The sequence below is a fragment of the Equus caballus genome, chromosome 5 (genome assembly GCF_041296265.1).
Source record: "Equus caballus isolate H_3958 breed thoroughbred chromosome 5, TB-T2T, whole genome shotgun sequence".
NCBI classification, from domain to species: Eukaryota; Metazoa; Chordata; class Mammalia; order Perissodactyla; family Equidae; genus Equus; species Equus caballus.
The window spans coordinates 80,325,091-80,397,179 of record NC_091688.1 but is presented as its reverse complement, the minus strand read 5'-3'; the positions used below and the strand labels follow the sequence as shown (position 1 = coordinate 80,397,179).

The 72,089-nt window shown below is 39.3% G+C and overlaps 2 protein-coding genes across 6 annotated transcripts in view; both read right to left on the bottom strand.

Moving 5' to 3' along the window:
• Positions 1 to 4,425, bottom strand: part of GBP5 (guanylate binding protein 5) — a 12,778-nt gene extending 8,353 nt beyond the window's left edge. Inside the window, exons 1-3 of one of the 5 annotated variants that reach the window (XM_005610442.4) lie at positions 4,175 to 4,425; positions 1,368 to 1,576; positions 709 to 836 (exon numbers count right to left, since the gene is read on the bottom strand). In XM_005610442.4, coding sequence (XP_005610499.2) covers positions 709 to 836; positions 1,368 to 1,557 — 318 coding nt within the window. In that variant the 5' untranslated portion in view covers positions 1,558 to 1,576; positions 4,175 to 4,425. 5 annotated transcript variants of the gene reach the window in all.
• Positions 4,426 to 44,807: 40,382 nt separating this feature from the next.
• Positions 44,808 to 58,467, bottom strand: LOC102147555 (guanylate-binding protein 3). The gene is made up of 6 exons (XM_005610438.4): positions 57,677 to 58,467; positions 50,786 to 51,009; positions 49,690 to 49,774; positions 49,156 to 49,334; positions 47,996 to 48,175; positions 44,808 to 45,128 (listed from the first exon to the last, which is right to left on the bottom strand). The coding sequence occupies exons 2-5, from the start codon at positions 50,876 to 50,878 to the stop codon at positions 48,002 to 48,004; spliced, it is 531 nt and encodes a 176-aa protein (XP_005610495.2). The 5' UTR covers positions 50,879 to 51,009; positions 57,677 to 58,467; the 3' UTR covers positions 44,808 to 45,128; positions 47,996 to 48,001.
• Positions 58,468 to 72,089: the final 13,622 nt, after the last annotated feature.

Genomic DNA, 72,089 nt, shown 5'->3' with positions numbered 1-72,089 from the left:
AATGATAAGATAGATACGACCAAAGGGAAAATAAAAGATTAGGGGAGACTTACTCTCGCTTGTCAAAGTCAGGGTCTCAAGGCCAGAGCCCTGATTTGAACTCAAGCTTCTCTGACCCATAGCCCACTGCTAAGCACTATTCTCTGCAGGATCAGCCTCCTAACAGCAATTTTAATTGCAAAACCTTTCTGCATTTTGGTTAACTACACATCAACCAAATGTGTAGCCCAGCTCCACGTTAGTGTGGTCTCTCAATTATGATCTGGCTTATCAATATATTTTTCTCACTTCAGATTTCCAAACTTTAACTATTAAAAATAGAAATGGAATGGGGGTGGCCCAAGGCACAGTGGTTAAGTGCGCACCTTCTGCTTTGGCAGACTGGGGTTCGCTGGTTCTAATCCCGGGTGCGGACATGGCACCACTTGGCAAGCCATGCTGTGGTAGGCATTCCACATATAAAGTAGAGGAAGATGGGCACGGATGTTAGCTCAGGGCCAGTCTTCCTCAGCAAAAAAAAAAAAAGAGGAAGAGTGGCTGTAGATGTTAGCTCAGGGCTAATCTTCCTCAAAAAAAAGAAAGAAAAAATAGAATGGGAGGAAAAAAAGATATACACTAGCCAAATGAAAGTACCAAAATAAAAATCTCCCTGTGTATAGAATGTTCAGAAGCAAGGAGGCTAATCAAAAAGGAGTCCCTGTTCCTTACCTTCTCTACATCCCCGAGGCCCTCGGTGTCAAGGAGAACTAGAGTGTGGTTTGGCTTCTCGGGATGAGGCACACACCACATCCAGATCCCCTTGGTGTGAGACTGCACCGTGGATCCAACTGAGAAGCCTGCAAGGGGAGTGGAGAGGTTGAAATAGAGGAGGGGGTCTGGAAGCTGGAGACTGTTGACAACCGAGCTAGGGTTGAAGGGAAGCAAGATGAGGAGGTGGCAGAGTGTCTACCCAGTATTGATCTGAGTTACAACAGAGGCATGGGGAAAATAAGAACATCAAGCACTGTAGGTTGGAAATTTAATGGCTGTTTTTACAAGAATATCATGCTACCAAAATTTTAATAGTTTTTAATTACACGTATATAAAAGTTATTTCACTGATATCTTACTCCTTATGATTGGAAAATATTATGCTTTTTCCAAGAAGATAATAAGGAAAGAAAAGAAAAGAAAAGCAAAGAGGTGATATGTCAGGTATAGACCTTTGCCTTTTATCTCCCAGAAGATAATTAGCCAGCTGTGGCCCAAACATTAGCTTTCAATATTCCTCCCCATCTTCCAACTTTCTCTCTTAGCATCACCATGCTCAATGTCAGCAGTGTGAGTGCACAGAAGGGGCTCGGCAGAGCTCTGCTGGTGCCACTCACCCTTTTGTTTCCCAGCCAGCTTGTTCATCAGGTAGGATTTGCCTGTGCGGTAGAGGCCCACGATAGCCACCACCACCACAGGCTGTGTAATGGCAGACAGGATCTTCAGAGCTTTCGGATTAGCCACTAGTTGCCCTTTGGTGTTCTCAATGAGGCACAGGGGTTCTGGCATGTGGATCTTTTGGGCCATGTCCAGGGTGTGACCTTGTCTGCAAAGGAAGAGATGGGATGGACTGGAATTTCCAGTCTTCAAGCAGAGAAAGTCATTTCACTTCCTGAAGCTGGATATATACTACTCAGCATGGCCTAAGTTTCTGAAGAAATTTTAAAAAAAGACAGCAAAGAAGGTCATTGTACAATAAGTCCCAGGCCCCTCAGAGGTAGACTATAGTCTACCCCACTGTTCTTAAATATTCAGTGGCCATATAGAAAACCATTTCCTGAGTGCTGGTTTGAATCTGACTCTTCTCCATTGGCTTTTGGCTTCTTCTGTTTCTTAGTTTTTACCTCCCTAAGTCCCCAGCTTGAACCTTTATGACCACTATTCGTTATATTACACGTCTTGCTTTTATTCCATATCAACATGGTTTTCTCTAATTTAGGGCTAGTAAAAATCCACCATCTACTTGACTTTTACTTTCACTGAAATCCTACAATGAAAAAGTCTGGATTCCATTACTAGGGCTATAAAAACTCCTTTTTTAAAATTGTAAAAACCTATTCTCCCTCCTTACTTATAGCCAATGCACTGGAGATCATCCAGGTGACCGACAAATAGAACAGAAAGTGCTTGGGAGCAGAGAATAGGAGATCCTTTGCAAATGGCGTAGCAACAGGTCATGGGAGCCAGGGAATGCCCAGGCCAAGCCGGAGCCAGAAAGAGGGGATTCTGCGAGATTTTACAGACTCAAATGCCAGGTCTATTTTTAGTCTAATCCACTTCCAAAGCAATATTGGCACCTTATATTTGTAGAGTTCTGGTTGGCTGATTTGTATATAGCAGAGGTCATAATCAGTTTTAGATTACAAAGATATGAGGACCTGGCAGTGATGATCTATAATTAACTAGAAAAACAAATCTATTTGCAGATATTGGGGGCTTACAATCTCTTGTGCTTTGACATGATGTCACTAATGGGAGAGGGAACTTATTTGTCTAAATTTTCATACCTCCTAATGAATAATGTTAGAGCTGTGTATCTATATTAATAAAAGTACAGTCATCCCTCAGTATCTGCTGAGGGATTGATTCCAGGACCCCTGAGTATACTGACATTCGCAGATGCTCACTTCCCTTAGCTGGCCCTCGGTATCTGCAGGTTTCACAAGCATGGCTGGTTGAATCCTTGGACTTGAAACCCATAGATATGAAGGGCCAACTGTATTCTACACATTGTCCCCAAATGTTATCTGGATGACATCTTTAATGCTTTTAGGAGAGCCCAATCTCCAAAACATCTTTGCAGATTCAATGTGTTCCAGCCCCATACGTAACGGTTGCTCTGCCATTCATAACTCAGTCTGTGATGTGTGCACTGAGATGCATTCTCCCTAACTGTTAGCGTCCCATGAACTTTTCCAAATAAAAGCAATTCAAGAACACATCAAAACACAAACACAAATATAAATTTTGGCTTTGAAGTCAGGGAGACTTGATTTCCAATCTCAACACTGCAACTGGCTATCTGTGTGACCTTGGCATTTTACTCAACACTGCAAGCCAGTTTTAGAAAAATGGAAGTAATTAAACAAATATTTATTTACATCAGAATAAATGCTAGCTTAAAAAGGAGAGAGAGCAGCAGCAGAGGAACAAAAGATGTAGAGACAGAAAGCACGAGAAATAAAGGAGAAAAGCGTCAGATGTGCTAGTGATGGGGTTTCTAGAAGAAAACATCGCTGTTTTCAGCCATACAATTCTAGTTGGGTTTTGTTTTATTTTCATTGTTTCTTTTTGCTTTTGTTTTGTTTCATGATGTTTTGGGTTTGAGTTTGGAGGAAGAGAAGGTTCTTCTCAAGGAGATCAATGGAAATCAGACAAGAAGGAAATGCATGAAGCCTGTGCTGTGATAAGAAATTCAAAGGAGAGAATTCCAGAGAGTAAACAAAGCCACCAGACAATCTTGAGGGGTCAAGTTGAGCAACTGTGGTATTAAGTGAATCGTAATAGTGGAGGCTCCATAGAGCGGGAGAAGCAGAATCCAACACAACAGGCCTAGTGGAACGAGGGGGTGCTGGGAAATCAAAAGCTAGTTGACTCAGGGCTATTTCTAAAGAAAGAAATCTATCTCCAAACAACGTACAAGACCCTAACTAAAACTGTATAGCTATTTTCATGAAACCTCTTCATTCAGCATTCTGAGTTTCAACTTTTTTCTTTTTTTGCCCTTAACAATATAACCAAGTTATTTATATTGCACCTCATTCACTGCTGTTTCCCATGAAAATATTATAGTCATAGTTCTTAAAATTTTCAGGCTGCAGTTTGAACTAACTTAATCAGGTTTTGCCAAAGACAAAGGCTACTCACGTGGCAATTATGATCCTTATAGATCAGAAGGTGGCAAAGGAAGAAAAATGTTCTTCAGACTCAAACTCTTGGTTTAGCCTGCACACATAATTGTGTCTAATTCAGCAGTAAGCAAATGTAGCTGGCGCTTCATGAATTCTGCTGCCTGACACCACGATTTACTCTTTAATGAGGTCTGATGGTCTATATCAGGCTCAGCTGCACCCTATCATGGACAGACTATTTTTAAAACGTGCTGACGCTTATGAATCTTTCTCCATCCTTGCCCCAATCTTACCTTAACTGTGAAATCAGTAGCAGAGATCTTTTAGAGCTGGTGAGAAAGCTGCTTGGATGAGAACTTGGTAAGAGTTCCAGTTCTGCTCCTTACTTTGGCTGTGTTCCTCTCTGACATACTTCCTTACCCCTCCTGGGGGTTTCTTTTCTCTCCACCACCACCTCTCTGCACTGAGAGCGGAGGATTAAAGTGAAACACAAACTAAAAGTGGAAGAGGTTTGCCAAAACTGAGGATGGGAAACTGAAACTGCAAGGCAAGGTCAGCGATTAGATGGCTCTACGGGGATTTTTCTGAGTGTTGGCTGCGTTTGTTTGGCCTGATTTCTCAGAAACCGCATGTTGTTAGTGAAACAGAACTTGGAGATCGTTTGTAATTTGTGTCTATTCCAAACTGTCCTCAGGCCTGTGAGAAACCATAGTAAGTCCACAGTTACAGTGAATATAACCCCAAAGTACCTCTGAATTATGTGAATATACCACGTTTGTCTGTTTGTTTTTAAGGAAGCAGCCATCCTATGCAATTTAAGTCATCTCTTGTGCTTAGCATTTAGGGTTTTTGATACAAGTTTCTTCGATAAAACTTGTTTGACACAATAAATTGCTGTATAACTTCAATGAAAAAAAAAAAACTTCCTAAGTAGCTAAACCAGATGCTAAAAAATTTTAAAGAGCTTAAAAAATGATCAGTCATTAAATGGTAAACAGTTTTTTGTAACTGCATCTTTTATCAGTTAGGCCAATATTCAAACCAAATACTTTGAATACTTACTATATGCTGCAGCATTCAAAGAGAAGCAAGAAAGAAACAAGCATCATAATTCCTATGAGATTTTACTCTAGATAAATGCATCTATTGCCTTCCCCATCCCCCACGCCGAGTCCCATCCTCCCAAACCATGTAAATGTTTCTTTGGTTTATCTTCCTTATTTTCAACCATTGTCTAGTGGATCATAGTTTTCCAGAGTCTCATGACTTAGCTCTGTCTACAACTATCCACCACTCGAGACAATAATAGAAAGTTCTCTGAGTCTTTTTTTATTATTGAGAGATAATTGACATATAGCATTGCATTAGTTTTAGGTGTAGAAGACAATGATTTGATATATGTACATATCACATAATGATTACCACAATTAGTTTAGTTAACATCTATCATCACACATAGTTACACATTTTTTTTCTTGTAATGAGGGCTTTTAAGATCTACTTTCATAGCAACTTCCAAATCTGAGATACTGTGTTAACAATAGTCACCCTCCTGTGCGTTACATCCCTCAGACTTATTTATCTTATAACTGGACATTTGTACCTTTTGATCACCGTCACCCATTTCACTCATACCCCACCCCCTGCCCCTGGCAACCACCAATTGGTTCCCTGTCTCTATGAGTATGGTTTTTTTTTGTTTAATTTCCTTTTTGTTTTTTAGATTCCACATATAAGTGAAATTATGCAGTATTTGTCTTTTTCTGTCTGACTTATTTCACTCAGCATAACACCCTCAAGATCCATCCATGTTATTACAAATGGCATAATTTTCTTTTTATGGCTGAATAATATTCCTTTGTGAGTATACACCACAAATTCTTTATCCATTCATCCATCAATGGATCTGAGGTTATTAACATGTCTTGGCTATTACATGTAATGCTGCAAGGAACATGGGGGTACAGATATCTTTTCAAGATAGTACTTTCCTTTTCTTCAGATAAGTCCCCAGTAGTGGAATTCCTGAATCATATGGTAGTTCTATTTATAATTTTTTGAGGAACTTCCATAATGTTTTCCATAGTTGCTGCACCAATTTATATTCCCACCAACAGTACACAAGTGTTCCCTTTTCTCCACATGCCCACCAACACTTTTTTCTTATCTTTTTAGTAATGGCCACTCTGACAGGTGTGAGGTGATAGCTCCCTGTGGTTTTGATTTGCATTTCCTTAATGATTAGTGATGTGGAACACCTTTACATGTACCTGTTGGCCGTTTGTATAAGTTCTTTGGAAAAATGTCTATTCAGATCCTTTGCCCATATTTTAATTGGATTTTTTTCAGTTGAGTTCTATGAGTTCTTTATGTATTTTGGATATTAACCTCATATACAATCTGAAAATATTTTTTCCCATTCAGAAGGTTGCCTTTTCACTTGGTGGATGGCTTCCTTTGCTGTACTTTGCTTCCTTTTAGTTGGACGTAGTCTCACTTGTTTAGTTTTGCTTTTGTAGCCTTTGCTTTTGGTGTCAAATCCAAAAAATCATCAGCAAGACTGATGTCTAGGAGCTTATGTCCTATATTTCCTTCTAAGAGTTTTATGATTTCGTGTCTTACATTCAAGTTTCTAATCCATTTTGAGTTGATTTTTGTGTATGGTATAAGATAGTGGTCCATTTTCATTCTTTTGCACTGGCTGTATAGTTTTCCCAACGCCATTTATTGAGAAGGCTATCCTTTCCCCATTGTATATTCTTGGCCCCTTTGTCATAAATTAATTGACCATATTTGTGTGGATTTATTTCTGGGCTTTCTATTATGTTCCATTGATCTATGTATCTGTCTTTATGCCAGTACCATACTGTTTTGATTACTATAGCTTTGTAATTAGTTTGAAATCAAGAAAAATGATGCCTCCAGCTTTATTCTTCTTTCTCAAGAGTACTTTGGCCATTTGGTGTCTTTCGTGGTTACACACACATTTTAGAATTGTTTGTCCTATTTCTGTGAAAAATATCATCACAATTTTGATAGGGACTGCAGTGAATCTGTAGATTGCTTTGGGTAGTATGGACACAATATTAATTCTTCCAATCCATGAGCACACAATATTTTTCCATTTATATCTGTCGTCTTCAATTTTTTCATCAGTGTCTTATAGTTTTCAGTGTACAGGCATTTCACCCCCTTGGTTAAACTTATTCCTAGGTATTTTATTCTTTTTGTTGCAACTGGAAATGGGATTGTTCTCTTCATTTCTCTTTCTGATAAGTCATGATTAGTGTATAGAAGTACAACTGATTTTTTATATTAATTTTGTATCCTGCAACTTTATTGAATTTATGAATTAGCTCTAACAGTTTTTTGCTGGAGTCTTCAAAGATTTGCTATATATAATATATCATTTACAAATTGAGACAGTTTTACTTCTTTCTTTCTGTTTTGGATACTTTTTAACTCTTTTCCTTGCCTAATTGCTCTGGCTAGGACTTCCAATACTATGTTGAATAAAAGTGGCTAGAGTGGGCATTCTTGTCTTATTCCTGATCTTAGAGGAAAAGCTTTCAGGTTTCCACCATTGAGTATAATGTTAGCTATGGGCTTGTCATGTATGGCCTTTGTTATGTTGAGGTACATTTCCTCTCTACCCACTTTGTTGAGAGTTTTATCATAAATGGATGTTGAATTTTGTCAAATGTTTTTCTATATCTGTTGAGGTTATATGATTTTTATCTTTCATTTTGTTAATGTGGTGTATCACATTGATTGACTTGCAGATGTTGAACCATTCTTGCATGCCAGAAATAAATCTCACTTGATAATGGTGAATGATCCTTTTAATGTGTTGTTGAATTTGGATTTTAACATTTTTGTTGAGGATTTTTACATCTATGTCCATCAGGGATATTGGCCTGTAATTCTCTTTTCTCGTTGTGCTTTTGTCTGGTTTTGGTTTCAGGGTAATGCTAGCCTTGTAAAAGAAGTTTAGAATTGTTTCCTCCTCTTTTATTTTTTGAAAGAGTTTGAGAAGGATTGGTATTAATTCTTCCTTAAATATTTGGTAGAATCCATCAGTGAAGACATCTGGTTCTGGACTTTTGTTTGTTGGGAATTTTGTTTGCTGAACCAATCTCCTTCCAAGTAATGGATCTGTTCAGATTTTCTATCTTTTCATAATTCAGTCTTGGTCAGTTGTATGTTTCTAGGAATTTATGCCTTTCTTCTAGGTAGTCCAATTTATTGGCATATAATTGCTCATAGTAGTCTCTTATGAGTCTTTGTATTTCTGTGGTATTGGTTGTATCATTTCCTCTTTCATTTCTGATTTTATTTTTTGAGTCCTTGCTCTGTTTTTCTTGGTGAGTCTAGCTAAAGTTTTGTTAATTTTGTTTATCTTTTCAAAAACCCAGCTTGTAGTTTCATTGATTTTCTTCTGTTTTTTGTCTCTATTTCATTTATTTCCACTATGATCTTTATTATGTCTTTCTTTCTATTAACTTTGGACTTAGTTTGTTCTTTTTTTGGCTCTGAGAGGTGTAGTTTGTTTATTTGATATCTTTCTTTTCCTTAATGTAGGCATCTGTTGCTGTGAACGCCCCTCTTAGAACTGCTTTGCTGCACCCGATAAGTTTTGGTTTGTTGTATTTCCATTTCATTCGTCTCAAGATTTTTTTTTGATTCCTCCTATGACTCATTGGTTGTTCAGTAGCATGTTGTTTAATCTCCACATATTTGTAAATTTTCCAGTTTTCTTCTCATAATTGATTTCTAGTTTCATACTATTCTGGTCAAAAAGATGCTTGACATGATTTCAGTCTTCTTATATTTACTAGCACTAGTTTTGTAGCCTAAAATATGATCTATCCTGGAGAATGTTCCATGTGCACTTGAGAAGGATGCTTTTGGATGGACTGTTCTGTAAATGTCTGTTAAGTCCGTCTGGTCTAACATGCCATTGCAGTCCAATGTTTCCTTATTGATTTTCTGTCTGGAGGATGTATCCATTGACGGAAGTGGGGTATTGAAGTCCATCACTATTACTGTAGTGCTGTCTTTTTCTCCCCTTAGGTCTGTTCATATTTACTTTATACTTAGATGCTCCTAGGTTGGGTGCATAAATAATTACAAATTCATATCCGTTTATTGGATTGACCCCTTTACCATTATATAATGACCTTCTCTGTCTCTTATTACAGTCTTTGTCTTAAAGTCTGTTTTGTCTGATATTAGTATATCTACCCCTGCTTCATTTTGGTTTCCATTTGCATGTAATTTCTTTTTCAAGCCTTTCACTTTCTGCCTGTGTGTGTCCTTAAAGTGAAGTGAGGGATTGGCCCCATGGCTGAGTAGTTAAATTTGCACACTCCACTTTGGTGGCTCAGGGTTTTGCCAGTATGGATCCTGGGTGCGGACATGGCACTGCTCATCAGGCCAGGCTGAGGCAGCATCCCACATGGCACAGCCAGAGGCACTCAAACTAGAACATACAACTATGTAGTGGGGGGAACCATGACTTTGAGGGGAAGGAGAAGGGGAAAAAAAAGATTGACAACAGTTATTAGCTCAGGTGCCAATCTTAAAAAGAAAAAAAGCTGAAGCAAGTCTAGTGGAGGCAGCATATAGTAGTTGGGTCTTGTTTTTATCCATTCAGCCACTCTATGCATTTTTTTATTGAGTTATTGATAGGTTACAATCTTGTGAAATTTCAGTTGTACATTAATGTTTGTCAGTCATGTTGTAGGTGCACCACTTCACCCTTTGTGGCCACCCCCCACCCCACCTCTCCCCTGGCATCCACTAAACTTTTCTTAGTCCATAATTTTAAATTCCTCATATGAGTGGAGTCATACACAGATTATCCTTCTCTCACTGGCTTATTTCACTCAACATAATTCTCTCAAGGTCCATCCATGTTATTGCAAATGGAATGATTTTGTTCTGTTTTGCAGCTTAGTATTCCATTGTATATATGTACCACATCTTCTTTATCCATTCGTCTGTTGATGGGCACTTAGGTTGCTTCCACGTCTTGGCTATTGTAAATAATGCTGCAATGAACATTGGGGTGCATAGGACTTTTGGGATTGCTGACTTCAAGCTCTTTGGATAAATACCCAGTAGTGGGATGGCTGGATCATATGGTAGTTCTATTTTTAGTTTTTTGAGGAATCTCCATACTGTTTTCCATAGTGGCTGCACCAGTTTGCATTCCCACCAGCAGTGTATGAGGGTTCCTTTTTCTCCGCAGCCTCTCCAACATTTGTTGCTATTAGTTTTAGATATTTTTGTCATTCTAACGGGTGTAAGGTGATATCTTAGTGTAGTTTTGATTTGCATTTCCCTGATGATCAGCGATGATGAGCATCTCTTCATGTGCCTATTGACCATCAGTATATCTTCTTTGGAGAAATGTCTGTTCATGTCTCCAGCCCATTTTTGATTGGGTTGTTTGATGTTTTGTTGTTGAGTTGCGAGAGTTCTTTATATATTATGGATATTAAGCCCTTGTCAGATATATGACTTGCAAATATTTTTTCCCAGTTAGTGGGTTGTTTTTTTGTTTCAATCCTGTTTTCATTTGCCTTGAAGAAGCTCTTTAATCTGATGAAGTCCCATTTGTTTATTCTTTCTATTATTTCCCTTCTCTGAGAAGGCATGGTGTCTGAAAAGATCCTTTTAATACTGATGTCAAAGAGTGTACTGCCAACATTTTCTTCCAGAAGCCTTATGGTTTCAGGCCTCACCTTTAGGTCTTTGATCCATTTTGAGTTTATTTTGGTGAATGGTGAAAAAGAATGGTCGATTTTCATTCTTTTACATGTGGCTTTCCAGTTTTCCCAGCACCATTTGTTGAAAAGACTTTCTTTTCTCCATTGTATGCCCTCAGCTCCTTTGTCAAAGATAAGCTGTCCATAGATGTGTGGTTTTATTTCTGGGCTTTCAATTTTGTTCCATTGATCTGTGCACCTGTTTTTGTACCAGTACCATGCTGTTTTGATTACTGTAGCTTTGTGGTATGTTTTGAAGTCAGGGATTGTGATGCCTCCCATTTTGTTCTTTTTTCTCAGGATTGCTTTAGCAATTCGGGGTCTTTTGTTGCCCCATATGAATTTTAGGATTCTTTGTTCTAATTCTGTAAAGAATGTCATTGGGATTCTGATTGGGATGGCGTTGAATCTGTAGATTGCTTTAGGTAGAATGGACATTTTAACTATGTTTATTCTTCCAATCCATGTACATGGAATGTCTTTCCATCTCCTTATGTCGTCATCCAATTCTCTCAGAAAGGCCTTGTAATTTTCATTATATAGGTCCTTCACTTCCTTAGTTAAGTTTACCCCAAGGTATTTTATTCTTTTTGTTGCGATTGTGAATGGTATTGTATTCTTGAGTTCTTTTTCTGTTGGTCCATTACTGGAGTATAGAAATGCTACTGATTTATGCAAATTGATTTTATACCCTGCAACTTTGCTGTAGTTGTTGATTATTTCTAACAGTTTTCCAATGGATTCTTTGGGGTTTTCTATATATAAGATCATGTCGTCTGTAAACAGCGAGAGTTTCACTTCTTCCCTCCCTATTTGGATTCCTTTTATTCCTTTTTCTTGCCTGATTGATCTGGCCAGGACCTCCAGTACTATGTTAAATAAGAGTGGTGATAGAGGGCATCCTTGTCTTGTTCCTGTTTTCAGGGGGATGACGTTCAGTTTTTGCCCATTGAGTATGATGTTGGCTATGGGTTTGTTGTATATGGCCTTTATTATGTTGAGGTAGTTTCCTTCTATGCCCATTTTGTTCAGAGTTTTTATCATAAATGGCTGTTGGATCTTGTCACATGCCTTCTCTGCATCTATTGAGATGATCATGTGGTTTTTATTCCTCAGTTTGTTGATGTGGTGTATCATGCTGATTGATTTGCAGATGTTGAACCACCCCTGTGTCCCTGGTATGAATCCCACCTGATCCTGATGTATGATTCTTTTGATGAATTGCTGAATTCTGGTTGCCAAAATTTTGTTTAGAATTTTTGCATCTATGTTCATCAGTGATATTGGCCTGTAGTTCTCTTTTTTCGTGGTGTCCTTGTCAGGTTTTGGTATCAGCGTGATGTTGGCCTCATAGAATGTGTTAGGAAGTGTTCCATCTTCCCTAATTTTTGGAATAACTTGAAAAGAATATGTATTAAATCCTCTCTGAAAGTTTGGTAGAATTCCCCAGGAAAGCCATCTGGTCCTGGGGTTTTATTCTTTGGGATATTTTTGATTGCTGTTTCAATCTCTTTCCTTGTGATGGGTCTGTTCAAATTGTCTGCCTCTTCTTGAGTGAGCTTCGGGAGATTGTAGGAGTCCAGGAATTTATCCATTTCCTCTAGGTTATCCATTCTGTTGGCATATAGTTTTTTGTAGTATTCTCTTATAATCTGTTGTATTTCTGCAGAGTCTGTTGTTATTTCTCCTCGCTCATTTCTGATTTTGTTTATTTGAGCTTTCTCCCTTTTTTTCTTTGTAAGTCTGGCTAGTGGTTTGTCAATTTTATTTATCTTCTCAAAAAACCAGCTCTTTGTCTCATTGATCCTTTCTACTGCCTTTTTCATCTCAATAGTATTTATTTCTGCTCTGATTTTTATTATTTCTCTCCTTCTGCTGACTTTGGGGCTTCATTTGTTCTTTTTTCTCTAGTTAAGTTAGGTGTGCTTTAAGGTTGCTTATTTGGGATTTTTCTTGTTTGTTAAGATGTGCCTGTATTGTGATGAATTTTCCTCTTAATACAGCTTTTGCTGTATCCCATATGAGTTGGTATGGCATGCTATCATTTTCATTTGTTTCCAGGTATTTTTTTTATTTCTTCTTTAATTTCTTCAATGATCCATTGCTTTTTCAGTAGTGCGTTCTTTAGTCTCCACATCTTTGTGCCTTTCTCAGCTTTTTTCTTGTAATTAATTTCTAGCCTTATAGCACTATGATCTGAGAAGATACTTGTTATTATTTCAATCTTTTTAAATTTGTAGAGGCTTGCCTTCTTTCCCAACATATGGTCTATCCTAGAGAATGTTCCATGTGCACTTGAGAAGAATGTGTATTCACCTCTTTCAGGGTGGAGTGATCTATATATGTCTATTAAGTCCAATTGTTTTAGTGTTTCATTCAGCTCCACTATTTCCTTGTTGATTTTCTGTCTGGATGATCTGTCCATTCATGTGAGTGGGGTGTTGAGGTCCCCTACTATTATTGTGTTGTTTTTAACATCTTCCTTTAGGTCTGTTAATAGTTGCTTTACGAATCTTGGTGCTACTGTGTTGGGTGCATAGATATTTATAAGCGTTATTTCTTCTTGATGAAGTGTCCCTTTGTTCATTATATATTGTCCCTCTGTGTCTCTCTTTACCTGTCTTATTTTGAAATCCACTTGGTCTGATAGGAGAATTGCAACACCTGCCTTTTTTTCCTTGCTATTTGCTTGAAGTATTGTCCTCCACCCCTTCACCCTGAGTCTGTGTTTGTCCTTGGGGCTGAGGTGTGTTTCCTGGAGGCAACAAATTGTTGGATCGTGTTCTTTAATCCATTTTGCCACTCTGTGTCTTTTTATTAGAGAGTTCAATCCGTTCACATTGAGAGTGATTATTGATGCATGTGGACTTAGTGCTGTTAATCTGTCGCTCATTATCTTGTTTTCCTGTGTTTCTTTTCCTGTTTGCTTTAGACTACCCATTTAATACTGCAATTTCTTATGCTGAGTTTCTTAGATTTTTCCTTATTTATGATTTGTGACTCTGTTCTGTACTTTATTTTAGTGTCTACCTTGAAGTTTGTATTTAGAATCTCGTGTATAATATAGTCTATTCTCTGGTGGTCTCTTACTTACTCGACCAATACTGATTTAGACCCTTTGCTCTTCCCCTCCTAAATAATTATTTTCATTTTTTTATTCCAACTCGTCTTATTAATTGGTAGTTAGAGTGCTAAGATCATCCTTGTTTTGGTAGTTTCCTTACCTTTACCCTAATGCTATAATTGAATATTTGCTATCCTGCTCTGGTTCTATCCATCAGTCTCCCTAGTCTGTGGATTGTGTCCCCTTTCTCCCTTTTTTCTTTTTTCAGGCATGAGAGCCTTCTTGAGGATTTCTTGTAATGGAGGGCTTTTGGTTACAAATTCCCTTAACTTTTGTTTGTCTGGAAAAGATTTAATTTCTCCCTCATATCTGAAGGAAATTCTTGCTGGATAGAGTATTCTTGGCTGAAGATTTTTATCCTTTAAAGCTTTGAATATATCACTCCATTCTCTCCTAGCTTGTAGGGTTTCTGTAGAGAAATCCGCTGACAGTCTGATAGGGGCTCCTTTATAGGTTATTCTCTTTTTTTTTCTTACTTCCCTGAGTATTCTTTCCTTATCGTTCCTTTTTGCCAACTTTACTACTATGTGCCTTGCAGTAGGTCTTTTTACATTGACAAATCTAGGAGATCTAAAACCCTCCTCTACACACATTTCTCTGTCGATCCCTAGATTTGGGAAGCTCTCTTCAATAATTTCGTTAAGCACACTTTCTGCTCCATTTTCCTTTTCCATATTCTCGGGAATTCCTATGATCCTTATGTTCTTACTCCTCATTGAATCCATTATCTCTCGGAGATTTTCCTCATTTTTTTAAATTCTTAGTTCTCTTTCTTCCTCTGTCTGGTGCCATTCAGCCTGTCTATCTTTGATTATGCTAATTTTCTCCTCTATGTTGTCTACATGGGCATTCAGGGAATCCGTATTCTGTTTTATCTGGTCCATTGTGTTTTTCATCTCAAGTAATTCTGTTTGATTCTTCTTTATGATTTCAATCTCTTTTGTGAAGTAACTCCAGAACTCGGCTTGTTTCTCTATCTTTCTCTCTACCTCATTGAGTTTTTTGATTATAGCTGCTCTGAACTCATTATCACTTAGTTTACCTACTTCCAAGTCCTCAGGACTTAATTCTGTGTTTTTATTGTTTTCCTTCTGGTCTGGGGCTTTTATAAATTGCTGGATGGTAGAGGAGCAGTTTTTTCGCATGGTGGTAGAATTCAGTTGCAGTTACAGCCTGTCGCCACTAGATGGGGGTCGAGAGTGGCGTGTTATGAGCTCTCCACCTTGGGGCAAGATGGCTGCGCCCACTGGCTTCACTGGGGGGGAGGGGCTGTTACTCACACGCACCGGTCTGGGTTCAGATCAGTTCTGTTCTCTGGTCTCCCAAGGCCCTTGATTTATGGGGTCCCCGTGGACAGAAGCTTTCCCGCCGTCAGCGGGTCTCCACTGAATCAGCGGCAGGAGTCCTGGATGATCCCCCGGTCGCGCGGCCCCTCCCCCGCTCCTTCCCGACCCGCACCGCAGCGATCGCAGACTCTAGGGGAGGGAGCGATGTTCTCTCCTACCATTCCAGCGCCTCCGAGGCCATCTGCAAGGTTATGATCTCCGCCTTCTTGGTATTGTAGGTCTCTAACGAGCTGGCATTATGTTTATTCTCTGAAATTCAGTTCTTCCAATCTTTTGTTGTATTTTGGAGGGGAGAGAATCCCAGGTCAGCTCACCCCGCCATTTTGCTCCGCCCCCTCTCCACTCTATGCCTTTTGATTGGAGGATTTAGTCTATTTACATTTAAAGTAATTATTGATAGGCATGGACTTATTGACATTTTGTTAATTGTTTTCTGGCTGTTTTGTAATTCCTTTGTTCCTTTCTTCCTCTCTTGCTCTTTCTCCTTCTGATTTGATGATTTTCTGTAGTGATATGCTTAGATTCCTTCGTCTTTTATGTATCTACTATAGGTCTTTGCTTTGTGGATTCCATGAGGCTTAAATACAACATTAAAGTTTTAGTAGTCTATTTTAGGCTGATAACTTAAGTTTGAATGCATTCTAAAACTCTACATTTTTAGTCTCCCTCCCTACATTTTATCTTGGCTTTTTAGGTTTAGGTTACATTTTTAGGTTGGTTTTGCTGAGGAAGATTAGCCCTGAGCCAGCATCTGTGCCAATCTTCCTATACTTTATATGTGGGTTGCTGCCACATTGTGATTGATGAATGGTGTAGGTCCAGGCCTGGGATCTAAACCCATGAACCCAGGCCACCGAAGCAGAACACTCCAAACTTGACCACTGTGCCATTGGGTTGGCCCCTACATTTTGTGTTTTTGATGTCAAAATTGGCATCTTTTTATCTTGTGTATCTATTAACAAATTATTTCAGCTGTAGATACTTTTACTACTTTTGTTCTTTAACCTTTCTACTAGATTTATGTCATTAATCCACCACTATAACAACATTAGAATATTCTGAATTTGAGTATATAATTACCTTTACCAATGAGATTTATAGTTTCATGTTTTCTTGTTTCTAATTAGCATCCTTTTATTTCAGCTTAAAGAAGTCCCTTTAATATTTCTTGTAAAGACAGTCTAATGTTGATGAACTCCTTCAGCTTTTGCTTGTCTGGAAATTTTTTTATCTCTCCTTTAATTCTGGAGGACAACTTTGCTGGATACAGTACTCTTCTTTTCTTTTCTTTTTTTTTTAAAGATTGGCACTTGAGCTAACAACTGTTGCCAATCTTTTTTTTTTTTTTCTGTTTTATCTCCCCAAAATCTCCCCTGGTCCATAGTTGTATATCTTAGTTGCAGGTCCTTCTAGTTGTGGCATGTCGGATGCCACCTCAACATGGCCTGACGAGCAGTGCCATGTCTGTGTCCAGGATCTGAACCGGCGAAACCCTGGGCTGCCACAGCAGAGTGCACAAACTTAACTACTCGGCCACAGGGCCGGCCCCTGGATACAGTACCCTTGCTTGGAAGTTTTTTTTCAGTGCTCCAAATATATTATGCCACTTCCTTCTGGCCTGTGAAGTTTTTGCTGAAAAGTGTGCCAATGATCTTATGGGGGATCCCTTGTATGTAACAAGTTGTTTTTCTCTTGCTACTTTTAGGATTCTCGCCTTGTCTGTAACTGTTGTCAGTTTAATTGTAATGATTTGTGGTGTGGGTCTCATTGAAGTCCTCTTATTTGGAGCACCCTGGGCTTCCTAGATGTGGATGTCTGTTCTCTTCCCCAGGTTAGGTGTTTTTGACCATTATTTCTTCAAATAAATTTTATGCCCCTTTCTCTCTCTATTCTCCTTCTAGGTCCCATATAATACAAATGTTGTTCCACTTGATGTTGTCCCATAAATCCTTAAAGTATGTTCACACTTTTTCATTATTTTTTTCTTTTTGCTCCTCTGATTGGATGAATTCCACTGTCTTGTCTTTGAGTTCACTTATATTGTCTTCCGCTTCATCTAGTCTTCTGTTGAAACCTTCTATTGGGTTTTTAGTTCAGTTATTGTATTCTTGAGCTCTGTGGTTTCTACTTCATATTTTATTTTATTTTCTATCTCTTCATTGAAATTCTCTTTGTTAGTTCATTATTCTCCTCACCTTGGTGAGCATCTCTATGGCCATTATTTTGAACTCTTTATCAAGTAAATTACTTATCTCCGTTTCATTAAAGACTTTTTCTGAGATTTTACCTTTTTCTTTCATTTGGAACATATTCCTATGTTTCTTCATTTTTCTTGACTTCCTGTGTTGGTTTCTATGCATTAGATAAAACAGCCACCTCTCCCAGTCTTGAAGGAGTGGTCTCGTGTGGGAAACAAACGTTATTGTTCAAACCCTGCTCTAGCTCTTGGTTGTCTCTCAACCTTTTGTGATTGTTCAAGCAGGCTTCTTTGTTCTTAATGGCTCTCAGCAGTTGAGGGTGTGTCAAGACCTGTCAATGTTTCAAAGGGGAGGATCTCAGTCATCACCTAGATGTAAGCTGGTTGGAAGCTGGACCCTTAGGCAGCAGCTTTTAAAGTATTCAGATATACTTCTTTCAGGGGAAGACTGGGAGATGGGAATTTCTGTCCATCTGCTCCCTCAGCGAGACCCACAAACAGCAGAGCCAGGTAGTCAAAGATGTTCGCTGGGCAGCAGTTACAAAAACTGGGGCACCAGATGTGCACAAACTCCTTTCTGAAAGATACCAGTGACCTAGAATGAAGCAGAGAGAGAGAGCTCAAAAATGATGCTCACTGACTTCCACCATCTCTGGAGAGTATTGCTGTTGGCCCCTAGATCTCTTTTAAGTTAGAAACCTGCCCCTCAAGCCAAAGCTCTAAGTTGAGATTCTCAGATATGTTGGAAGTCTCTTGTACAGGATTTCAAAATTCTATTGGCCTCATTTCTTACTCTAGCCTCTGCCGTTGTCACCATTTCAGCAGCTTTGTATAGGTGTCATTGGGTGGTTTCGCACCTTGCGCTGGTGCTTCATATCTTCTGTGCTTTTGTGGTATGGGGCTCTAGCAAGAATTTACTTGACCCTCTTTCACGTACAACCCAGAAGTATAAGAGAGTTCATCTCTATAGGAATGGACATCAATGAGGAAATGCTTTCCAATTTTGTTTTCTGTGTGTTACATTCTGAGATGGATTTGATAAAGTGTCTCAGAAGGTTCTGGAAAGATCACATAGCAATTACCTACAGTACAATTGCCAACACAATAACTTATTCTTTCATTGACCTTCCCTTCCTCCCTGTTTTACTCCCCTGATCTTCTATCCTGACCCCTATATCCTCTCCGGGGTTCATTTTTCTAAAGCCAATTCTTTTCACTCAGGCCTTTGTCTCAGGCTCTGAGTTTGGGAAAACCTACACTAAAACAGGTGGTAATGGAGATCCTAGCAAGCAACCCCTATGGTGTTATTTTGGACTGGATCACTTGCTGCTCGGAGAGGTATAAGGGCTCTATTGGTGGTGGTAAGTGGGGTGGTAAGAATCTCTAACATGTAGGTGAATTAGGATGAGATGCAGGTGGAAGACGAAGCACTGGGTTATGCTGTGGGATTTCTAACAGTATAGGTCCATGGCAATTATAAGAATGTTGGACTTTCTGACTCTTGTTAATTGCTTGGAAAGTCATGAAAAAGAAAATAACAGGCTCACAATGTTCTTTTGGATCCCTAAAATGCCATGTAAGCAGTCCAGCTACCCTGAGACTATCATGCTAGAGAGGTAAAATCTAATGTAGGCACTTTACTTGACATTCCCAGATGAAACCAGGCCTCCAACAATTTCCAATAAGGCCACAGACATGTGAGTGAAGCCATCCTGAACCCTCCAGATTAGTGCATTGATGAACTAAATACCAGTATCTTCAGTTGAAACTCTGTGGAGCTGAAATGTCACCCAGCCAAGACTGACCCAAATTTCTGATGTTGTACATAATCATGAAATTGTTGGCTATAATAAAATATTTGTTGTTTTAAACCACTAAGTTTTGGGATAACTTTTTAAGCAGAAATATATAACCAGAATAATTTATCCTGATTACCACAAGAAACAAGAGTTACTTCTACGTAATGTATGTACAGAAAGAGTATATTTGGAACAAAGAGCATCACTTGGTTTTTCTGTGGTCGATGTTGCACTGGCAATTGCAGTAACCATGACTCAACAAAATCAAGGTAACTAAGGGTTCAGACTTCCTAGGGAGAAAGTTTGGCTTACCCCACAAGCAACTTAGAACATCCGAACTGCTGGCTGAAAGTTAAGGAAATCTAGAATGAGTGGTACAAGAGAAAGACGAAGAATATCAATTATGGTCTCAAAACCTGCTGCTGAAAGCAGGAGATAGCTTTTCCCACTAATCTTCCTTTATGAAATCCTTGTACTTTCCAGATGAGCACACCTTGAAGGAGACTCTGTGATTCACTGGTCTAATGGAGAGAGCAAATTGATCAGATGGTGTTATGAGTTGAAGATGGTGTTATGAGTTTTTCTATATATTTTCGAACTTTTCATGGCCCCATCTCATACTCTAGGTTCTGTTGTGGTAACCAGTTCCACATGGCCAGGACAGTCATCATGCTGGTGAGGACTTTGCCTCAGGCCAGTACCCTATGCCATTTGTTTCCTGCTCTGAGACTTTTCTGATGCTGCAGCCTGGATCTCTCATTAGAACATGCTTAGCACTCATTCTTGCACAAACTGGGAGATAACGCCTGTGGGAACTCCTTCATCAATAAGTGATGGGTGCTGATGGATAAATGCTTTCCCTTTTAAATTTCTTGGGGGAACAGTTCTGCAATGCATTTTATAACATTCCCCCAAGATCTAGTGGAATTGAACAGCTCTATCAAAAAAGTGCCCAATTCAATAATCCATTCTTTTATTGATCTTCCTTCCTTTTCTGTTTCACTCTGTCTCTCATTCCTGCTCCCTGGGATCATATTCCCAATTAAAGCATCTGTGAGCAAGTCTTTCTCTCAGGCTCTGCTTTTAGAGAAACTAAAGCTAAGAAAACATGAATTTATTATCTTAGATATTTGAGAATACCAACATTAGATAAAGCTTACCAAGCTGAGGTTAGGGTCATTTCTTACTTCTCTTTATTCTATTTCCAATTTCTTTCATTTGTAGTAACAACTTTGATATCTTTATTGGACATCAATGTGCTTATTTATCGAATGACATGTATGTAAGAAATGACAGCTCTACCTTTACAATAAACTCCAAATCTATCACTTTTCAGCAACTTTCCTGTTATCTTCCTGGTATAAGCCACCATCATCTCTGGTCAAAATTATTTCTGGAAACTCCAATAGGTCTCTCTGCTTCCTCTCTCTCTCTCTCTATTGCCCCCTTTTGGCATCTAGTGTGGTCATTTTTACAATGTAAGACAGATACTGTAATTCCATTGCCCAAAGTTTCTTCAAAGACTTCACAAACTCTTTAAAAGATTCTTAAAAAGTAAAGTTTTATATTGGCTCAATAAATCTACTGCTCTCTCCTTCCCCTCATCACAGCTTGCACACTACTGCCTCCTTGCTCTTCTTTCAATGTGCCAAAGATACTTCTATTTCAATGCATTGCATATGCTGTTCCTTTTACGTGCAAAGCTGTTCCTTCACATATAAGCATGACTATTCCCTCTCTTCTTTCAAATCTTTGATCAAACATCAATGGTCTGCAATGACTTCCTTAAACTCTCTAATTCAATCTGCAAATCTCTATTCTCCTCTGACCTAAATTCCTATCTCTCTCCTCTCATTTTTTCCATAGTACTTATCATTTGAGATATTTTACTGATTTATTTGTGTTTTTTTTTCTATTTCTCTTCATTAGAATGTTCTGTGGGATGGGTCTTTGTACCTGTTTTGTTCACTGCTATGCCTCTAGCACTTCAAATGCTACATAGCATAAAATGGGTACTTAATAAACACTGATGAAATGAATGAATAAATATATGAATGAGCTAATAACCTGTGGTGTCTATAATATTTGTAAAATATGATACCAATCTTGGATGGACAGTTGACTCAATTACAAACTCTCATAGATCATTTTTCCACTGGCCACAGTTCACTGGTACATTGATGGGCACCTAAACCAAGCTAATTCAGTGGTGCTTCCTTGATTAAGGACCACTGATCTGGATTTTCAATGAAATGATGAGAAGATGGATCAACTAAACATATAAATATAATTAGATGTGTGGTAAATGAATAATTCAAAAGAGCTTCACTAAGCCAAGCAATCAGAATAAATACATACACAAAAGTGAAAAAGAGAGAATGCAGGGAGAAAAACAGCAATTTAAGAAATTCAAATTCATATCCTCAGTGAGAATGGATGCACTTTTGCTCTGATTAAATGAGAAGGCTGTCATCCTGTGACATGAAGATAGTCTCAAAATGAAAAGATGCAAATGTTGAGATAGGAAATCAAAAGAAGCAGTGAATAAGAAGAATGGATACTACTCAAAACTGATTAATAATAAGAAAATCAAATCAAGGAGTTGTCCTCAAAAACAGAGCAAAAGAACCAAGAGACACCATGAAAAAAAAAAAGCAGACACAGAGAGTGGGTACAGGAGGTGCATTATCTAGGTTATATGTGTTCCAGGTGGAGGAGTAGGAACAAAAGCAATCTAAAAAATAATCACAGAATATTATAAGAAAATTTTCTTTATCTGAAAAGACAAATCTTCAGATCTATCCTGGAGTAATTTATGAATTCCAAGGATAAAGGAAATAAAAATTTTCTAATGGAATAGTGTTTTCCTATAATGCAAAGTGTATCAAACTTCTCATCCATAACACTGAAGAAAACTCTAAATGGTGATCTAGAATTCTATATTGAGAAAAATTACTACTCACACATTCGTATTTGTATTTCGTAAGTACAAAGTAAAACCTTTTTCTAATAATGAACTCAGAAAGTTTATAATATATAACTTTTTGGTTCAGGAATTCAAAAACACATGGTCACTATTGGCAGCAGTGAAAATATGATAAGATCTAAGCAGCTCTTGATAATGTATTTACGAAATATATTGCAAATGCTAAAATTGACTTGTTTTCTACTTTTTCTCCCCAAATCCCCCCAGTACTTAGCTGTATATTTTAGTTGTGGGTGCTTCTAGTTGTGGCATGTGGGATGCCACCTCAACATGGCCTTGTGAGTGGGTGCCATGTCCGCGCCCAGGATCCCAACCAATGAAACCCTGAGCCACCGAAGCCAAGCATGTGAACTTAACCACCCAGCCACAGGGCCGGTCCCTAAAATTAATTTTTTTAATGGAAAGGATTTATTTGGTGTCTAAATGTCATTGTCTTCAAAACAGGATATTGGATAAGATGGTCTCCCTGGGAAGCCCTGTTCAAATTCACAGTGTTGCCTTCGCAAACTGAACTTCCTTTAACTCTTTCAGTGGGCCCCCACCCTCATTCTCAGGCCCACCATGAGTTCTCAAAGTATACCCTGGCTTGATGTGGAAAATACTTCAGCATCTAAAGACCAACAGGTTTCAGTGATGCCAGATCCAAAAGTTGACTCCTACCTCATTTTTGAACTCCTGTTTCACCTGTTTCACAGTAGCTCACTTCGGAGGTACTGGAGCCCTGACTTTGAATTTTGTTCTGAGCTCAATGCTCTGATTGCCGTAAAAGACATTCCAGATGCTGTAGCCCTGTCTTGATTCTTTGTTACTCTGAGCAGATTGTCTACTCTTTTGAACCGGCCCTTTGCTTGCCTAGAATACAGATTTCTGTCATAATCCATTGACTTGTTCATCACGCTAAATCCTTCTTTCTTCTCTACTTGTGCCAGCTCTTTTCTCTTTGTCTCATTTCACTGGTTATTATGGTTTGCCCCACTTTAAAATAACTGGCGTTCAATATAATAATCACTGTTCTATATAAGTAGTCATTCTTTAGTAACTCTCCAACAATTAAATGAATGATTGAGTTGCAATATCTGATATATTCAGTATCTTATTAATGTGTTTTAAAATTACGTGGATTATCTTTTTCAAAATTGAAATATCTTAATTGATTTTCAATTATAAAATTATTGATTAGAAAATAAGCACAAACTCATTGTTAAGAATATAGAAACCATGGAGAAGAAGAATGATTCACATCAAATCCCTCCACCCATAGAGTAGGATAATAGGCCCATAATATTTTGGGGGCTATCTTTGTGATTTATTTTACATATACATAAACATTTTTTAATCAAACAGGAGAAAATATGATTGATTGTTAATCACTTTTTACAAGGCTAGTTGGTGTTAGCCAGTTCAGATACATGGAAACCAAAAAAAAAAAAAAAAAAAATCTAGCTTTCATGTACCCAAAGTTAACAAAAAGCTTAAGTTGCCTGTGGGAAAACTTTCCAACAACCTGATATAGAAAATTTGTATAAAAAAAGAAATTTTATTTCAGTTAAATAGAGCCAATTTCTTATTAGCAGGACTATTTCAAAATAAACCAACAGCACTTCTATTCTTTCAAATTCAGTTTGATCAGTACAGATGCGAGTTTTCCTAAAGATTGCACAATTTAGAGTCTTCTCTAAGGAAAAGAATATTTGGAAAGAAGGAATACAATCTTCTACCTTGAAAATCCAAGAATGTTCAATTGAAGTTTTTAGAACTAATAAGAAAAAATTTTCAAGTGGCCGGTTACAAAATCATGTTACAAAAATAAATTGCATCCTATGTATCAGTGTATTAGTCAAGGTAGATTAAAAGCAATAATGAACAACTCCCAAATCTCAGTTTCCTGAGACAAGAAATGCTGATTTATGTATTTGGGCTCATGTGCAAACTGGCAGGAGTGAGGGCCTCTGCCCAGTGCAGTTACTTGGGGACCTAACTCCTCCCATCTTTGGCTTCATCCTCTATTATGGTGTCTATAGTAGTAATATTAAGTTCTGCTGGTCCAAAATATTCCAACCTAAAGTGTTTGACATTTTCCTATCTCTTCAGTAATAATTAAATTCCAATACTGGTTGAAGGCTGCTGTCTTTTAACCTGTGTTTACCTTAACATGATATATCCCAATTACCAAGATAGTCTCTGATTCCCAGAGTTCCCTTTTCTTTTAGCTGCAGCTCATAGCCCCACTACCCCTCCCAGGCTTCAATCTGGCTTCCACAGTGCAGTCTCGCAACAAGGGAACCTGGATGTGCTGTGTGCCTCATTCCAAGACACCTGCTTTTTCTTGGCATCAAGGAACTAGGAGATGCAGGGTAATTAAGGAAGAGAATAAAATTCCCCCTGTGTGAAAGTGACAGTACATCCCTAAAATGTTTTTAAACTAGGTTTAGACTTACACTTTGCCATTCTAAATGTATCATTTTTTTCTTTCTCTAGAATACAGGGAAAATTTTGTCATTGAACTTAATTCAGAAGCCACCCAAACCAGCTGTCACACATGGTCTGTTATCATCTTGGCACCACCACACCGATCTAAGGCTGGGAAATTCAGTTTGCAGAATTCTCTTCCTTCTGTGTATCTAGGTTAGAGCGTGTTAATGAGGGGAACTCATAAAGATTTGGAAGGTGGAAGTAGAGAAAACGCGACTGTTCTTGGACTGCTGTGGCCTCGTTTACAGTGGTGGTCAGATACGGTGGTTCAGCAGACCTTTTGGGTCCCACTTTGTCAGCCAGACAGGCATAGGCCTTTGGACTTCTCCAAAGCTTCAGCTTTCTACCCTCACCTGTACTTCAGGCTGAAGCGGTCAGTGACTGTTTAATCCTTCAAGTTTCCCCCTTCCAGGCCTTCACCTCCCAGCTTTGCTTAATCATTTGTGTTAGTCTTATTTTCATGTGATTCCTTCATGAAAAACATTTTCTCTGTAATGCTTGGTGGTGACTCTGTTTTCCCGACAGAATACATGCCGATGCACCAAAATTGTATGAAGACAGAATTTTAATAAAGGCTAATTCCAGCATTTTTTAAAGTGTTCACTGCCCTGTGCCCCTACACTGTTCACACAGTATGAGCATTGGACAAAAATAGATAAGAAATTTTATTAGAATATGATATCCATAAAGCCACAGTTTGAACAACATTTATTTAAACCATTTTTATTTTATACAGAAGCAAAACTCAACCTTAAGGACTTTGAATAGACATTTTGTACATGTCTATAAAGTATTAAAAGAGAAATTAAGTAAAATATTAATAACAACATAAAATTATAGTACATTATTACAAGTTTTGTGTCCTGAAAACTTTCCTAGAATCAGCATATGTTTAACAAGTTTTGGAAATGTGTTTTGATTGTTTAGAATTAAGTAATAGCTACTAATTTTTAAATGATCCTAATGAGCTTGATATGTGATAAGCCTTTTATATACCTTATCTCAATTAAGCCTCATAAGTCATTATGAACTGGGTATTAATGTACCTATTGAGAAGATGGTGAAATAAGTCATAGAGAATTTGCAAGCTGAGTGGCAGTGTACATAAGTGGCGTGCCAGCAGCTCCCTCGAGTCCTGATTCTGTGTTTTCCTTCCACTTTCTTAATTTGACAGCAGGAAGCGAATGCTCTTCATTGTAACTGCCAGATGGTTTATCATTTTTCTTTAGCTCCCCGGGTCCCTACACCCCATAAAAGAAACACAAAATAACAAAGAAGAACAACAAAACACGTAAAGTGTCTTTGAAGCACATGTCATCGGGCTATACTACACATTACTCCATCTTATTCCAGGGGTCCTGGACTTCCCAACGTCATTCACTGAAGATTTTAGCGTCTGATTCTTCCCCACTCTACTACTACTCTAGTTGTCAATCTTGGGATCTTTAGCATCCAGTAGACAATCCTCTGATACCCCAACCTCTCAGCTCCTTGACTTTCTCATATTCAAGTCTTCTCAATCATCTCACCTCAGCCTTGACATTTTCCTACTGGTAACTAAACCTCCTCCATAATCTCAATTTGAAGCATCCCCCACAATCAGTTGTTCTCAAGATCTCTGCTTTGTTACCATGTCTAATGGCCAAATCTCCATCCACATATTACTTTATGTTTCAGCTACATTTGCTAAAAATAATCTCCCTTTTCTTCCTGAAGCATTTTATTTTTCTGGCTGCCTCTCTGCCATACACTCCTTGTTTTTCTTTATCTGGCTGGCAATTTTTTAAAGCTTCTGATTCTATATCCTCTGTACTTTTTAATCTGCTAAATATTGTGCCTTTCAGTTCTGAGATTTGTTTTTCCTCACCCAGTCCCATGGGTAGAGTGTATAAATAATATCCAAATTTATATTTTCAGCTCTATCTTCACTCTTGAGCTTCAGTCTTTTATATTCGACTGCCTGTTTGACATCTCCATTTGTGTGCAATAAATATTTAAAGTTTAGCATACCCAAACTAAAACTCTTGATTTCCCCCTGTGATCCAAAACCTGCTGCCCCCATAGTCCCCCTGTATCAGTAACAATCACTCCATGAACTCATCCTTGATTCCTATTTTTCTCTCCAGCCTTAAGTACAATCCAACAACAAGTCCTTTCAGCTCTAAATTTTAAAGACCTCTAGAGTCGGACAAAAATCTCACCATTTCTAGTTCAACTCCACATCACCACTCGCCTGGAATCCTAGGCTTCTAAATCAACGATCACATTCACTCATGCTCTCCCAGACTTGACTCCAGGCCTAGAAATATTCACTTTAAAAAAATTGATTGGAAAATCATATACATAAAGAAAAGTAATCAAATTATACATTTACATTAGATGATTTTCAAAAAGTAGATATATCCTTGTACTATCATGTCAGTCAAGGCATAAATTTTTACAAATACTCCAAGAAGCTCAGTCATAGTACATTGCAATTTCAACTCCCTCACTCCTCCCACAGGGAACCTCTGGTAGACAGCTTCTGACATGGCTCCCAAAGATTCTAGTATCATTGCATTCCTGGCATTCACATCCTTGTGCAATCCTTTCCCTCTGAGTGTGGGCTGAATTGAGTGAATTTCTTCTAAAAAAATGGCAAAAGTGACAATATTTTACTTCCGTGACTAGGCTGTAACAGACTTATTTCTCTCTCTTTCTCTCTTTCTTGCCTTCTTTGTTTGATCATATTTATGGAACAAGTTGCCATGGTAAAAAAAATTCTTCATATAGCAAGGAATTGAGTATGGTCTCCAGGCAATAGCCAGTGAGGAACTGAGGCCTTTAGTCAAATAACCTGTGATGATTAATCCTGGCAACAACCACAGGAGTGAGGTTGGGAAGTGGATCCTTCCCCAGTCAGGCCTTGAGCTGATTGCAATCCCAACTGCACTTTGGCTGCAGCCTGGAGAGACCCTGAAGCAGAGGACTCAGCTAAACTACACCTGGATTGTTGACAATCAGAGTCTGTGAGAAGATAAATGTTGTTTCAAGCCACTAAGTTTTGGGGAAATTTGTTTTGCAGTAATAGATCACTAATTCAGAAACTTTTATCTGGCTTCGAACACCATAGACTGCTACTGTCTTTCATTTTTTTAAATAATTTCCACTTATGCATTTTTTTCTTCTTCTTTTTCTCCCTAAAGCCCCCCAGTACATAGTTGTATATTCTAGTTGTAAGTGCCTCTGGTTGTGCTATGTGGGATGCTGCCTCAGCACGGCTTGATGTGCGGTGCCATGTCCGCACCCAGGATCCGAACTGGCGAAACCCCGGGCCGTTGCAGCAGAGAGCGCAAGCTTAACCACTTGGCCATGGGGTCAGTCCCTGTTTTTCATCTTTATATAAATCAAATTATACAGAAAGTTTTATGTTTGACTTCTTTTGCTCAACATTATGTTTTTAGAGTCATTCAAATCATTGGGTATGGCAAAAATATTTCACTTCATATACCCATGAATAGTTTTCAATGAGATTATCCCAATTTGTACTTTCACCCTCAATGTATGAGAATTCCCAATGTTCCATTTACTCACCACCAATTAGATATGTCAGACTTTGAAATTTTAGTCATCTTGGTGAGTGTATAGTTTTAATTGCAGGTTTAATTTGCTTTTCTTTGATAATTAGGGAGATTAAGGACCTTTTCACATCTACTGCTTATTTGGATATCCGTTTTTGTCTTGCCTATTCAAGACTCTTCTTATTTTTCTAATAGGTTGTCTGTCTTTTTTTTTCCTGATATGAAGACTGCTTTACATATTCTGAATTTCAGTCCTGTGTACGTCTGTAAGTTCTTAGTTTTCATGTAAATTCTTCAATTCTTTGTTTACATTTAGTGTTCTGTGTCCTGTTTCCCAACATGGAGGACATGAAAATATTTTATTTATTTTCTAAAAATGTTATTGTTTTTTCTTTTATATTCTCATCTACAGTCCACCTGGAGTTGAGTTTTTTTTTAATGCCAGCAGATATTGAGCAGTGTAGTTGTTTGTTCACCAAGCTTGGAAGAAGAAATGGCCAGGCGTGATTATATATCAATTCATGGCCTATAGCCAATAACCATTGGCTGAGTGATAAGGGATGTGGAAGGAACAGGATTGGAAAATTTGTGAGAAAGAAATTTTGGGAAAAAGTATGTAAATAGATCTCTCCGGATGAGTAAAAACGTGACGATATTTGCATCCCATGTGAATCTTCACCAAAGTGTGACTTCAGTAGACGAGGATTTTAGTCATCAAGTGGATAGGATGACCCGTCTTTCCCCAGCCACCCCTGTCATCACTCAATAGACTCATGAACAAAGTGGCCATGGTGGCGGGGATGGAGGTTATACATGGGCTAAGCAACGTGGACTTCCACGCACCAAGGCTGATCTGGCTATTGCCACCACGGAGTGCCTAACTGGCCAATAGCAGAGACGAACACTTAATCCCCAATATGGTACATTTCCTGGGGTGGTCAGCCAGAAATTTGGTGGCAGGTTTATTTCTTTTGACTTCTTCCTTCATGGAAAGGGCAGCATTTTGTTCTTAGTAGAATAGATACTTGATAGAGATTTGCCTTCTCTGAGTGCAATGCTTCTGCCAAAACTACCATCTGTGGACACAGAAAGCCTTACGCACCATCTTTGTATTCCTCACAGCATTACTTCTGATCAAGTAACTCGCTTTACAACAAATGAACTTTGGCAATGTGTCCATGCTCATTGTATTCAGTGATCTTACCATGTTCTCCACCATCCTGAAGCAGCTGACTTGATAGAAATGTGGAATGACCTTTTTGTTTGTTTGTTTGTTTTTGTTTTTGTGAAGATTGGCCCTGAGCTAACATCCATGCCAATCTTCCTCTATTTTATGTGAGATACCTCCACAGTGTGGCTGCAAACCCCAGGCTGCCAAAGTGGAGTGCACAAATTTAACTACTATGCCACTGGAATGACATTTTGAAACCTTAATTACAGTGCCAGCCAGATAACAACAAACCCTGCAAGACTGGGACAACATTCTTCAGAAGACCGTATGTGCTCTGAATCAGTGTCCAATATATGGTATTCTTTCTACTACAGTCCAGATTCACAAGTCCAGGAATCAAGGTGTGGAAATGGGAATGGCAACACTCATTGTTACCCCTAGTGATCCATTAGCAAAATTTTTCCTTCCTGTTACCACAAATTTATGCTCTGCTGGCCTAGAAGTCTTAGTTCCAGAGGGAGAAATGTCTCCACCAGGAGACACAACATAGATTCCATTGAACTGCAAGTTAAGACTGCCACTTGGCTTCTTTGGGTTCCTTATGCCTCTGAATCAACAGGCAAAGAAGGGAGTAACAGTGTTGGCTGGGATGGTTGATCCTGACTACCAAGGGGAATTTGGACTACTACTCCACAATGAAGATAAGGAAGAGAATGTCAGAAATCAGGGGATCCCTTAGGGCATCTCTTATTATTACCATGCCCTGTGATTAAGGTCAATGGAAACCTATAACAACTCAATCTAGGTAGGACTAATAATGGCCTAGACTGTTAAGGTATAAAGGTTTGGGTCACCCTATCAAGCAAAGAAACATGATCAGCCAAAGTGCTTGTTGAATGCAGAGAGAATATGGAATGGGTAATGGAAGAAGGTAGTTATAAATATCAGCTATGACCACAGGACCTGTTACAGAAACATAGACCGTAATTGTCATGAGTATTTCCTCCTTATTTTGCTATGAATATCTTTGTGTGTGTGTATAGATTTTTGTTTTCTTTCCTCTCATTACCTTATCATGTAAAATAAGATATATTGATTTTACATCATAGTTTTAAGTATTGTTAATTTTACATCTTACTATTTAAGTTATGGGATATGAAGAAGAAGAGTAAACATCACTCAAGGACATTATCTCCTCTTATGGGGAAGGGGTTAGTGTGTTTTTGGATGCATGCAGTATAGTTGTATCATATTATGTGGAAGTATGACATTTTCATTGTTTTTATTTTGAGAATAAGTATGACTTAAGGAGATGCATATGGGTGCCAAGTAGACAAGGGGTGGACTTCTGATGGTTAATTTTATGTGTCAATTTGACTGGCCATGGAGTGCCCAAATTAACATTATTTTTGGGTGTGTCTGGGAGGGTGTTTCTAGGTGAGATTAGCATTTAAATCAGGGGACTCAGTAGATTACCCTCTCCAGTGTGGGTGGGCATCATCCAATCCATGAGGACCTGAATGGGAAAAAAAGAAAAAGCAATGGAAGGAAGCGTTCATCCCTTTTTTTTCTGCTTCACTGTTGAACTGGAACATATCTTCTCCTGCCCTTGGTCTGGGATTTATACCTTTGGTTTCTCTTGTTCTCAGGCCTTGGGACCCAAACTGAATTACACCACTGGCTTTCCTGGGTTCCCAGCATGCAGATGGCAGATTATGGGATTTCTCAGCCTCCATAATCACATGAACCAAATTGTTATTATATATACAATAGGAAATATATATATCCTATTGGTTCTGTTTCTGTTCTTGTTCTGTTCCCATTTTAGATAGATAGAGATAGATAAGATGGATGGATGGATGGATGGATGGATAGATAGATAGATAGATAGACAGACAGACGATACATCAATAGATAGAGCTATATCTGCTATTGGTTCTGTTTCCTTGGAGAATCCTAACTAATATACCCTCCAAAGTGAAAATCAGATCAAAGAGTGAGTCCATTATGTTCCCAGGATATGACATTTGGGAGGTTTTTGAAGACTAGCTGAGATCATGCTGGGTCACTGTCTGATCCCTGGTACCATGATTTTTGCAGTCATAGTGAAGGTAATGCTCAGTTTTCTAGTGGTAATTTATTTGAGATAAAGTTGCATATAGCAGTTCCCATAAACCCACACCCAAATGCAGTCTATCCAAAGAGCACATGTGAATGCAGTAGGTCTCATTGAAGCTGTGAGAAGGGGCATCTCCTTTCCTGAGACTTCTTTGCCCATCAGCACTTTGTGACAGGAACACAAGCCTTCCATTCCACTGAAGATCATCCTCCTTCTGCCTTGATGGCTCCGCCCTCTCCTCTTCTCTATTTTGTCTGCTTTCTTTTACCCATACCTTGCTTTTTAGAGCAAACAAAATTACTCTGACAAAGTAATTTAGAAGTCATTTTTCATTGCTTAGGTTTCTGCTGAGAATTACATCCTTGTATTCTCCCCCTCTGCTCCAAAAAGCATGCCAATCAATTTTGACAAACATGTACATTTCACTTTCTATCAAGAATTTTGAGGTGAGAAGTTCAAATAATAAACATTTGTTTTACCTTTTTGTATGTTATCCCAGTGGCTCTTCTGCTGCAAGAGAGAAGGAATCTGGATTCAAAATGAAGAGAGAACAGACACCCTTGTTGAAAACTCTGGAAAAATGTAATCCAGGAGGACAGAGGCATGCAGTTTAAATTGAGTCATGCATTTGAGGGCTCTGGGTCTTTGGAGAAGATTCCAGCCAAGCAGCAGCTGCACATGCCATCAAATTTTCTAGTCGGTGAAACACAGGTGGCCACAGTGGAGGAAGGAAGTTTCAAGACAGTCTGAAAAGGCACTCTCAGGGACAGTGGTTTAGTTGTCCTCTGAATGCTTTTTATGTAGTCTGCTATACATTTAAATATTTTAAAAATTATGTTCTTGTTTTGCTAGAACACAAAAGCAACTGATTTTCTGGAAAGGAGCCTATTATCTACATAGGTCTTCATTGCTTTCAGTTTCAATCTGGAGTAGATTCCAGGAAATGCCATTTCAAGTAGCCTTGAATTGACCTAAGAGATTTGTTTTATGGCTGGAAAACCTTTATATCAGGTTATTTTAAAGTATAGTATCTGGAAATGCATGCACTTGGGAGGGGCTAAGGGGAGTTCCAGCACCTCCTTTTGGTTGTTGCTTTGAAAGAGCAAGGATATGGCATTCAGCTGTTTTAAATCTTTCTACAAACAGCCTGGTCAGTGCAGGAAGCTGCAGGTGGGACCCTTGTCAGGGCTGATATCATAACTTAGAATCATTATTTTTGATTGTCTCCAATGCATTCTCCACACAATGGGCAGTGATTTTTATAAAAACACAAACCGAGTTATGCTGTTTTTCTGCCAAAAAGTCTTAAAAGCTCCCTGTTGCAGTTAGCAAGATCCTACGTGATCTGGCTCCTGCCTGCCCCTCTCAAACCCGGCCTATCTCTGCTTCACCGCATGGACCTTCATTCAGGACCAAACACACCAAGCTGTTCCCCAATCAAGAGTTTTGAACGAGCTCTCCTTCTGCCTGGAACTCAATTCCCTTACTCCTTTCCTGATTTATTTTACTCTTATTAAATTCTCTCTTGGGCTGGCCCTGTGGCCAGTCGTTAAGTTGAGCATGCTCCACTTTGGCGACCAGGGTTTGGTTCCCAGGCACGGACCTGTACCACTCATTGGAGGCCATGATCTGGGGATATTCCACATCTAAAATAGAGGAAGATTCGCATCGATCTTAGCTCACGGAAAATCTTCCTCTGCAAAAGTAAATAAATGCAGCAATGAGTAATCTATCTTAACTTCCATTTTCTCAGGAGCCATTTCTAACCAAGTAATCTACATTGGGTCTCCTCTCTACGCTTACTCATGCACCTTCGACTAGTCCTTTACAATGCTCATCAGAAATGGAAATATCAAACTTCTTGATATGACAATACATTAATGTCTTACTTCTGAACTAAAAATATGCGTGAGCATGGGGGCCGTGGCTATTTTACTAACCACAGTATCCCCATTGCCTTCTGCAATGCCTTCTACAGTGTCCAGATCATGAGCAGTGGTCAGTACATATTTATTGAATAACTAAATCATGATTAAAAGCGCATGCTTTGTGTCAGTCAGGTCTAACTTGAGTTTGGCTCACAGTATCTTGGGTGTTGGACCTGGGAAAACAAAATATGGGAAATCCCTCCCACAATGCACAAACATGGCTTCAGGAATGTGACCTCTTGCTGCTATTGTATTTGTCATTCTCATCGTATCACCATCACCATCATCATCTTATCATGTTAGGTGTGGCTTGATGGTTCTATGACCCTGATGAAACCCTTGTCTCTATGAGATAAGTATGTTGTACAAACAAGAGGCAGGAAGCTTAGAGTTTTTACTTAGATTTGTTTTATAATTTTAGTGATGGTGTCGAATTTTGTTCTGATATCAGTTATTTACTTAATATTATATTTAATAGGAAATAGAAAGGATAATTACAAGAGACTTCTGATTCTGGCAACGTTTAGAACTAGATAACATGAAGAATTTCTCATCATAAAATATTACAAAAAGTTAATAAAATAGAGCAAACATCCTTACCCATTGTATTGGTTTACCAGAGCTGCCATAACAGAATGCTATACTCCTCCTTCTGGCCCCTCAAAGTTCATGTCCTTCTCACATGCAAAACATATTCATCCCATCCCAACATCCCTCCCCCAAATTATTAACCCATTCCAGCATTAACTCTAAATCCAAAATATCACCTAATTATCATCTGAATCAAGTATGGCTGACTCCAAGTATGATTTATCCTGGGGAGAAATTCCTCTCCAACTGTGAACTTGGGAAACCAGATGAGTTACCTGCTTCCAGTATGCATTGATGCGATAGACATAGGATAGACATTCATTCCAAAAGGGAGAACTTGGAAAGAAGAAAGGAATCTTGGGTCCCAAGCAAGTCAGAAACCTAGCAAGACAAATTTCATTAGATTTTAAGGCTGGGAATAATCCTCTTTGGCTCTCTGCTCTGTCCTTCTGGCCCAGTTGGGGTGGTGGACCTGTCCTCCAGGCCCACCGGGGCAGCAGCCCAACTTCCTCATTCTGGGTGGCAGCCCTGCCTTCTGGATCCGAGGAGGAGATGACCTTGTACCTTAGCCCGGTGTCCTCTGGGCTCATGGTGGCAGTAGCAGCCCCACTGGTTTCTTTCTTTTTTGTTTTTTTTAAAGATTGGCCCTGAGCTAACGTCTGTTGCCAATCTTTTTCTTTTTTCCTGCTACTTCTTCTCCCTAAATCCCCCTAGTATATAGTTGTATATTTCAGTTGCAGGTCCTTCTAGTTCTGCTATGTGGGACACTGCCTCAGCACAGCTTGAGGAGTGGTGCTCGGTCCACGCCCAGGATCCAAATCAGTGAAACCTTCGGCTGCCAAAGCAGAGTGTGTGAACTGAACCACCCAGCCATGGGGCTGGCCCCCCCACAGCTTTCTACATCTGTGATTCTGCCCTCAAAGGCATTCTCCCTTCATTTGGTCCTGTCTCTGTGCTGCTCAGTCCAGGCGGTCAGTTTTTCTGCTAGTGTAAAATTCTCAATATCTTATTGATTTCCTGGGGGTCCAAGGTCTTCCAGAGATCTTTCCTAGATAACTACATCGCTATTCCAGCTCCTGCTGAGATGATTGAATGGATCCGTGAGCCACACACTTAATCTCTTTAGTAAATGGTTGTCCAGTCACAACCTTGGTACCGTTTCCTGAGTGTTCTATCTGAATAGGCTAGAATCTTCCAAATCATCAAGTGCTAGTTTGTTTTGGCTTAGCTATTCCGTCTTCCATTTATCTGTCTCCTGGCGTTTTACTATAAGCAGCAAGGAAAAAATAGGCTGCGCCTTCAACACTTTTCTTAGAAATCTCCTCAGGTAAATATCCAAGTTCATCACTTGTGAGTTCTAATTTCAACGAAACACTACAACACAATTTGGCCAAATCCTTTCCACTTTATAACGAGGATCACCTTTCCTCCAGTTTCCGATAGCATGTTCCTCATTTCTGTCTGAGACCTCATCAGAAGCTACTTTAACATTCCCATTTCTAGCAACGTTTTGGTCATGACAATATACGTATTCCCTAAGACAATAGAAGCTTTCTCTACAGCTCCCCTCTTTTCTTCCTGAGCTCTCACCAGAATCACCTTTAATGTCCATATTTCTACTAGTAGTCTCTTCAAACCAACCTGGCATTTTCCCATGATGCACCTCAAAACTCTTCACACATGTGGAACTCTTCTCACATTCTCTACCTATCACCCAATTCCAAAGCCCCTTCCACATTTTTAGGTATTTATTACAACTTCCAGGTACCAAAATCTGTATTCATTTCCCAGGCCTACCATAACAAACTACCACAGACTGGGTGAATTACGTAACAGAAATTTGATGTCGCATAGTCTTCGAGGCTAGAAGTCCAAAGTCAAGGGGTCAGCAGAGTTGGTTTCTTGTGAGAACCGTGAGGGAATAACGTGTTCTAGGCCTCTCTCCTTGGCTGTAACTGGCCATTTTCTCCCTCCATCTTCTCTTTTCATTATTTTTTTCTCACCTCTCCTCCAAATATGAATTTTACACTTATTGTTGAAATTTATTTTACTTTTGAATACATTCAGGTTGATGATCACATTTTTCTCAGTACCTTGAAAATATCATTGGACTATAATCTGATCTCCATTGATGCAGCTGAGAAGCTTTCAATTCTGTCTTTTTTTTGAAAATCTGTTTTTCCTCTGTAAATGTCTTTTGACATACATATTTGTATTTTATAATTTTTCTCTGATTTACTCATGTGAATTTACTATCTTTTGTACTTTGATTCAGCGTGTTTCTGGCATCTGCAGATGGGTGACTATAATTTCTGGAAAATTCTTAGTTATTATATCTGCAAGTATGGTTTCTGCACCATTTCTGTTTCCTCATCTATATCCACTGTTTAGATGTAAGTTCAACCCTCTTGTTTTATCCTTTCTATTAACTAACGCCTGCTTCACCCTGAATCATTTCCCCTGATTTATATTCCAGGTCGTTAAATCTCTCTTCACTTGAGTCTAGCCTGTGTTGAAATGGATCCTTTGATTTCCAAAATTCAATGATGATAATTTTTGTTTTTAGATGTTCTATAGGTTCATTTTATTTTTTTATTTATTTTTTTCCAGTTTTTTTTTATTGAGTTATTGATAGGTTACAATCTTGTGAAATTTCAATTGTACATTAATGTTTGTCAGTCATGTTGTAGGTGCACCACTTCACCTTTTGTGCCCACCCCCTACCCCACCTTTCCCCTGGTATCCACTAAACTGTTCTTGGTCTATAGTTTTAAATTCCTCATATGAGTGGAGTCATACACAGATTATCTTTCTCTTGCTGGCTTATTTCACTTAACATAATTCTCTCAAGGTCCATCCATGTTATTGCAAATGGAATGATTTTGTTCTGTTTTGCAGCTGAGTAGTATTCCATTGTATATATGTACCACATCTTCTTTATCCATTCGTCTGTTGATGGGCACTTAGGTTGCTTCCACGTCTTGGCTATTGTAAACAGTGCTGCAATAAACATTGGGGTGCACAGGACTTTTGGGATTGCTGACTTCAGGCTGTTTGGATAAATACCCAGTAGTGGGATGGCTGGATCGTATGGTAGTTCTATTTTTAGTTTTTTGAGGAATCTCCATACTGTTTTCCATAGTGGCTGCACCAGTTTGCATTCCCACCAGCAGTGTATGAGGGTTCCTTTTTCTCCGCAACCTCTCCAACATTTGTTGCTATTAGTTTTAGATATTTTTGTCATTCTAACGGGTGTAAGGTGATATCTTAGTGTAGTTTTGATTTGCGTTTCCCTGATGATCAGCGATGATGAGCATCTTTTCATGTGCCTATTGGCCATCAGTATATCTTCTTTGGAGAAATGTCTTCATGTCTCCAGCCCATTTTTTGATTGGGTTATTTGATGTTTTGTGATTGAGTTGAGAGAGTTCTTTATATATTAAGGATATTAAGCCTTTGTCAGATATATGACTTGCAAATATTTTTTCCCAGTTAGTGGGTTGTTTTTTTGTTTCAATCCTGTTTTCATTTGCCTTGAAAAAGCTCTTTAATCTGATGAAGTCCCATTTGTTTATTCTTTCTATTGTTTCCCTTCTCTGAGAAGGCATGGTGTCCGAAAAGATCCTTTTAATACTGATGTCAAAGAGTGTACTGCCTACGTTTTCTTCCAGAAGCCTTATGGTTTCAGGTCTCACCTTTAGGTCTTTAATTCATTTTGAGTTTATTTTGGTGAATGGTGAAAAAGAATGGTCGATTTTCATTCTTTTACATGTGGCTTTCCAGTTTTCCCAGCACCATTTGTTGAAAAGACTTTCTCTTCTCCATTGTATGCCCTCAGCTCCTTTGTCAAAGATAAGCTGTCCATAGATGTGTGGTTTTATTTCTGGGCTTTCAATTTTGTTCCATTGATCTGTGCACCTGTTTTTGTACCAGTACCATGCTGTTTTGATTACTGTAGCTTTGTGGTATGTTTTGAAGTCAGGGATTGTGATGCCTCCCATTTTGTTCTTTTTTCTCAGGATTGCTTTAGCAATTCGGGGTCTTTTGTTGCCCCATATGAATTTTAGGATTCTTTGTTCTAATTCTGTAAAGAATGTCATTGGGATTCTGATTGGGATGGCGTTGAATCTGTAGATTGCTTTAGGTAGAATGGACATTTTAACTATGTTTATTCTTCCAATCCATGTACATGGAATGTCTTTCCATCTCCTTATGTCGTCATCCAATTCTCTCAGAAAGGCCTTGTAATTTTCATTATATAGGTCCTTCACTTCCTTAGTTAAATTTACCCCAAGGTATTTTATTCTTTTTGTTGCGATTGTGAATGGTATTGTATTCTTGAGTTCTTTTTCTGTTGGTCCATTACTGGAGTATAGAAATGCTACTGATTTATGCAAATTGATTTTATACCCTGCAACTTTGCTGTAGTTGTTGATTACTTCTAACAGTTTTCCAATGGATTCTTTGGGGTTTTCTATATATAAGATCATGTCGTCTGCAAACAGCGAGAGTTTCACTTCTTCCCTCCCTATTTGGATTCCTTTTATTCCTTTTTCTTGCCTGATTGCTCTGGCCAGGACCTCCAGTACTATGTTAAATAAGAGTGGTGATAGAGGGCATCTTCGTCTTGTTCCTATTTTCAGGGGGATGGGGTTCAGTTTTTGCCCATTGAGTAGGATGTTGGCTATGGGTTTGTCGTATATGGCCTTTATTATGTTGAGGTAGTTTCCTTCTATGCCCATTTCGTTCAGAGTTTTTATCATAAATGGCTGTTGGATCTTGTCAAATGCCTTCTCTGCATCTATTGAGATGATCATGTGGTTTTTATTCCTCAGTTTGTTGATGTGGTGTATCATGTTGATTGATTTGCGGATGTTGAACCATCCCTGTGTCCCTGGTATGAATCCCACCTGATCCTGATGCATGATTCTTTTGATGAATTGCTGAATTCTGGTTGCCAAAATTTTGTTTAGAATTTTTGCATCTATGTTCATCAGTGATATTGGCCTGTAGTTCTCTTTTTTCGTGGTGTCCTTGTCAGGTTTTGGTATCAGCGTGATGTTGGCCTCATAGAATGTGTTAGGAAGTGTTCCATCTTCCCTAATTTTTGGAATAGCTTGAAAAGGATAGGTATTAAATCCTCTCTGAAAGTTTGGTAGAATTCCCCAGGAAAGCCATCTGGTCCTGGGGTTTTATTCTTTGGGATGTTTTTGATTGCTGTTTCAATCTCTTTTCTTGTGATGGGTCTGTTCAAATTGTCTGCCTCTTCTTGAGTGAGCTTTGGGAGATTGTAGGAGTCCAGGCATTTATCCATTTCCTCTAGGTTATCCATTCTGTTGGCATATAGTTTTTTGTAGCATTCTCGTATAATCTGTTGTATTTCTGCAGAGTCTGTTGTTATTTCTCCTCGCTCATTTCTGATTTTGTTTATTTGAGCTTTCTCCCTTTTTTTCTTTGTAAGTCTGGCTAGTGGTTTGTCAATTTTATTTATCTTCTCAAAAACCAGCTCTTTGTCTCATTGATCCTTTCTACTGCCTTTTTAGTTTCAATTGTATTTATTTCTGCTGTGATTTTTTATTATTTCTCTCCTTCTGCTGACTTTGGGCTTCATTTGTTCTTTTTTCTCTAGTTCAGTTAGGTGTGCTTTAAGGTTGCTTATTTGGGATTTTTCTTGTTTGTTAAGATCTGCCTGTATTGCGATGAATTTTCCTCTTAATACAGCTTTTGCTGTATCCCATATGAGTTGGTATGGCATGCTATCATTTTCATTTGTTTCCAGGTATTTTTTTATTTCTTCTTTAATTTCTTCAATGATCCATTGCTTGTTCAGTAGTGTGTTGTTTAGTCTCCACATCTTTGTGCCTTTCTCAGCTTTTTTCTTGTAATTAATTTCTAGCCTTATAGCACTATGATCTGAGAAGATGCTTGTTATTATTTCAATTTTTTTAAATTTGTAGAGGCTTGTCTTGTTTCCCAACATCTGGTCTATCCTAGAGAATGTTCCACGTGCACTTGAGAAGAATGTGTATTCAGCTCCTTCAGGGTGAAGTGATCTATATATGTCTATTAAGTCCAATTGTTTTAGTGTTTCATTCAGCTCCACTATTTCCTTGTTGATTTTCTGTCTGGATGATCTGTCCATTCATGTGAGTGGGGTGTTGAGGTCCCCTACTATTATTGTGTTGTTTTTAACATCTTCCTTTAGGTGTGTTAATAGTTGCTTTATGAATCTTGGTGCTCCTGTGTTGGGTGCATAGATATTTATAAGCGTTATTTCTTCTTGATGAAGTGTCCCTTTGATCATTATATATCATCCCTCTGTGTCTCTCTTTACCTGTCTTATTTTGAAATCCACTTGGTCTGATAGGAGAATTGCAACACCTGCCTTTTTTTCCTTGCTATTTGCTTGAAGTATTGTCCTCCACCCCTTCACCCTGAGTCTGTGTTTGTCCTTGGGGCTGAGGTGTGTTTCCTGGAGGCAACAAATTGTTGGATCGTGTTCTTTAATCCATTTTGCCACTCTGTGTCTTTTTATTGGAGAGTTCAATCCGTTCACATTGAGAGTGATTATTGATGCATGTGGACTTAATGCTGTCAATCTGTCGCTCATTATCTTGTTTTCCTTTGTTTCTTTTCTTGTGTGCTTTAGACTACCCATTTAATAGTGCAATTTCTTATGCTGGGTTTCTTAGATTTTTCCTTATCTATGATTTGTGACTCTGTTCTGTACTTTATTTTAGTGTCTACCTTGAAGTTTGTATTTAGAATCTCGTGTATAATATAGTCTGTTCTCTGGTGGTCTCTTACTTACTTGACCAATACTGATTTAGACCCTTTGCTCTTCCCCTCCTAAATAATTATTTTCATTTTTTATTCCAACTCATCTTATTAATTGGTAGTTAGAGTGCTAAGATCGTCCTTGTTTTGGTAGTTTCCTTATTTTTACCCTAATGCTATAGTTGAATATTTGCTATCCTGTTCTGGTTCTATCCATCAGTCTCCCTAGTCTGTGGATTGTGTCCCCTTTCTCCCTTTTTTCTTTTTTCAAGTATGAGAGCCTTCTTGAGGATTTCTTGTAATGGAGGGCTTTTAGTTACACATTCCCTTAACTTTTGTCTGTCTGGAAAAGATTTAATTTCTCCCTCATATCTGAAGGAAATTCTTGCTGGATAGAGTATTCTTAGCTGAAGGTTTTTATCCTTTAAAGCTTTGAATATATCACTCCATTCTCTCCTAGCTTGTAGGGTTTCTGTAGAGAAATCCGCTGACAGTCTGATAGGGGCTCCTTTATAGGTTATTCTCTTTTTTTTTCTTACTTCCCTGAGTATTCTTTCCTTATCATTTCTATGTGCCAACTTTACTATTATGTGCCTTGTGGTGGGTCTTTTTACATTGACAAATCTAGGAGATCTAAAACCCTCCTTTACACACATTTCTCCGTCGATCCCTAGATTTGGGAAGTTCTCTTCAATAATTTCGTTAAGCACACTTTCTGCTCCATTTTCCTTTTCCATATTCTCGGGAATTCCTATGATCCTTATGTTCTTACTCCTCATTGAATCCATTATCTCTCGGAGATTTTCCTCATTTTTTTTAAATTCTTAGTTCTCTTTCTTCCTCTGTCTGGCGCCATTCAGCCTGTCTGTCCCCGATTATGCTGATTTGCTCCTCTAGGTTGTCTACACGGGCATTCAGGGAATCCGTATTCTGTTTTATCTGGTCCATTGTGTTTTTCATCTCAAGTAATTCTGTTTGATTCTTCTTTATGATTTCAATCTCTTTTGTGAAGTAACTCCAGAACTCAGCTTGTTTCTCTATCTTTCTCTCTACCTCATTGAGTTTTTTGATTATAGCTACTCTGAACTCATTATCACTTAGTTTACCTACTTCCAAGTCCTCAGGACTTAATTCTGTGTTTTTATTGTTTTCCTTCTGGTCTGGGGCTTTTATAAATTGCTGGATGGTAGAGGAGCGGTTTTTTCTCATGGTGGTAGAATTCAGTTGCAGTTACAGCCTGTCGCCACTAGATGGGGCTCAAGAGCGGCGTGTTAGCTCTCCGCCTTCGGGGCAAGATGGCTGCGCCCACTGGCTTTGTTAGGGGGGAGAGGCTGTTACTCACACACGCAGGTCTGGGTTCAGATCAGTTCTGTTCTCTGGTCTCCCAAGGCCCTTGATTTATAGGGTCCCCGCAGACGGAAGCTTTCCCCCGTCAGTGGGTCTCCACTGAATCAGCGGCAGGAGTCCTGGATGATCCCCCGGTCGCGCGGCCCCTCCCCCGCTCCTTCCCGACCCCCGCGGCAGGGATCGCAGACTCTAGGGGAGGGAGCGATGTTCTCTCCTACCGTTCTGGCACCTCCGAAGGTGTAAGCAAGATTATGATCTCCGCCTTCTTGGTATTATAGGTCTCTAACGAGCTGGCATTATGTTTATTCTCTGAAATTCAGTTCTTCCAATCTTTTGTTGTATTTTGGAGGGGAGAGAATCCCGGGTCAGCTCACCCCGCCATTTTGCTCCGCCCACTCCTCTCTATAGGTTCATTTTATAATGTAATATGTCATTTTTGTAGATTACTAATTTCTGCAAATCTTTTCAAGCTTATCTTTTATTTATTTGTTTGTTTATTTATCTTTAGTTTGTTTTTTTGAGGAAGATTAGCCCTGAGCTAACATCCACCACAAACCTTCCTCTTTTTGATCAGGAAGACTGCCCCAGAGCCAACAGCCGTGCCCGTCTTCCTCTACTTTATATCTGGGATGCCTACCACAGCATGGCTTGCCAAGTGGTGCCATGTCCACTCCCTGGATCCGAGCTGGCGAATCCTGGACCACCAAAGTGGGACGTGAGAACTTAACCGCTGTGCCACCAGGCTGGCCCCCTTATCTTTTATTTTTATAAGTAATGAGAATGATCAAAATTACTCTTTCACAACACAGCTGTTTAATTTCTTTGGTAATTATAGTATATAGTCAAGGTTCTCCAGAGTGGTGTTTATATGTATACATATACACATGTATATTCATATATGTAAAGAGAGAGAGAGAAAGAAAGAGAGAGAGGATAGATTGATTACATAGATAGAGAGACAGAGACAGAGATTAGTTTTGAGGAATTGAATCAATTGTGGGGGCTGGCAAGATCCTGTAGGCTGGAAATTCAGGCAAGAGTTGATATTACAGTCTTAAGTTCAAAATCTGCTAGGCAACAGGTTGGAAACTCAGGCAGGATTTCTACATTGCAATCTTGAGCAGAAAACTTGGTATTTGTTTTTAAGATCTTCAAATAGTGAGTTGAGGCCCACCCAAACCATGGTGGGTAAGCTGCTTCAGTCAAAGTCTACTGGTTTAAATGTTAATCACATCTAAAGACTACCTTCACAGTGATATCTAAACTAATGTTTTACCATACAGCTGGGCACCATCACCTAGCCAAGTTCAAACATAAAATTAATGTCAAGAAAGTGACACCTGTGAGGGCTGGCCTGGTGGCTCAGCAGTTAAGGTGGCACATTCCACTTCGCCGGCCTGGGGTTTGCCGGTTTGGATCCCAGGTGTGGACATGGCACTGCTTGGCAAGACATGTTGTGGTAGGCATCCCACATGTAAAGTAGAGGAAGATAATCATGGATGTTAGCTCAGGGCCAGTCTTCCTCAGCAAAAAGAGGAGGATTGGTGGCAGATGTTAGCTCAGGACTAATCTTCCTCAAAAAAAAAAAAAAAGCGACACCTGTTCCTATTACACTGTGACCAGGGGTAGGAGTTCCGCTTCACTGAAGCAAGCCCAGATCATAAAAACACCTACCACCAGGAGCAGTTGTCTCAGGATGTCAACCCATTTCATGGTTTGGATCTTTTGGAGCCTTCAAGAAAAATACAACTCACACAGAGAAGAGGCAGGGCAAGATCAGCTTCAATAGTAAGCATCAGTCTCCCATGGCCAAAAGGTCTTGCTCCACAGCTAATGCAGGGAAAGGGTCTGCACACATCTCTCTTGTACTGCAGGTGAAGGACCCCTTCCCTCTCATCCATGAACAGAGGTAGCCATATGACACACACACTAATACTTGTACTAGTTTCTGATAAAAAAAAAAAAAAACAGCCCTTGAGTTCTGTGGAGACTCATGTCTACTAACGACTGGCCCTGAGGGTGAGGATAGTGCAGGTCACAGCAACTTGATGGGGAAAGAGACCTTGGGCTCTGGTCCCTTCTACAAAATGACACAGCTAAGACATTGCAAAGAACACCCAGTGGGGGTGCAGTCCTCTACATGTCACTGATGGGGGAGTTCTGGCTGCATGAGCTCTTATGTCAATAGCTGTTGCTTGGGGACACCTAGGATGTGGCTGACTCCGGACCTCACAGTCTTCTCAAGCAGCAGAACTGAGACTTCTTGGCCCTCTCAATAAGGGAATAGAGAAAGGCTGCTATAATCACTGGACAAATGATGCCCTCAACATTATTTCAGGAAGAAATTGAAATTTGAATAAAAAGTATAATTTTACCTCAGGAGAAGATTCTCCTCTGACTGGAGGACCATGATGGGCATGAGAGGGTTGCATGATAAAGATCTTTTCCTTTAAAATTTGACCTCACAATTGACCCATGAGTCAAAAGTGAGTGACATCATCATTCATGAGTGATTGTCATACGAGACTCAAACTGAATACATGGTGAGACAATCCCTTCTCTGCGGACACCCAATGAACATTGTGGCAAGTCTCAGCATGCATGTCCTTGCATTTTCTACGAATTGCAGTCCTAATTCATTCTGCCCTCTTTGTATCAGGATCTTAAAACTACACCCTTTGTTTTGAGAGTCCTTTGAAGCATCTGTCATAATGAGGATATAGAAAAGTGGAGAACTTGGAGATAAAGTTAATTTATTCATTCAACCGATATTTTCTAGTTACAGATTAGGTGCTGAACATAGATTAAAGAAGTGAGATTACAGTGATGCAGATAAATCCGGCCCTGGTAGCACACGTCATCAGGGATACAGACAGAAATTGGCAATTTCAATTCTCAAAATCATGTGGTAAGGACAATGGGGGCACAAAGGAGGGCCACCCCTTCCAGTTTAGGGGATTCACAAATTCAAAAACTTCAAGGAGAGACCAGTCAGCAAAATAAAGGGGAGGATCCAGAGGTGTGTCATGAAGAAGTCTGAATACAGTGTACAGATGCCTAGAAGAAAGAGGTAACATGTCAAGATTGTGCAACTGGCAAGAGTTCCTGATAACAAAAGCTTAGCCTGTAAACATCAGTCAGCAGAAAGGGAATTCCAAAAACACCAAAAATACACTGCAGGCACAGTACACGTCCAAGACCTTACAATGCTAATTTGCAGTTGGAAACCAAAAGACCCACTAGCTGGGATTTCAGAGTCACATGATCCTTTATACCTTATTTTTCAGAGAATTTAAGGAAGTAGAAATCAACTTCATAATACAAACAAGATTCAGATATAAACTTTGTTTTTTGCAGTATCTAGACCTCGCTATTAGATCTCTCTTTTGAGCTGGTGTAGGGGAGGAAGACAATTCCTCTGCCCCCGAGGTCCTTCTGGCTGGTCCAAGAATTAAATCGACATGAGACGGAGCAACACAACAAAAGCAAACAAAGCTTTCTAACATGCATGTGTGGCAGAAACCCAGGAAAGCTGAGTAACTCACCAGAATGGTGGTTTCACCTTAAATACCATCTTCAGCTAAAGGCAAAGGAGGATGTTGGGGGTAGTGGTTTGGGACTTCACCTTAAATACCATCTTCAGCTAAAGGCAAAGGAGGATGCTGGGGGTAGTGGTTTGGGACTTCAAAGGGGAGGAAGGCAATTCATATGGAAATGGAAAAGCAAGTGTTTGGTAGATAAGAATGGGCTTGGCGAGGACCCTCGCAGTCTACCAATACCCAGAGTTATCTATAGCAATGGCCTGTCCGGGAGACAGGCTTCCCATCTGAAATCGTTGTAGGCAGTTAAGGGGAAGGTCAACGTTTCTTTCCGACTCTCTTGTCCTAACCAAGAGACACATTTTAGGATGGCCAATTCTGATCGCCCACCTTGGCTAATGCTTTCCCTGGAATGCAAAATTCCCTATCACCACCACCACCACCATCATCATCATCATCACCCTCAACACCATCATCGTGGTCATTGTGTTTTCTTTCTTGTACTTCTGAACTGGTATTACCTCTTCACTATAAAATCTCCAAAAACACAAAAGTTTATGCAAAATAAAGTATTTCTCTCATTCCTGATCTCAGCAAACTAGTTTCCTGCAGAAGCAACCAAGATCACTAGTTTCTCATGCATGACTCCAGAGGTCATCTAAGGGTATACACACGTGAATATAAGGATTGCATTCTTTTGCAGAAATAGTCTACTATCCCTATGGGTTTGCACCCCAGCTTTTCCACCTTACAATATAGCTGCTAAATTGTTCTGTATCATTACAAATAGAGCTCCATCTCTCAATTTGCTGGCTACATAATATTTCATTATATGAGTGTGCTAAAATTTACATTACCAATATCACATAGATGGACATATAAGTAGTTTTCAATCTTTAAAATTATAGCCAATGTTGCAGTGGTCACCTTACATATACATCATTCTGTGACTCTGTGTGTTAGAGAGTACGTGTGTCCTAAAACTTAACCTGTTGGGCCAAAGTTAACACAGATTAAAACTGAATTAGTATTAGATACAATTTTCAATAGACATTTTAAACTTGTACACCCTTAAAAGTACATGTTTTCAAAAACGTTAGGAAGACAATTCGATAGCATGTGAGGTGAAACACTGTTTCATTTCTCTTACTTTGAGTGATCTGAATAACTTACTTTTCTACAAGCTGTCTAAAGTTGGTCCATTTTTATTGATTTGTGGCTCTTCATGACACATAACTTGCATAAATTAGCGCTTTTCTCTGACATAAATTTGGTTGTCTTTTCCAGAACATTTTTTACTTTTGAATTTCTTCATGCTTTTTTACCACAACAAATTTATTTTTGTGTAGTTTTGTCTGTATTTTTACGTCTTTGGGTTTCATATCGTTTGAAAACAAATTGGATGTTCCAAGGTAATTTGATAATTATCTGACAGTTTCTGTTTCCATGGAGTTTTTTGATGTTTCAGTCTAAGGTCAACCTGAAATTTACATTGTGCAAGGCTCATAATGGATCTAATCACCCTTGTAGTCTATACAGATGTCCAGTTGTTTGACCACAGGTATCACGCAGTTCATATTTCCCACTGAGCTGAAATAACACTTTTCGCATACACTTAATTCCTGTGTGGTATTGGTTCTATTTTTAGACTATCTACTGTGTTTTGTGGCTATGCCTTTGTATTGTGCCTCAGTGACTCACTGCTCTAATCATGGAGGTTCTATAAATTTCATTGTAACGCTTTGGCATTGTCTTGGCTTTTTAATTCGTTTTGATCAACTCCGTTTAAATTTTACAATCAGCCTCTTTGAAATTTTCACTCAGAACACATAAAACTCACAGGTGAACAGAAAGAATTGATTTACATATGGAATTGGCCCTTCCTACTCAAGACACAGCATATATATCCACTTGTATGGTTGTTCCTATGTAACTTACAGAAGAATTTTCTTTTTTCCTGAGGAAGATTCACCCTGAGCGAACATCTGCTGCCAATCTTCCTCTTTTTGTATGTGAGCATGGCCACTAACAGATGAGTGGTGTAGGTCCGTACCCAGGAGCCTGAACACAGGCTGCTGAAGCAGAGTGCACTGAACTTAATCACCAGGCCACTGGGGCTGGCCCCAGAAGCATTTCTTGATAGGTATATTCCAAGTTTATTTTCAGAATATTTCAAATTTGACCTTCTCTGTTCTTCTAATCAGTTGTTTCTGCTTCCATTATATTACCTGTCCCATCACATTTACTCTACCTTCTGTTTGCCAGGCATTGATGCCCTATAGTAGGTACTTTTATGTTTTTATCTTAAAATTTTGCTGAAAAACAGAAAAAGTGTATACACATAAAAATAAGCCAGATGCTGTTATGAAAACTTGTAAAAGTTACCTGAAACTACTCTGAACAGAGGTACTTGGTAATTAGTATCAAGAAACGATTTATGGCCTCCAAAATTAGAAACCACAATGAAGGCTTTGAAGGATTTTCCTTATCCTTATTTTTCTTCTTCTTTGAAGTGCAGTCGTTTTTAGTATTTTCCTTCTCTTCCAGCAGGGTTTTCATTTGGGCCTAAAAAAGTGTGGTATGTTAGGAAAAGGTAAACTTTTAAAAATCCCAATCTTTCAAGAATGTGGTTTATATTAACGATTTATAAAATTGTCTGTATTTTCCTTCTAAAAGTCTTCTGTCTCATTAGATCTTGAGGAGATATTGTTCACGGCAGGAATATATCCTGGTTTAGGCTGGGGAAGTGAGAGGAAGCGTAGTACAACCTTAGTCACATTTACCCATCACCAGGGTCTTGCCAGGGTGCTAACCAGGCGATGAGGACAATTGTTGTAAGATATTCTAACCAAAATTATGCTGTTTGGGAGAGAGCCTTCTGTCTGAATGGCATGAAGCCTCACCCACATCTTAGAAATAATGGGAACTCCTAAGCTGTCTATAAATCTGATATAAACACTTCCAGGTAGGAGGAGAGAGAATTCCCCCTTGGCTGTGTGCTGACTCAGGCAGGCTACCCTCTCCTGGGACAACTGCAGCCAGGTTAGGAGCTGTCATGACGTCCCCTGCATTTCTAAGTCTGTGCCTATCTGATAGTTTTAGGTCAACTAGGATCTACCTTAGGGTCTTTGGGTGGTAGTAGGGTTCCTGATAATTGGCCATAATCTTGGTAAAGTGACCCAGTAGCTACTTATATTAGATACACCTGCTTAGAACATTTACTTGCTAAACCTGGGAACCCCATTTAACAGTGGCTCCAGGAGATCGTCTCTCCAAACAGCAGCAGCACACGGCCTGGGAAGGTTAGCTATACTCTATAATTGTGTGGAGGTACCACGGTCTTCCTGGACTCTCCAGAAATGCAGTGTGAACAGAACTCAGGTGCTTTGACATCCACCATTAAACACTCAGGGCTCCGAGTGACTCAAATGCAGTAAATGACAATGGTACTTCTCCCTATGACTTTGCTTTAATTTTCACCCATCCCTTCCTGAGGTTCCAGAGCTTTGTTCCCCAGTCACTGCCCAGACCCTGGCCAGGCTTACCTCAAGCTTCTGAATCTTCTCATCCCGCTCTCTCAGTTCATTTCTCATCTTCTCTTCCATTTCAGCTTGGAGTTGCTTGAGGACTCTTTCTTGATTGTCCAATTTTTGCTGCAGCTCTTTACACTTTTGCTCAAGAAGCTCCTTTTCCCTCTCAGCTTCCTCTCTTTTGGCCCGCTCTTCTGCTCCAGGAAGATTTTAGACAGCAAAGAGAACAACAGTCAGGCCTGAGAGCTCCAACCCGCATCCCCCAACCCTCCACTTTTTCAGAGGTCAAACTCTCTTGAAAAGGCAGATGCAAATGTCTGAAGTCACCTGGTGACCACCCATCAACAGCAGGTCTGAGAATGTGAGAGGAAAGGCCCTGGCTGCCTGTGCTGGATGCACAACCACAACTTGCCTTCCTTTCAGACAGAGCAGAGTGTGTTCACACAAAGAGAGGAAGCTCCTTGCTTCCGGAAGGTCTTCCTGTCAAGAGCTCTCAGAGGGCATTGCAGGAACCTACCCACCCCACTGTGAGCTGAGCCCTCCCTATACCTGCTAACTGCTCTTCGGCATAACTGGGGAGGTTGTCTTTCCTCAGGAGGCACGCCTCTGCTTCCTCCTTCATCTTCAATAAGTCCTGGAGGACACAGGAGGCAAAACACATCAGGCAGATCAAACCTGAACTTCCATTGAAACATTCTGAAAAAAGATCCATCCTGATTAACATTCCCTGGTTGCTTCCCACTGCCTACGAGTAAAGTTTTCAAGCTCCTGCCTACCTCCCTCCCCTTCCAGCCTCCTCTGCCAGTGCTGTTCCCACCACCCATGCTCTGTGCCACCAGTCAGAAGAGCGTGTAATTTTACAAACACTTAATCTTAGGCGCTTTCATATTTTTCACGTGCTGTTTTTCTGCTGGCTGCTCCTCCTGTAACATACCACCCTGGATAATGTGTTCCAATCATTCCAAATTACCTCTCACTCCTCTGCCGGGAAGATTTCCTAGATCACCTTTCCCATGGGAAACCATTGTATCTTTCCATTTGTACATTTGTATCACTGGTACATTTTAAATGCATGAAATTTATGGTGTGTGAACTACATCTCAATAACAGTGTTAAAAGAAACTTGAATTACTAACCCCTCAGAGAAAAAATACTCTATTTAAGACTGTTGATAAGTTTCTTAACTCCCTGGGCCTTCCTTGTGAAGTTTTGGGTTATATTATAAATTTGCAGCTGTAGTGTCCTGTGATTCTATCCACAGGGTATCATTAACAGTAATACGACCAAGAGCGAAATAAAGAGAAGCTTCCCAGAGAAACTTGAGTTGCTACGAACGAGAGAGAGTGCACAGAAAAAGCTCAGAATAACTTGTGTTCCAAGCACATAGGGAGACTTTGCGAGTATTCAGTCAAGGAGGACATCGGAGTGTCTGTTCTGACTTTGCTTCAGAGGTTAGCCGGATTTCCAGATAAAGTGCCTGAGTTTCGAGGAAAGGAAGATAAAATAGTGTAATACAGTCATTTGGAACTCTCTTACTCAGAAGAATTAGGATCCTTCTACTATGAATAGTAAAGAATCTATGGCCAATAAGGCGGCCTCTACATCAAAGACTTAACACGAAGAATCAAGTATTAAGACAAATTACCATGTACATATTCCTTAACACCGGCTTGTCAAATTGGATGGAGTGCTCCATGAAGCCTTTCTCGTGGCCCATGATTGGCTGAATTTGGACCATTTTTGTGGGAACTTCTCTCAGCAGAGCTGTTGAATTCTCAGGCTAGGACAGAGGTGTCACCACATCCTCCAAACAAGGACTTACACCACTGTTGAAGGCATCCACCAAGGTCACCACCAGAATCTCCAGCCCTTAATGAAACAGAACATTTAGGGGATCAATGAGATTCAAAATTAGAAACTACAATTAGAAAATGATTTTTAAGAAACCTTATGCAGGATGAAACTTTGTAAATCCCATCGCCTCCTACTAAATTAGTGATTTCCTTCCTAGTCATTCTTTCTTCTGCGGTTCTCCAGGTCACTACACTTAAAAAAGTTAAGTATCTTCCTTCAGCTGACATGCTCTGGTATATTCTGGAAAAAGAATTTCCCAGCAAAGCATAATAAAAATAACATAGGCAATCATACAACTCAATAACCCAAAAAACAATCAATCCAATTAAAAAATGGGCTGAGGGACTAAATGGCTGTTGCCGCAGCTGCAGAGGCCAAGGAATGACAGGTACCGCCAAGGCCACTCGGTTGTTGAAGCAATCAAAGTTTATTGATGAAGGGACACAGAACGAGGAGCAGGGATAAAGGGGAACAACAAATCGGTACTTTCAACATCTACAAGAGTTTATACGGCGGGTGGCAGGGCCGATTGTCCGGGTCTGAGGCGAAGGGTCCTTTCCTCAGCGAGACTTCCAATTGTTCTATGCCTGTGACTCCCTTTTATCCTAAGGTTTCTCTAGGTTCTGACTCAGGGTTTCAGACATTTGGATACTTTGAGTTATTTCTTCTTGTTCCCACGGATGGGGTGCTTCTATCTTTTTTGTTCCCTCGGATGGGATGTTTCTAAAGTCCTGTCAGGTGCCTGTCGGGGTGGCCAGCCCAGACAAGGAACATGACACAGGACATATTCTTTGTAACTTGTGCCTTAGAGTCAGGGCCGAAGTGGCCATCTTTGACCCCAAGCCCAGACACATTCCTTTGTGCAGGGCCCAGGCCCAGTGTCCTTGGAAGGCGGGGAGGTCAATGAACTCTGTACAATGGCCGTTTTTCCCAGTAAGATATCCAAATTGCCAACAGGTACATGAAAAGATGCTCAACGTCACTAATCATCCGAGAGATGTCAATCCAAACCACAATGTGATATCACCTGACACCTATTGAGGTGGCTGTTATCAAGAAGACAAGAGATAAGTGTTGGTGAAGAGGTGGGGACAAAGGAAGCCTTGTGCACTTTTGGGGGGAATGTAAATACATTCTGCCACTGTGGAAAACGCTATGGAGCTTCCTCACAAAACTGAAAATAGAGAAACAATATGATCAAGCAATTCCACCTCTGGATATGTCCAAAGAAAATGAAAATAGGATACTGAGGAGAGAGATGCAATCCCATGTCATTGCAGCGTTATTCACAACAGCCAAGATGTGGAAACAACCTAAGTGTCTGTCAGTGGATGAAAGCACAAAGAAGATGTGGTGCACACATACGATGGAATCTTATTCAGCCATGAGAAAGAAGGAAACGCTGCCATTTGCCACAGCATTCCTGTACCTTGAGGGCATTATGCTAATTGAGATAAGTCAGAAAAATACTGTATGACATCACTTATATGTGGAATCTAAAAAAAGCTGAACTCATAAAACACAGAGTAGAATGGTGGTTACCAGAAGCTGGGGGTGGGGGAGTTAGGGTATGTGGTGCAAGGTTACAAACTTGTAACTGGTAGGTAAATAAGTCCCGGAGATCTAATGCACAGTAAAGTGATGATAGACAACAATACTGTATTATAAACTTAAAGTTGCTAAGAGAGCAAATCTTAATGTCACCACCACCAAATAATGATAATCACATGACATGATGGAGATGTTAGCTAATGCTGTGGTGGTAATCATATTGCAACATAAAAATGTATCAAATCAGCACGTTTTATGCCTTAAACTTACACAATGTTAGAAGTCAATTATATCTCAAGAAAAATAAATTTAAAAATAAATAAAAATAATAAAATAGATAAGAGGTCACCAAGTGAGGCAAGCTTTATATATATGAATAAATATGTAAATGTAAATATAAATATAGATATGTTTATCTATGCTTTGGGTGCTCACTGAGAAGAGCACTTATCATACAGGATGTCTCCTTGGACGCAGTGATAACTTGCAAACCCAGAAGAGTCTCACAGTAGAATAGGATCGCAAAATCATTCTCTGGCCTCAGACTTATCCAAAGCACGCATATGTCACCACTTCTGTACTTTTCTGTGGCACGAAATGCAGGCTAGTGTTGGCCGTCTTCAGGCTGCTGCCTTCATTATTCCCCCAATATTTGATGAAGCTAGGGATGAGATACAGGGTATCACCAGTCCCAATGTTTTACTTCCATAAAATAATAATATTCAAGTATGCATCAAGAGTACAAAATTTGCTAGCTCCCCTGTGTGTGCTTCCATCCCTGTCCTCAGTGATACTTACGAGACCCTGCAAAGTAGGCTTATTGTACCCGCTTTGCAAATGAGATCAATGGGGCTCAGAAAGTCCAAGGGATTTGCCCAAAGCACATAGTGAATAAGTGGTAGACCCTGGATTTCAAATCTGGAAGGTCTGCGTTAGTGTTCTATGCTTTGCACGCAATTACAAGGCAAAATAATCTTTCCCCAAAACAAGGATTACCCCATACTCCTTGATCAGTAACTTCCAGGGCATTTCTACGGACTCTCCTATCCCAAAAATATTTCTTCTAATATATTACTACGACCTGATGGGCCCCTCCTTTTTCTTCAGACTCCAGCCCTCACCCCACAGACGCTCAGCGTTTTGCAGACCTGGCTGTCTCCTAGCACAGCTAGTGCTTCCCCAGGGGCTCCAGTTCACCTCAGGTTTATGAGACATATCCTTCTCCTTATTTCATTGCTTGTTATCCAGTCCTATTTATTATGGCCTTTTGCTTATTCCAACACATCTCTTGAGCACCTACTATGCACCACAAACTGTGCTTGTGATCCCAGCCCTGATATCAGTTCCCCTACATTGAACCCAGCATATATGGGGCTGAAACCAAAAGCACTCATCCCCTCCTCCTGCTTCTCTAAGTTACATTCATATGTAAAGATCGTTTTTTTAAACCTTTGTATCCCTGAACTTCACAAGGCAAATAGAAGTTACAAATTGTTAGAGCCCAGGTGGCCTCACGCTAATGTTTTGGCTAGTTACAGGTCCTTTGAAGTTTTCTTACAGGGAACCTGATATCCAGAGAATATCAAGAAGCTGAAGCTTCCCAGACCCCATCTCCTCAGTTTCCTGACACCAGAATCCACCATCCACCATAGAGGCAGACGACCAAGGATACTCCCCTGCGGATTCCCTTATCTCACCATCCTCCTGCCTGAAAGCAGCCTCACGAGGCCAAACGCAGGCTGGTGGGAAAGCACTGACCTGCAAGGCCACAGCCTCCCCCCACACACCTGAAAACTCAAATAAGACCCCCTACCTCTTCTCCTTTGAGGAGGTGGAACTGAGTTCTAAGTAAGTCCCATCTCCTTGTCTGGCTGCCTTCAGATAAAACTCTTTCCTTGCCATAAGCCTGGCATTCCTGTTTCCATTTTGGTCTCTCTCTCGTGTGATGGGTAAAAGAACCTGTGTTTGTAGCTGGTAACACTTGTGTCCTCGGATAAAAAGTTAAATGAGCTGTAGTCTCTGCCCTCAAGGAGATACTAAGGTAACTGCATCAGTTAGGATTAGGCTTAGCTGTGACAAACAGAAAAAAATGGCTCATAAATGATTTACATTTAATCCTCTCTCTCATAAATTTCAAGGTTAGTGGTCCAGGGATGGTATGGTGGTTTCGTTTCTTAAAGGATTGAAGGCTCAGAACCTTTCTGCCATATGCTCAGCCGTCTATAAGGGGCAGCCCAGGATGTGAGATGATGTGCCATCATATTTGTATTCTAACCAGAGAGTGGGGAAGGGGAGAAAGATAGGCCTCTCTTTTCAGAACTATCGCATCTGCATAAAACAAGTTCCTTCTTAAATTATTCACATTATCGTACACAACCACAAGAGAGGTTGGAATTGCCATCGTTATTCTGGGAAACCCTGTGCATGGCAAACAAGTAGGGGCACTATGAGTATAGGAGAAGGGTAGAATGGACATTAGGGGACAGTTACCAATGTTTTGTAGTAACCATCTCAAATTAGGAAGATGACAGACAATCTAACGTGGATTACAGTTTATGGTTTATCACACTTGTTATTATCTCCACTAAAGTCTAAGATTAGGGGTACAAGTGCCATGTCTATCTTGTTCTCTGCTTAGACCCCAGGCTGGGCTCACAGAATGCACTCAGTCAACATTCGTTAAATGGAAATCATCCTGAGGAAAGAGGTCTATGTGAGTGATATGGGTAACTGAATCGTGTGTTGAGATGACTTAATTCAGCTTAAGAAGACAAAAGAAGAAAAGCCTTGGGGAAATCTAAGGGGTGATGGTCCTGGGGGAGCATAAGGTTTCAGAGGCGTGGAAGACAGAGCTGAGCATCCAGAAGAGAGAAGAGATCACTGATATTAAATACCCAGAGAATTCACAGCAATTGTCAGCAAGGAGGCCAAGGATGACCTGACTGAGCACAGGTTTACTTGAGTGATAGAATAGGACCCAGAGCCGGAGAAAGGAGCTGGGAAGGAGGGAGAGCCAAAGAAGGCAGCTCCTTTCCAATAAGGCAGAATAGGATCTCAGGAGATATGTGCTGAAGTATTTTGTGGTGAAGGGTCATGGTCTCTGCTACTTACTTGCCAAATAATAATCAGAATAAGGAAGTAAATAGAAGAAAGTATACATCTGTTCAAAAACAGAGAATGCAAGTGTCACAAAATGTTGCCACAGGGTGAATCTCAGTTAAAGTTATATAGGATGTCATTATAACCTTATATCTTTTCTGTAATTCAGAACCGTTTTTTCAAAACAAAATTTGTTTTCATATAATTAAGATTAACATCACAATTATTTTACAGGCATCCAGGCAACTACTTGGCTATTTTATTTAAATGGTTCTCTGGGAAATCTCTATATTTTTCCTGCAAGAATATATAAACAACATTAAGTTGAAATGTTTCCAAAGTTAGGTTTTAAATCTTGCACATTTAAGATGTATCTTTTGCATTGAAAATTTTCCAGGTGTACGGTTGACTGCTCATGTGACCTTAGCAAAGATTTGACCTACGTCACCTTTTCAGTAATTATTAAGCTTAAAATAATTGCTTCTACCTGAAGGGTTATTTGGAATTTTAAATGAGGTGTTGCAAGCTCTCGTCTTAGCACAGTGTCCTGTACAAAACAAGCTTTCAATAAATGTTTCCTGAATTAGATCAAGATTAATCTACAATAACACAATGACCAATCGGCCCATTGGACAGTTTATTTCATTGCGTTCTGCAAGAACTATGTTACAGAGACACGAGTATATAAATTAGCTTTTCATCAGAACAAAACAATAATCGGCTGAGATGCTTTGCCCCTGTTCAACCACCCACTGTCGGATTCTTCAGACTTTGGGGAATGAGGAGAAGGAGCCCCTCAAAGCCACGTTACAATCTCTGCACTTGTAGCCTCTTCTTCAGAGAGAAGATTCGGGGCACTGTTAGAAGATATGACTTGTACTGCAAATGCCACTTTTGAAAATGAGACCTGTGGTGTCTCAGCTGTGAATAAGCCATGAGCTTAATTTCAATCAACAAAGCAGTGTTCTCCCCTGTTCAGAAGTGGTTTTTAAAATTGGATGTTCATGAGAATCACCTGGAGTGGGTGTTAACCCCCCAGATTCCCACACCCAAGAATCTCTGTGTGACTCTCACAAGAGTCGCTGGTGAGTCTCACATTCGTACAAGAAACCCGGCTATGCAAAGACTCAATTTTGACGATAGACTCATTTTGAACTGTTAAAGGTTAACATAGAGGTACTGAAATCCTTCCTAGACGGGGATTTTAAAAGCCCTCACTCTGGTGATCTCTAAGTAAGTGTGACTAATAGATAAATAAGAAACTATCATTTCTGGTGATAACAGTCTGTCAACTAGAGGAAGTCCATTTGTTCTCTGTATCCGCAAACAACCGTTTCTGTGAAGGGGTGTCATTTGATCAGGGAGGTTCTTTCAAGAGATCTGAGCCTCCCCTTTTGAAAATCAGTTTGAATCCGAAGAGAGAAGCACTTCTGAACATTTTGTTGAGATCTCAGAATTTACCTTTAGCCACATTTCACCATGTTGTCATAGGTGTCCACGGGATTTGGTTAAACAAATCGGTGCATATTAACCTCCCTGAGTCGAGTCACAGAGGCCTTTGTAGATGCGAGAACTTTGGGAGGTAGTCTTCCATCCAGGGTTCTCAAACTGGGCCACGTATTAGAATCACCTGGGAAGTCTTTAAACCAATACTGATGCCCCCACCACCCTTCCAAATCATTAAATCAGATGAGAGAAAGAGAGGCAATCATCAGTACTTCCTAAAATCTCAGGACTGTAGGATCTCTGCATCTCAGGATGCAGCCAGAGTTGAGAATTATTGATTAGACGATCCTCCTGCATGGTACTATGAGGAAAGCTGAGGTCACAGAGAAAAATGCCTCCTGGCCCTTGTAAAGAGCCAGGAGGAGACCCTAACCTCTCCATCAGCTTTCTTTCCTCTCCACTTGCTGCTGCCCTCACAGTGGCCTTACTCCCAATTCCTCTTCTCATCCCACTTTTACCTCAGAAATCAAGGGTTTTAAGCCCAAACCTAACGTGCATGTAAAAGAAAGTTTGTAAATGAACATACCTGCTCCACAGCACTGCTGATCTGTTCAAGAACTCAGCCTTGCTCTGTTTCCTCTGCCTGCTCTTCTTCTAATTTATAGAAGCCGGAAATAAAATGAAGGTGTTCACCATTCCGAGAAAGGAACTGGAGCATAAAACTGAACCTGAAAGTGAAAGTAAGTCAAGGTATCTTTAGCTATTTAGAAAAGGCGGGCCAGACTCAAGCCACTAAAGCCTGAGAAAGCAGGGGAGAGAGGGAGGCGGGAGGATTCCAGTCACCCTGCAGTTAGGCCTCAGGAAACATCGCCCTAAGTAGCTTGCTCTATTTATACCCATCTTGCCTCTCCACAAATGGACCATGATTAATGTAGGTGCCCATTTTGTTGTATTATACTTCTTGGAATTCGTGGAGCTTATTGAATGAGTAGGTTAATGTTTTTCATCAAATTATGGAAGCTTTTTGTCATTATTTTTTCATCTATCTTTTCTTCCAGTTTCTCTTTCATATACCCATGTGACCTCTATATACATTGACACACCTGATGGTGCCTCGCAGCTCTGTGGAGCTCTATCTGCTGTTGATAATTCTTTTTTATTTAAGTTGGATTATCTCTGCTGATTTGTCTTCAAGTTCACAGATCTTTCCTTTACTGGCTCGAATGTGTTGTTGAGATCTACACTATCTACTATATTTCTTATTCTGGTTCTTATACTCTTCCAGCCTGGAATTTCTTTTCTTTTCTTTCCTTTTCTTTTCTTTTTTTGAGCAAGATTAGCCCTTAGCTAACATCCACGCCCATCTTCCTCTACTTTAGATGTGGGATGCCTGCCACAGCATGGCTTGCCAAACAATGCGTAGGTCCACACCCTGGATCTGAACTGGTAAACTCCAGGCAGCCCAAGCAGAGCACGCAAACTTAACCACTGCGCCACTGGGCTGGCCTCCTCTATTTGTTTTTTTCTGATCACTTCTACCATCTTAGTATTCTGTAGATCATGAGTCATTTTCATCATACGTAGAGTCTGTAAACATGCTTACCTTCAGTTCTTAGAAATACTAATAATAACTGTCTCGAAGTCTTTGTCTGCTAAGTTCACCACCTGGGCTCCATGAGAGTTTCTATTAACTTCTTTTCCTATGATTAGGTCAATTTTCCTGTTTCTTTCCATGTCTCAGGATCTGTTCAGGAACACAGGGCACTAGAAATAAAGTAATGTTGTAACAGTGGGTAGGATCGCCTGCCTCCAGGGACTGCTGTGGGTTTTGCAGTTTCTTTGTTCGTTAGTGACCTTCCTGGACTAGTTCTGTACAGTCTCAGGACCTTTCTATGTGTGGCTGCTGATGTCTCTGCTCACTTATACTTTTAAATGTTTATTCTTTTAGTTTTTGAGATTGACTTCCTAGAGGTCACTCTTGAGTCATCAGAGGTTATCGATCAGGCAAAAGCAGGTCAGAGCTTATGCTGAAACAGCTTGGGCCAGTAAACATCCTTTCTTGATGAATTTGAGAGTGGTTTTAGAAGGCATTCACAACTCATGTGTTTTATAACTCTACAAGGATTTTTTTTCTGCATGTGCAAGACCTCACTCTCAGCCGGGATAATATTTAGCGAAGAGTGAAACAAGGAATGAGAACAAAGTCCAAGGATGTGTTATTGAGCCACTCTGAGTCTCTAGGCAGCAATCTTTCTGAGGGTACTGTGAGTGCAATTTGCACCAGCAGGGTTGGGGAGCAATCCAGGTATTGCACCAGCTCGTCAAACCACATTATTCTCTGCCTTTTCTTCATTTGGAAGATGTGTATTGATAATATACTGTGGTTTCAATGACTCATGAAATGAAGCATCTGTTTTTGTTTCTTTGGATATTTTCTGTTGTTATTTTTGTGGTAGAAAAGAATACTGTCATTTATGTATGTATCTGGTTTTAACCTTCTTTTTTCACTTCTTCATTTTTCTCTTTGGAGACCTGTGTGTTTGTGCGTATTTTTGAATATCCACTTAGAGAATACAGTATTTATACCTCCCACTTGAAACACCTTAGATAGCTTACAAGTTTTCAGTTTTTCTGAGACTATTTCTAGTTTTGATAGCACATCATCTCCGGGTCATCATCTAGAGAACATCTCAGTTTCAAACTCACGCAAGAAATTAGCATGCAGAAGACCCATGAGTGCTTAATAACCCATGAGACTTCATAACGAATATGTCAGTCCAAGAATATCAGGAAAGGACCTCCATTCCTTTTCCTGACATTCACTTTCAGAGCTCTCTTTCACGTGACGGACTGATTCACTCTAATAAGAACACCTATTACACCAAAACCTCATTTGTCTAACTCAGACATCGCTCCTCAAACTGCATGTCCTCCCAAATGGCAAAGCAGTTCAAGGACCGGTTCCTTGAACTGATTCCAAGTATACAGTGATACTTGGGTGATATTTCGGTGATTTTCCAGGGCCAGCTGAGACCATGCTATTGATGGCTCCACTCTCTCCTCTCCTCTATTCTGTCTGCTTTCCTCTACCCACTACCATACTTTTGGAACAAACACAATTACTCCAACAAAGTAATTTTGAAGTCATTTTTCATTGCTTAGGTTTCTGCTGAGACTTATGTCCTTATTCTCCCGCTCTGCTCTAATTATCATGTCAATAAATTTTTACAAACATGCACATTTCCCTTTCTATGAAGAATTTTGGGGTGAGATGTTCAAATAATAAACATTTGCAGGGCCGGCCCGGTGGCGCAGCAGTTAAGTGCACGCATTTAGCTTCAGCAGCCTGGGGCCGAATCGTTCGGATCCTGGGCGAGGACATGGCACCACTCATCAAGCCATGCTGTGGTAGGCGTAACAGAAAGACAGAGGCATGCAGCTTCAGTTGTGTCACACAGTTGAGGGCTCTGGGTCTTTGGTGGAGTTTGCAGCGAAGCAGCAGCTGCACATGCCATTAAATTTTCTAGTCAGTGAAACATAGGTGGCGACAGAGGAGGAAGGAAGTATCTATAAACCCTATGCACAGGCACTCTCAGGGACAGTGGTTTAGTTGTCCTCTGACACTTTTTAAGTAGTCTGCTGCAAGTTTTAATATTTAAAAAGTCATGTTTTTGGGGGCTGGCCCCGTGGCCGAGTGGTTAAAGTTTGCGCGCTCCGCTGCAGGCGGCCCAGAGTTTCGTTGGTTCGAATCCTGGGCACGGACATGGCACTGCTCATCAGACCACGCTGAGGTGGCATCCCACATGCCACAACTAGAAGGACCCACAACGAAGAATATACAGCTATGTACTGGGGGGCTTTGGGGAGAAAAAGGAAAAAAAATAAAATCTTAAAAAAAAATCATGTTCTTGTTTTGCTAGAACAGAAAAGCAGCTGATTTCCTAGAATTGAGCCTGTTATCTAAATAGGACTTCACTGCTTCCAGTTTCAGTCTGGATTATATTTCAGCAGATGCCATTTCACATAGCCTTGAATTGACCTAAGAGATTGTTTTTCTGGCTGGAATGTCTTACACTAGGTCCTTACATTATTTTAAAACATGATATCTTATTTTAAAACATAGTATTACATTACTTTAAACCTTACATTATTTTAAAACAGGCTATCTGGAAATGCAAGCACTTTGGAGGGGCTAAGAGAGTTCCAGCACCTCCGTTTTGTTGTTGTTTTTCAAGAACAGGGATACAGCATTCAGCTCCGTTAAATCTTTCTACAAACAGGCTGGTCAATGTGGGAAGCTGCGGGTGGGACTCTTGCCAGGGCTGATATCGTGACTTATGATCATTATTTTTGATAGTCTCAGATTGAAATTTCAATTCAGATTGAAACTGAAAGCAATGAAGAGTTACTTTGATAACAGCCTCATTTCCAGGAAATCAGCTGCCTTTCTGTATGAGAAAAATAGCCTGATTTTAAAAATCTAAATCCCTAGCAGAATGTGTGAAAAAGGTCCAGATAATTAAACCACTGTCCCTCACATGCTTCTGCAGACTCTCTTTAGACACCACATTTTCCCACCGGGGAACACTTGTATTTCATGGGCCAGAAAAACTTCATGGAATGGCCAACTGCTGCTTGGCTGTAAACTTCACTAAAACCCTAGTGGTGTCATGCAAAATGTGTAGTTCAATTTCAGATGCATGCCTCTTTCCTCCTATGCTAAATTTTACCACAGAGTTTCCAAAGCAACAGTGTCCGGTCTTTAGTTGAACGCTTAGAGTTTTCAATACAACCTCCTTCTCTCTTATAGCAGTAGAGATAATAGGATAACATATTATAAAAAGATATTAAAAAGGTTTGTTATTTTGACATCTGACTCCCAATTTTTGATAGCAAGGGAAATGTGCATATTTGTAAAAACTCATTGACATGCCTATCAGAGTAGAGGGGGAGAAGACAAGGATGTGTCAGCAGAAAGCTACGTGATAAAAATAGGTGCTACATTGCTTTGTTAGGGAAATTTTAATTGCTCTTAAAGGCAATGTAGTGAGTAAAGGAAAGACTAGAACAGGAAGACGAGAGTGTAGCCAGCAAGGAAGAAAGGGGCTGGGCTTAGGTGGGGTGAAGAGCTCAGGGTTCCCTGGAAAGATGTGATGCGCAAAGAAATTATAGGGAAAAGAAAATGTCCTCCTCAATTCTTAGTAAAATCTACTACACACGCATGAGCTTTTTGGATAGTCTTGCATTTGACAGTTTATATGCAGCTCTATCTCTGATTGAATTATCATCCAAAAGGTGAGAGGTCACGTTCACCAAGACTGCAAAAGTCATGCCTCAAGGGATCAGATAATGACACAGCATGGTCTCAGCTAGCCTTGGAGAGTCCCCAAATGTCACAGGAAATAAGCAGAATCACTCCTTGGCCTGCTGTCCCGTTTGGGAGGCCATGTAATTTGAGACAGTATGTTTGAATTAGAGAAAAGAGTTTTGATTCCAATAAATTATCTTAGTAGAGTGAAAAAAAGTCCATCATGAGCTAGCAAACAAAAGAGAGCACTGAAAGTAAATTCCTAGGGAAGGGGATGGAGGTCCGTGCCACGTGTTCTTGGACTGCTCTAAATTCTTTACTATGTCTCATGCGTCAAGACAGCGTGTCCTGGAGACTGGAGTCCCTCCTTGACGTTGGCTCTGATATAAAAACTCCAGGATAAGGTACAGATTCTGTGCTGCCGAAAACTAAGAATGGTCTTAGAAATATTAAAAAGTGAAAGCAGCCTAAATGCATTTCAATGGGCAAATCCAAAGTTATATCCATATCCATGTAAGCAGGTATTCAAGAATACATGTACCCACACACAAATCTCAAAAAAAAAATGATCGTGTGAAAAAGAAATGTTAAGAACAGCTACACACTTAAACGACACCATTTTTAGAACAAAATAAGAAAAGAGGAAATTAAATATCCAATAAACATATGAAAAGATGCTCAATTATATGAGCTACACAATTGTCAGGTGAAAAACAAGCAGACAATATCAGAGTTTGATGAGGTTGTGGAGCCCCTGGAATGCTCTACACTGCTAGTGCAAATATAAATTAGTTCCAACTATGAAACTGTTCGATAGTATCTGCTAATGCTAACACATGGCTCTACATCAATCCTTTTCTACGAATATACACAAAGAGAATGTGCACATCTATGAACTAAACGATATGCGCAAGAATTTTCATAACAATTATTTTCATAATAGTCAAAAAACTAGGCAATGCTCAAATGTCCATCAACAGTTGCATGGATAAATAAATTATAGTGTATTCATGGAAAGAAATACTATATAGCAGTGAGAATAAATGATCTACAGCTACACACAAAAATATAGACTATTCTCACAAGCGTAAAATTGAAAAAATACACTAGGTACCAAAAGGTACATGGTTTATGATTCCATTTATACAAAATGCTAAAGTTTTCTGAGTACTCTGTGTTCTTCTAGTGAATCCTTGACCCGAGGAGTGGTCTTGGGGACCCTTGAGCCCGGCAGTTCCTCAAAATGGGAGTATCTAGCACAATTCTGACTCACTGAAATGTGGTAAAAACATGATTTGGGGAAAAGAAGAATGGGTGGTTGTGATTATAACATGGTCTCCTTGTGTCCCAATTGAATATAGACTTAGCCTTCTTGACCTGTCATCCTTAGATAATCATTGAACATGATGCTTGCTACAATCATCAAAGAGATCTGAAATAGATCTCTCCAACATTGAAAGTAACAGATTTGATTTGATATGAAATGCAGGAGACTGAAGATTCCAAAATTTGCTGCATTTGCTTCCAGATCTGCCTGAGTCACCCAGTAAAGTGCAGAAGAAAATTCTTTGGCCCAACATGGAGGGTGACAATGACTTCTGTGTAGGGTCAGCATTTCATTATTTTTTAGATGTGGAATGTACCTCATTTGGAATTGAGAATTAATTAGCATCAAATCTACATTACCTCTCGAAGGGCATCATTTGGATTGGAATACATTTGGGGATAGTTCCCAGGCCCGGCCTAGAGTTAACCTTCACGACCCTCATTAGATGGTGCTGAGGGAAGCTTAGGAATGTTCAAAGCATTGGTACTCTCAGTATCTAGATCCAAATGTATGAAAATATTGGGCAACCTCATATAAGATTTTCTAAGGTGGTAGAGAAATAGACACACCTGTTCTGCTGTTGAAGTTTTTAAAGACCAAACCTCTACTCTTGATATTTAGGGATTTTCAGAAGTTTCTCTTTCTCCTTATAAGTCCAAGAGGGATTGTTTAATGAAGGATTTAAAAAGAAATCTGTCGGCCCGGGGTTCACTGGTTCGGATCCCAGGTGGGGATATGGCACCGCATGACAAGCTGGGCTGTGGTAGGCATCCCACATATAAAGTGGAGGAAGATGGGCATGGATATTAGCTCAGGACAAGTTTTCCTCAGCAAAAAGAGGAGGATTGACAGATGTTAGCTCAGGGCTAATCTTCCTCGGAAAAAAAAAAGAAATCTCAGGAGTAAAGAGATGAATCAACTCAAAGAAAAGAGGTGGAAGCAACTAAAAACAATGAAATCTCAGGGTTTTCACAGTTCCTTGATACAGCTGGCAATGTGTTCGTTTGGGACTATATGGTGCTGTTAAGCTAGTTTACATAGGGAAGAGAATTCTGAGGCCATAAATGAAAGAGGCTTCAGAATTCCTGTCAAGGAAATTATAAAATGAGGCTTCTTTTGCTTTAACTGTTAACGCTGTGGCTCACTTTTAAAGTGTGCATCATACTTTTTCGTTCAATAAAATTTTTAAAAATAAAAAGTATTTTCCAAAGAATATCAGAACCTGTACCACGGAAAACAAACTGCATGTTGATTGAAGTAATTAACTTAACCAAATGGGAAACAAGTTAGAAGATGCAACAGAAGAAAATCACGTTTGCATATCATCAAAACAAACAAAATACTTACAATAAAATTATCAAGAAGTATATAACATTTATATGAAGAAATGTTAAAATGTTTCTAAAAGAGACCAAAATTTGTAAAAATGGATAGAAATAAAAATGTGAAGGAGACCTGGCATGAAATGTGGTTGTGCTTGCACGCGAGGCATCCACAAAGCTGGCTGGACTTTTCTGCAAACAGAATGTTCTGCCTGGTGAACTCACAAGGCCCCAGGGAAAACATTGCTTGCAAATAGGGATGTTTTATCAGTTCCTCAAAAGGAACAAGCCTGGGGCCTTGGGAGTTTGAAACATTATGAAGGAACTTGTTATAAACAGATGTGTAGGGGAAAGGTCATTATTGTGGGACGCTTGGGCAGGCTTAGGTCGCTGACTCACTGCTTTGGCAAAAGGCCGGCTTTGTTTAGAGGCTGTAAGAATAAAGAGCTCGAGAAACTCGAGAGACTACACAGCAACCGGTGTTCGCGTACTCATTTCGTTGGCAGCAAAAATGTCAATCCTTTAAGTCAGTGTATGCATTTAATATGATTCAAATAAATACAGCAAAAAGATTTTTTTGGAAGTAGAAAAATTTATTTTAAAGTAGGTATGTTAGAACTAAAAGCAGAATATTCAATGCAAATCTGAAAAAAATGAGGATAAATTAGGGGAGACTCGCTGCAATCATGATAAAATGTCCCAAAATTTAGCACTGGTACTGACACCTGAATACTCAAATTGCAATAAAATAGACTTTAAAGTTTAGAAATAGACTCAAATTCATACTGAAACAGTATGATGAATTTGGTGTTTTGTATTAAGGAAGAATATGGACTATTCAATAAATGGTATTTGGACTATAGGTAGCCATAGGAAAAAAATATGTAAATTTGGAGCCTTCCTTAAAGCTTTTACCAAAATAAATTTCAGATAGATCAAGTTGAAACATCAGAAATTGAACTAAAAACTTAGATAAAATAACTGAGCTTAAAAAAATAGTGTTGTAATAAAGAGACCATTTTTGTGTGTGACATGAAAAACATAAAATACAGGCTAATAAATAAATTCACCTACATAAAAATAATAAATTTTTAAATTAAAAATATACAAGCAAAGTAAAAATACGAATGTGAAGATGAAGAAAACATTTGTAGTTTATATTAGACAAGAGTTAATTTCTTCATGCTGCAAGGAGCACTTTATACATCAGTGAGTAAAAGAAATATGATCCCATGAAAAAATGGGAAAAAATACTAGAGGAAAATAAATAGGTTCACATTTACTGATAATAAGGTGATATGCCAATTAAAACTATGAGTCACCTGTTCCACTTCTAAAATTAGCAAGAAGTAACACATTTGTTGGTACACTGGGCCTGCAAGAGTTTGGGGAAGCAGACAATCTCTCATATTTTCTAGTGACAGTGGAAATTGATACAAGTAAATATCAAAATTTTATTTTATTTTTTTTCAATGGGGAATTTTTTCTTTTTTTCTTTTCTTTTATTTTTTATAATTTTTATTATTTTCCCATGTACATCATATTTCGAATTCTGTATACATTACATCATGTTCACCACCCGAACACTAATTATAGTGCATCCCCTCACATGTGACCCTAATCACCCCTTTTGCCCTCCCCCCTTCCCCAATGGTAACCACCAGTCCAATTTCCAATGCTATGTGTTTTTTTTTTTTGTCGTTTTTATCTTCTACTTATGAGTGAGATCATATGGTATTTGACTTTCTCCCTCTGACTTATTTCACTCAGCATAATACCCTCAAGGTCCATCCATGTTGTCACAAATGGCCAGATTTCATCATTTCTCATGGCTGAGTAGTAGTCCATCGTATATAAATACCACATCTTCTTTATCCATTCGTCCCTTGATGGGCACCTAGGTTGCTTCCAAGTCTTGGCTATTGTGTATAAGGCCGCAATGAACACAGGGTGCAAGTATCTTTATGCCTTTGTGTTTTCAAGTTCTTTGGATAAATACCCAGTAGTGGGATAGCTGGATCATATGGTAGATCTATCCTTAATTTTCTGAGGATACTCCAAACTGCTTTCCATAGTGGCTGCACCAGTTTGCACTGCCACCAGCAGTGGACAAGGGTTCCCTTCTCTCCACACCCTCTCCAACATTTGTTGTTTCCTGTCTTGTTAATTATAGCTATTCTGACCAGAGTGAGGTGATACCTCATTGTAGTTTTGATTTGCATTTCCCTGATAGGTAATGATGTTGAGTATCTTTTCATATGCCTGTTGGCCATCCAGATACTTCTTTGGAGAAATCTCTGTTCAGATCTTTTGCCCATTTTCTAATTGGATTGTTGGTTTTTTTGTTGTTGAGCTGTATGAGTCTTTTGTATATTTTGGATATTAACCCCTTATCTGATATGTGGTTTGCAAATATCTTCTCCCAATTGTTAGGTTGTCTTTTCGTTTTGTTGATGGTTTCCTTTGCTGTGCAGAAGGTTTTTAGTTTGATGTAGTCCCATTTGTTCATTTTTTCTTTTGTTTCCCTTGCCTAGTCAGACATGGGACTTGAAAATATGCTGCTCAGACCAATGTCATAGAGCATACTGCCTATGTTTTCTTCTAGAAGTCTCATGGTTTCGGGTCTTACATTCAAGTCTTTAGTCCATTTCGAGTTGATTTTTGTGCATGGTGTAAGGGAATGGTCTACTTTCATTCTTTTGCATGTGGCTGTCCAGTTTTCCCAACACCATTTATTGAAGAGACTCTCCTTTCTCCATCGTATGCTCTTGGCTCCCTTGTCAAAAATTAGTTGTCCATAAATGTGTGGGTTTACTTCTGGGCTCTTAATTTTGTTCCATTGATCTGTGTGTCTGTTTTTGTGCCAGTACCATGCTGTTTTGGTTACTATGGCTTTGTAATACAATTTGAAATTGGGGAATGTGATACCTCCAGCTTTGTTCTTTTTTCTCAGGAATCCTTTGGCTATTTGGGGTCTTTTGTTGTTCCATATAAATTTTAGGATTCTTTGCTCTATTTCTGTAAAAAATGTTGTTGGAACTTTGATAGGGATTGCATTGAATCTGTAGATTGCTTTAGGAAGTATGGACATTTTAACAATGTTAATTCTTCCAATCCAAGAGCACGGAATATCTTTCCATTTCTTTGTGTCTTCTTCGATTTCTTTCAACAATGTTTTATAGTTTTCGGTGTACAGATCTTTCACCTCTTTTGTTAAGTTTATTCCTAGGTATTTTATTCTTTTTGTTTCAATTGTAAATGGGATTGTATTCTTGATTTCTCTTTCTGCTACTTCGTTGTTAGTGTATAGAAATGCAACCGATTTTTGTACATTGATTTTGTATCCTGCAACTTGACTGTATTCCTTTATTATTTCTAAAAGTTTTTTAGTGGAATCTTTAGGGTTTTCTAGATATAAAATCATGTCGTCTGCAAAGAGTGACAGTTTCACTTCTTCTTTTCCAATGTGGATCCCTTTTATTTCTTTTTCTTGACTGATTGCTCTGGCTAGGACTTCCAATACTATGTTAAATAAGAGTGGTGATGGTGGGCATCCTTGTCTGTTTCCTGTTCTTAGAGGGATAGCTTTCAGTTTTTCTCCATTGAGAATGATATTAGCTGTGGGTTTGTCATATATGGCCTTTATTATGTTGAGGTATTTTCCTTCTATACCCATTTTATTTAGAGTTTTTATCACAAATGGATGCTGTATCTTGTCTAATGCTTCCTCTGCATCTATTGAGATGATCATGTGATTTTTATTCTTCATTTTGTTAATGTGGTGTATCACGTTGATAGATTTGTGGATGTTGAACCATCGCTGCATCCCTAGAATGAAACCCACTTGACCATGATGTAAGATCTTTTTAATGTATTGTTGTATTCGATTTGCTAGTATTTTGTTGAGGATTTTTGCATCGATGTTCATCAGTGATATTGGCCTGTAATTTTCTTTTTTTGTGTTGTCCTTGTCTGGTTTTGGTATCAGGATAATGTTTGCTTGGTAGAAGGAGTTAGGAACCCTCCCCTCCTCTTCAGTTTTTTGCAAGAGTTTCAGAAGGATAGGTGTTAAGTCTTCTTTGAATATTTGGTAGAATTCACCAGGGAAGCCATCTGGTCCTGGACTTTTATTTTTTGGGAGGTTTTTAATTGCTGTTTTGATCTCCTTACTGGTGATCAGTCTATTCAAATTTTCTACATCTTCTTGGTCCAGTTTTGGAAGGTTGTATGTTTCTAAGAATTTATCCATTTCTTCTAGATTATCCAATTTGTTGGCATATAGCTTTTCATAGTATTCTCTTATTATCTTTTGTATTTCTGAGGTGTCCATTGTAATCTCTCCTCTTTCATTTCTGATTTTATTTATTTGAGCCTTCTCTCTTTTATTCTTGGTGACTCTAGCTAAGGGTTTGTCAATTTTGTTTATCTTTTCAAAGAACCAGCTCTTGGTTTCATTAATTTTTTCTATTGTTTTTTTAGTCTCTATTTCATTTATTTCTACTCTGATTTTCATTATTTCCTTCCTTCTGCTGATTTTGGACTTTGTTTGTTGTTCTTTTTCCAGTACCTTTAGGTGCACTTTTAGATTGTCTATTTGGGATTTTTCTTCTTTGTTGAGGTAGGCCTGAATTGCTATAAACTGCCCGCATAGAACTGCTTTTGCTGTATCCCACAGATTTTGGCATGTCATGTTTTCATTTTCATTTGTCTCCAGGAATTTTTTGATTTCTTCTTTGATTTCTTCATTGACTGAATCATTGATCAGTAGCATTTTGTTCCATCTCCACATTTTTGTGGCTTTTCTGTTTTTCTTTCTGTAGTTGATTTCCACTTTCATACCTTTGTGGTCAGAAAAGATGCATGGTATTACTTCAATCTTCTTAAATTTATTGAGACTTGTTTAGTGGCCTAATATGTGATCAATCCTGGAGAATGTTCCATGGGCATTTGAAAAGAATGTGTATTCTGTGGTTTTTGGATGGTATGTTCTGTATATATCTACTAAGTCCATCTGGTCCAAAGTGTCCTTTAAGGCGAGTGTTTCCTTATTGATGTTCTGTTTGGATGATCTATCCATTGGTGTAAGTGGAGTGTTAAAGTCCCCTACTATTATTGTGTTACTGTCTATTTCTCCTCTTATGTCTGTTAATAATTGCTTCATATATATTTAGGTGCTCCTATATTGGGTGCATAGATATTTACAAGTGTTATATTTTCTTGTTGGATTGTTCCCTTAATCATTATGTAGTGCCTGTCTTTATCTCTTATTACAGTTTTTGATTTAAAGTCTATTTTGTGTGATATAAGTATTGCTACCCCTGCTTTCTTTTCTTTGCCATTTGCATGGAATATCTTTTTCCATTCTTTCACTTTCAGTTTGTGACTGTCTGTAGGTCTGAAGTGTGTCTCTTGTATGCAGCATATACATGGATCTTGTTTTTTTATCCAGTTGGCCACCCTATGGCATTTGATTGGAGCATTTAGGCCATTGACATTTAAAGTAGCTATTGATAAATATGTATTTATTGCCATTTTGTCACTTTTTCTTCTTTTGGGTGTTTTAGTAGTTCTTCTTAGTTCCTTTCTTTTTCTCTGGCTCTCTTCACTTGTGGTTTGATGGCTATCTTTAGTAATATGTTTGATTTCTTTTGTCTTACTTTTTTCCTGCTTGTTATAGGTTTCTGGTTTGTGGTTACCTTGAGGATCCTGTGTAACATACTATGCATATAACAGCCTATATTGAGTAGATAGACTCTTTAGCTTGACCTCTTTGTAAAAGCTCTACTTTTTCACTCCCATCCTCCCACATTATATGTTTTTCACATCATATATAGTGTGTGTCTATCCATTACCCTCTTATCATTGAAATAGGTGATTTTAGTACATTTGTCTTTTAACCTTCATATTATCTTCACAGGTAGTTGATCTGCTGCCTTTACTATACTTTTACCTTACAAGTGATTTTATTGCCTGTTTTTTCTTGTTGTTGTTTTGGGCTTTTTTGATGATTTTTTTCTTTTATCTCTATTTGTGGTCATTGCTTTCCCACTTAAATAAGTCGCTTCAGCATTTCTTGTAGAACTGGTTTCTTGGTGATAAACTCCTTTAATTTTTGCTTGTCTGGGAAGCTCTTTCTCTCTTCTTCCATTCTGAATGACAGCCTTGATGGATAGAGTATTCTTGGTTGTAGGTTTTTTCCTTTTAGCACTTCAAATACATCTGCCATTCTCTTCTTGCCTGTAGGGTCTCGACTGAGAAGTCCGCTGACAAACTGATGGGCTTCCGTTTATATGTGACTTGCAGCCTTTCTCTTGCTGCTTTTAGGATTCTCTCTTTGTCTTTAATTTTAGACATTTTGATTATAATATGTCTTGGTGTGGGCCTCTTTGGGCTCCACTTGTTTGGAGCTCTCTGTGCTTCCTGAACTTGGATGTCTGTTTCCTTCCTCAGGTGAGGAATATTTTCCTCTATTATTTCGACAAATAAATTTTCTGCCCCTTTGTCTCTCTCTTCTCCTTCTGGGACCCCTATAATCCAAAGGTTAGCGTGTTTGATATTGTCCCAGAGTTCCCTTACACTGTTCTCATTCTGTCTAATTCTTTTTTCTCTTTTCTGTTCTGCTTGGATGATTTCCTCTAATCTTTCATCTAACTCACTGATCCATTCTTCTGCTTCCTCTACTCTGCTATTGAGTCCCTCTAGTGAATTTCTCATTTCGAGTATTGTATTCTTCATTTCTGATTGGTTCTTTTTTATATCTTCCAGTTCTTTGCTGATGTGCTCACTGTGTTCATCCATTCTTCTCCACGTATCTGTGAGCATCCTCATCATATTTTGTTTGAATTCTTTGTCAAGGAGGTCACTAGTTTCTGTTTCACTTAGTTCTTTTTCTGGTGTTTTGTAGTGTTCCCTTGCTTGGAAAGTATTCCTTTGCCTCCTCCTTATGCCTCTTTCTCGGTGCTATTTTCTTTGTACTAGGTGAGTTGGCTATGTCTCCTGATCTTGGAGAAGTGGCCTTATGTATGAGATGCCTTATGAGGCC

What these genes read in the sequence shown, in the direction of transcription:
- LOC102147555 (XM_005610438.4), bottom strand. Translation starts at nt 50,878, where the DNA reads ATGGTCCAAATTCAGCCAATCATGGGCCACGAGAAAGGCTTCATGGAG. An exon ending in TGTTAAGGAATATGTACATG is followed by an intron (nt 49,775 to 50,785) that starts GTAATTTGTCTT and finishes TGTGTCCTCCAG; the next exon opens with GACTTATTGAAGATGAAGGA. An exon ending in AGAAGATTCAGAAGCTTGAG is followed by an intron (nt 48,176 to 49,155) that starts GTAAGCCTGGCC and finishes ACACTTTTTTAG; the next exon opens with GCCCAAATGAAAACCCTGCT.